Below are 72,089 nucleotides of genomic sequence, written 5' to 3'. Positions count from 1 at the left end.
GATGAAGTTAGAGACCGCCCTAGGAGTGGTCGACCTAGGGCCACCACCCCTGCAGAAGATAGGAGGATAAGGATAATTTTCTTTTGCTTATGCCAAGAGACTGAAATTTTACATTTTTTTCATCAACTAACTTTGACTTAAAATTCCAGTGGAACAGTGATGCATCCAAGGTGGATAACTTTCTCTTCACTTTTAGAGTGGTATTTGCCTTTAAGTTTGCTTTTATCGTTTAATGGATATTTATGCCACACAAACTTTCACAACTGAAAGAATGACTGATCGTTTTCTTGCAATTTTCTTTTACTGACATTGCTATTGTTTAAATTAAAGCATTTAACTACCCATGCATGACTGTTCGCATGAAAATGTCATGTCATACTGGAAGAGGAATATTATCTGGTCATGTTGACATACAATAATTTGCCTTTAATCAAATATCTATATGGAATATTTTAACTTTTATAAGTGTCCAAGAACTTTTTTTGCTGAGTGTAATAAAATACAAAAGAACAAGTGGGGATATGACATCATCAGCCCAACTAATGAATATTCATAAAGACATGCCTAGAACTGTTTCACCAGAATAATACAAATCTTTAAAATTCAATAACTTTGTTATTTCTTATCGGATTTTGATTAAATATCCAGCATTTTGCTTTGTGAATTTTACTCTATTTATTGAGATATAAATATTTTCAGCCTGGACCATCCCTTCAATGAGTTTCAGAATTTTTCAGATTTTTTTTGCGCATCTTCACAAAATCAATTTCCAATTTTGTTAAGAAATTGAACGACTACATACAACATTCTGCAGTCAGAGTCATGGAGACATCCTTGTAAATTCCGTCTATGATTCGACGACGCTATACAGAAAGGTTGTCCCCCGAGACGTTCCTTGTCAGAAACCTCACTAGAATTCTTAAGTGCTTTACTTATCACTATGGTGATAGATATAACCTGAAAGCGCCCCATCTATTCCAACTAAAGCCAGGGAGACCAATTTACATTTTACTTCACTTCCGCTCGCTCGCTCGCTCGAGAGATGATGACGAGATGCTAGCATCAATGAAGAGAGGTCTCGTTCAGAGATTCTCTGGATCTGATATGCTTTTCACACTGTACTTTTTTTCCTTAACCCCGGGAAATTTGTTAGCCCCACCAATTTCCCGGGGTTAAGCTTAGCCCACTTCGTTTTCACACTACGTTTTAGCAAAGTGGGCTAGCACGGTAAATAGTACGGTACTATCTGGCCCTGCAAAAAAGCAGGGTTAGCCGGCTTATTGTGGTGCTAGCACCACAATTGCATTGCTATTAAAGAGATGCAGTGTGAAACAAAACCGGGCTAAGGAAAAGTGGGGCTCAGCAATAGCCAATCACAGAAGTCGAAATTGCACGTTAATCACGCTCTGTATGGTAAAGTCATCAATATTCATGAGCTGTGAGATAGTTCGGGGTTAAGGCGTTAACCACGGCTAAGCAGATACCTGTAGTATGGGGTTAAGAAAGACAGTGTGAAACCAAAAAAAGATAGTAAGGGGTTTAGGATAGTCCGGTGTTAAGGATAGTATGGGGTTAAGGAAATGCAATGTGAAAAGCATAAAAGAGTACTGGCTGATGCATAGTGCACAGGTTATGATTTTATTACGATTTTAATTGATCAAAATTACTCTGAGCAAATCAGATGCAGGGATTTCAGTAACTTAAAAGGTAAAACAATTATTTCATGAGAAAGTCTTTAAAATCAAGGTTAATTGTCAAAATATCATCACATATCTGGATCTGGTACATTAAAGTAAACTTATCTTTGGGAAATCATAAAATCTTACTCTTAGCTCAAAACCGATAATTCTGATGATCACTATTGCTCAGAAATTTACCCGACATTTACATGTATTTTGCTGATTTCTCAGCAATTACACATTTACTTCCAGAGCCACTTGGCACATATTTCTTTAATATGCATACATACAAACACTTGGGTGTTAATTATATTGGATTCTGTTCGGACTCATTTTGAAATCGTTATCAGAACTGGTATTTATCTTTAAAACGGTTATCTGACGGTGTGTGTAAATCACTGGTTCTTACGGTTAATCTGAATACTAGCAATTATACATGGAATATAAAGAAAAAATACTAAAAAACTGATACCATTCAAATGCAGTATGGGGTGCCATGTCTGAATAAAAGCTGTTAAATTGAGCTAATCATTATCCACTCTAGGTTGGCAATGCGGTGAAATTACAAAATCACTGTTTTAAGAATTCATATCAGCAACATTTCAGAAAAAAAACTATTACTGGTATTACTTTTTCATTAATATTGACTCGGGTAATAACACTTTTTTAACAAAAAATGAAAAAGAATAGAAAATTAATGACTGATGCCAATTTGAGGATTAAAATAAGGTTAATTTTGACCAGTGTAGACTCATGGCATGCTGCTATCCCATACATTGAACTCTTTGGTAGTGCTAATGAAGCACCTCTTATAAAAATGGATTCATGGAAAGAGAGAACTTGCACTTTCACTTCCTACAACCAGACTAACCTTCAACCTAAATTCTACTGCTCTTGATATTTCTACATTAAGTCAAATAGGATCAAAGTATCTGTGTACAGGGCAAGACTGTATTGTATTCAGAATTATAATATTACAAGTAGTAAATTTAGTAGTATGTAAATAATTCTTTTGATTGATTTGATTTATTAAACATTCCAATAACAAAAGTATATACAAGTGTAATCATTTTTTCTCATAATGAATAAGTAAACATACATACATTCCAACAATCTACTCGAAATATATCTATACCAGATAAATTTCTTTTTTTTCTAAATTATTAAAACAAATAGCATAAAAAATATATACATATATCAACATAATACATTTTGGAATGTGGGAGACCTCCATCTTAAGCTTAGAATTGGAATTGATAAAGGTCTCGAAAGGAAATAATAATATAACATTCATGATATCTGGTTCTTATGAAGTGCTGGTACACATGACTGACCAGAGCAATAAATGCAACAATATTGGGGGGGAATAGTTTATATCAAATACTAATTGCCAGCTTTGCTTCATGTAGTAGGGCCTGCTAGAGCTAGTGAGCTGACCGGACTTGTCCCTTAAATTGTCGGTGAATGGAGCAGCAAGCAGGAGGAAACCAGGCCCCATCGGGAGATAGCTAGAAATTCCAAAGAGCGATGCAAAATGTATTCTACATGTACATGTAGGTAATGTGTGTACCACTTTTTTTTTTTTGCATTAAACTTAAGATTTATTTGTATTCTACTGGTCAGACCTATTAATGTCGGACCAGTAGATACCCAGTTTTTCAGTTTTTTACTGGTCCAAACCTTAAATTTACTGGTCCCCCAAAATAAGAAAAAAACATAAAAAATACTTGTTTTATTTTGCTGTCTTTAATTCCCCCCCCCCAAAAAAAAAAACGTTCTAACAAACAGTACACACATCCAGACACAGAACATAATTCATGAGAACCATTTCTCAAATTTGGAAAGCCATTTTTTAAGATGCCAAAGCTATGTTTATTATTCACTAAAGAGGAGAAAAAATATCATTTATATTAGTTTGATATACTTTTACTGGTCATGTCAGACCAGTAAATCTGGCTATTTCTGAAGAGTTACTGATCCGACAGCAATTTTTACTGGTCTGGGACCTTCGGACCAGTGGCAGTGTCACGCGTTGCTGTAGAATATGTTTATATGTGTATTTGTCATTTTCTGTATATTCTATTAAAAAGGCACTGTTGCTGGTCTAGCACCCTGAGTGTCTTCGGACAGTGTATGCGTTTCATAAAATAACGCCATTATTATCATCATACATGTAAGTGAGAGATACATGTATATACATGATAGCAAGTCAGAAATCAGTTTTATATCAAAAGTGTACTATCTTTCATAATGAACACACTACATTATGAAGACCATTACAAATTCAGCAATAAGTAATCTTTCTATTGTATACATGGACAGAAGTGTACTGTGGATACTGGATAAACTGAGGTGTTTTTTTTTATAAAGATCGGAAAAAAAGAGAAAAGTTGTTAATACTAATACAGGAAATCCAGAAAGAGAAACCTTCACCAACAATGGGAGAATGGCAGTTAAACAGGTTAGAGGAAACAATAAGCTTTGGACACACACAAAAAACTCACAAAAGCCATTGAAAAGCCTTTCCTTTAATACAGCTCCACTGTAGTGACAGATGACAATAACATCAGGGCTATCAATACTTCCTCCTACACTACAATGTTCCTACAGCTCCAGTGACCCAGGGTATCAATGTCAAAGTTATCATCACCATGTAATACAAGTGGAGGGGTTGCTTTGGCCCCATTTTCACAAAACAAAGCATCCCACGAGATGGAGGGTGCGTTCAATGTCGATTTTCAAATTTCATCAGCAACATAAATCATGATTGAAAATGCCATTACAAAACATCAAACAGTACATATGTGCACAATCAGTGGCAGGGTGCTACATACCGGTAAGCACTTGCCCGATTGCCCGGGGCAAGTAAAAGTTAGAGTCGGGCAAGTGTTTTTAAGTAAAGACCAAAACTACTCGCCCGAACTGGGCAAGCAAAATTCTCACAGTAGTATTACCAAAACTAGGATCGATATGATATGATATTGACCGTAATTTTGGTCATGGCAGGCAAGATAAAATCACTTTGGAAAAAGAAATGCAATAGCAAGGTAGATCAGTTCATGTCAAAAGAGAGAAAAGGTAAATGGTTTATAAAACCGCAAAACTTTCTTTTCAAGAGGTAAAACTTTTTTTCAAGGATTTTTTTTGGGCATGTGAAATAGATTATTGGGCAAGAATATTCCAACTATTTAAAAAAAATACTTGCCCGACTGGGCAAGTGCTTTTAAAAAGTTATGTAGCACCCTGAGTGGTGCACTGTTCAGTGTCAAAAATATAAAGCTGAAGTTACAAGCAGGCGCAGTTATGGTCTGATAAAAAAATACCCTGCGACCTTGAAAAAATCCCCGCGAAAGTTCTCGTAATTTCGACAAACACCTAGTACTATTTAACAGCGGGTAATTTCTTTTGAGGGTATTACATGCATTTTGCTTTCACACTGCCAAATTGACCTGGGTCCCGTTGCATAAAAGTTACCATTATGGTATCTTTGCCATGCAATGGTAACTTGCATGGAAACCTTGATTCTGATTGGCTGTTGATCATCGTTACCATGGTTGTTACCATTGGATTGCAAAGATACCATAATAGTATTCTTTTATGCAACGGGACCCTAGTATTTTCTGATCAGGGTAGATCAGGCCAAATTTCCAGATCAGAAATTACCTCTGACGGACTTTGATGCGGTCTGAAAACACCTACATGTACTATGTAATATAGGAGGTGGATGCTCCATGATTGGTATAGTGAGTGATTGTATTACCGACAGGCCTTGTATTAACGAACGCGCGCATCATACACGTCAGAAAATAATTTCATAGGCTCAAAACTTTGCAACATTCTTCCAAAGAGAAACTGAATAGAAAGATGATGAAAAATGGTCAAAAACACATTTTCAAAGTCTTAATATTCTTTAAAAAATAAGATATGGTAAAAAAACCTCATCGGTGATTTTGTTGTTTTCTCAATTTTTCCCATAGAAAACACACGTTCGGTAATACGATACCTTTTTCAAGTGACCAAAATATTTCACATGCGAAGAGGGGTTTGATTGGAAGCTAATATCGTAAAACAGAAAAAACGATTTTGGCAAAATTTTTACATATTTATATTTTGTAGGTAATTGTGTATTTATGGTGAAAGTTTGATGAATTTGATGAGAATAATGTGTTTGATATGATTGAATTCATGAAAAGTGTTCGGTAATACGATCCACTACCATACTCTTTTCTCGTCAGACATATTGCTAAAATTATGTTTCAAAAGCTGCAGCCTCCACCTAGTCTGCAGGCACAGACCCTGATTGAAACCTTGATCAACAAGTGTGTCTCCACGCAAAGACTAGCACATACAAAACTTGCTTTTTCAATTCCTGAGCGAGAGGGCCTTCAGTACACAAGGCATTTAGGCTGCAATTCAGACCCTTAACTCGAGTGAAGGGTTCGCCAAGCAGACTAGCCTCCACCTACACTGTACAGATTATACACAACTTAAAGATGAATACCAGTTGTGGTAACGATCTCAAAATGAATTCGAACAGAATCCAATGAAATTACCACCAAAGTGTTTGTATGTATCTGTAAAAAAAAATATGTGCCAAATAGCTCTGGAAGAAAATGCGTAATTGCTGAGAAATGCTGCATCAAATGTCAGGTATTTTTAAAAGTAATTAATACACTGTCCCACATATGCTCTTCTGTCTTAGTGATCATCAGAATTATCGAGTTTGAGCTAAGATTTCATGATTTTACAAAGATAAGTTGACATTAATGTAACAGATCTAGATGTATGATAATATTTTGACAATTAACCTTGATTTGAAAGACTTTCTCATGAAATAACTGTTTGCTGCAACTACTCTCTTTTCCCTTTAAGACTATAATGTACATGTATACGCCTGACAATAATCATTTCAAGCATAACACTAAGAAAGCAAAATCAATATTCAATTTCAAATGATTGCTTGATGTGAAAATGAAGTACTTCCATTGTCGAGCCAACAGCCTTTATTCCATAAAAAGCCCAACTGAAAGAAATTCTAGGTTGAATTGAAGCCTCCTGAATACTAATATTTGAAGTGAAAAGATGCCCCTTGCCATCAACGAAGGAAGGAAACGCGTACAGAATGTGATAAATGCACACATGAGACAATGTTACAGGTATACATGTAGCTAACAGAATTTTAATACCAAAATACAGGAAGAAAACAGTAAAACAGCCCCAAAATGAAAGTAAAAGCTGTAAAGAATAATAGATATTTAATCAAAATAAACATTGCCAGGTAGGCACACTCTAAATAGTCTGCAAGCACAGACTCTTTGATTTTTAAATTTGCATAATGCATAATGCAAAGTCTGAAGTAGTGAGACTAGATTGTAGAGTGGCTGGCTTGACACAGATAGAGATTTTGGCATCTAGTACTAGTCTTCACTCTAGACATGGAATACAGTAAATAGGTAAAGTATCAAATATGAGTCTGTGGTTGCAGACTACACCAGTTTTTAAAGGTCAAGTCCACCCCAGAAAAATGTTGATTTGGTTAAATAGAGAAAAATCAAAATAGCGTAATGCTGAAAATTTCATCAAAATCGGATGTAAAATGAGAAAGTTATGACATTTTAAAGTTTTGCTTAATTTCATAAAACAGTTATATGCACATCCTGATCGGTACGCAAATGAGGAGACTGATGACGTCATCCACTTTAATACTTATTTCTTTTATATTTTATGATATTATATTTTTCACAAAACAATGATATGCACAATTCAGTGACATGCAAATGAGACAGTCGATGTCTTTCACTATTTCTTTTGTTTTTTATTGTTTGAATTATACATAATTTCATTTTTTACAGATTTGAAATGAAGGACCAACTTGACTGAACCATATAGTATAAACAATACTAATTATGCATGTTCAGGGAGGAATTAATCGTTGTTTCACTTGTAAATGAGGAGAAAATTAGAATATTTCATATTTCAGATAATAAAATACAAAAGAAATAGTGAGTGGATGACATCATCAGTCTCCTCATTTGCATATCGATCGGATGTGCATATACATGTAGCTGTTTGTGAAATCAAGCAAAACTTTAAAATGTCATAACTTTCTTATTGTACAACCGATTTTGATGAAATTTTCAGTGTTATTCTTGTTGGATTTTTCTCCTTTTATTCACATCAACTTTTTGGTGGACTTGTCCTTTAATAATAATGTTTGTGTTCCATCAGTGGAAGAGCCATGGTGTAGTGGTTCTGACTCTCGCCTTGTAAACAGAGGGTCGGGTGTTTGAATCCCACCGCGGTCTAGCGTCCTTTGGCAAGGCATTAATCCACACTTTGCCACTCTCGACCCAGGTGCTAAATGGGTATCCGGTAGGATGCGAAAGTTATTGTATGTTTGAATTTGCCAGCGCGATTATGAGGCTGCGATGAATGCAAGGAATGCTCCCCAGGGAGTGGAAATCGTGCACTTTTCGTGCGGGATTGAAATGAATCCAATGACTGGGGTAATAATACAGTGTATGCTGTAAAGCGCTTTGAGCCGTCATGGGAAAAGCACTATTAAAAAACTAGCTATTATTATTATTACTATTTCAAGGATATTAATATCATCGACTGGTAAAAAAAGCACTTGCACACAACCTTGGTTTACCTCATTGAAAACCTCGTTTCGCAACCTCGGTCAACTCAAGTAGGCCTTATTGTTTATTTTCCTAATTACACTATTTCATCTAATCACTATTTAGTCTACAGTACAACAATTTCGTCTCATAAACAGTTGGTCTACTATCCATTTCATTTTTATTTATTTTGCACAATCTAACACTTAGTCCAATTAGACCAAATGGATGGACTATTAAAATGGCTATTGGATTGGACCAACTGGTTATTAGATGGAATGGCATTAGACTAAATGAAAGTAGACCATGTGGTGTGTGGACGAACTGATGGTAGACCATATGATAGTAGACGAGTTGGAAATTGGACGAATTGGAAATAAACTTTTAATATCACTATTGTAATATCAAATTAGATTTTAGAATCTCTTTGAAGCTGATAGAAATTGGATGTATGTGTACCAATTAGAACCTTGAGAATTGAAGTGAATAATTGGAATTGGCAGTTGGTTTTAAACAAAGGTCTTCTCACTGGAGATTTAGACGGTACTCTGGGCTGAAATAAAAGAGCATAAATGTATTAAACAATAAAAATTTTATCAAAATTTTCATTCAAAATAAAAGCCAGAAAGGATTTTTTTGTCACACTGAATAGAATGAATGCAAATATGTACATGTAGGACGATGCGCTTTTTGCCACCTAGGATACAGAGAGCAAAATTACCCCAACATTAACGCGAGCTAATACTTCATGCTATGAGTGAGCATTGAGCAATGATGTCATTTCCCTGCTTTTATTTTTAATATGAATTTATAATCTATATTCAAATGTCCTGCTTTGGGGATGTTAACAAAAATGGATCGACCAACGTTTTTATAATTCTTTACAATATCATAGCTGAACCTGAATTTCAACAAATAGCTTTACCACAGTACACCCTTGTAACTCCATTGACTAATGTATAATACTACTATGTACAGTACATGCATGTGAGCGAGCTACCATTGAGCTTGACCTAGTTTTGTTGCTAGGCAACAACATTACCCTGCACTTAATTGAGCAATACCAACAATATTGAAATAACACTGAATTTTTATGGCCCTTGCCCTTCTTTAGAGGTGAACTTGGGTATAGTTGGTGTTCGAAAAAATTGTTACTGTACTACATGTGTACAATGGCACTGTAAAATACTTGTAGTAATTTGGATACAGTACAGTGAGTACCTGTACACAATACAGCACATAAATATGGACTGTTTGAAATGGAACTTTTAATCTCAAGTTGCTTCCTTAAAAACTTGCATTAATATATACTATGTTAACATGCTTAAGATTACATAATCACAGGCATTATATGATGTCAAATTTGTTACATTGTTTTTATTAACTCTTGCTGCGCTGATGTTGCAACTTTGCACATTCATACATTTAAATTCAACAATCGTAATAATTATTTTTCTCCCTTACCTTAATACCGGGGAATATGATAAATAGCTTTAGTTCTCAGGCAGCATCCATTCAATAATTATCAATATCGATGGTGAAATTTTGAACTTTATATTCAAAGAAAATATCATCAGTGTAATTGTCATTATTATTCCCCAAAAATTAATTCAGCATCCAAAGAGTTAACAGTCATACACATGTCATGCCAGTTATTATTCTGAAATCTACAAATTTGTAAACTCTGTATAATAGAGACACCAGGGAATTATTTTGCTTTACAAATTTGAATAGCATTTTCGGTCATAAGAGAAAAGCTCTCAACTATTGTAATGTACAGTCCTATGTAAAGATATGCTACACAAAGGACTTTATGCATAGCAGTCTTTCAAAAATGTGGAGCAAATTGTGATGCGATACCAGGAAAATTATTCCCTGGACAATGTTGCTGACAGTGCACTGACGTAAATGAAAAGTGATGTACATGTCAGTAAAGTGTAAATGACCAAAGTGTTAAAGGTACATGTACAAGGTACATTCATTCACAATACTGTAACAAAAACTCTTTCACCTCCAAAGTTAAAGGGGAAGTTCACCCCTACAAAGTTTATTGTAAAAATAGCTGAAAAAATAATGAAAAAGTTTGGCGAAGGTATGAGGAAAATCCATCAAGGAATAAAAAATTTAGAATTTGAATTATTTCATTTGTGACGTCATGGTTATCATGGTATGAGAATCAATGAAAAGTCATTTTCTCAGAAAATTGAAGATCATTTTTATTGTACCTTCATATGATCAATACGCAAATCATTTCACACCCGCTCCCAAAAAGAAAATAAAAGTCATCACGAACCATTATAAAATGAAAGTTATGCATTTATGATATATTGGGTAGCTGCTCATTTACATTACAAATCAAAAACTTGACATTCTAATAACTCTCTTTAATAATCTTTAATGGATTTTCCTCAAACCTTCACCAATATCTTTTATTATTTTTTCTGCTATTTTTTACAACAGAGTTTTGATCAGGGTGAACCTCCCCTTTAAAGTGATTACACAGTATAATCATGTCTACAGTTTATCAGCCCCTTTAACCAATTGATTATCTACTTTCGCCCACGTGCATCATGAGCTCTGGTATTCAAGGTACCTAATTAGTTCTTACCATCCATCAACATTCGAGACTTTTAATACTGTAAGGGCATTATGCATGTATTTAGTGTGGCAATGGGCCCAGGCAATGTGTACTTTGAAAACCTGGCCAGGCCAGGATACACTGTATTATTCATCAAAATATATCAAACAAAGTCAACAAAACTCTTCTAAAAATTTCTTTAACCTGGCAGTTGTTCTTTTAATTATCATCTTTACATGCACGTGAGGTTTTGTTTCTCCCTATTTCACTCTACCGACCATTCTCTTCAGTGTAAGTATCAAGTCCAATATACCTTTAGGGCTTGAAAAATTGAACCTTTGGTCTACATGTAATTTCCATTTCTCTCTTCCCATGCTCTACAGTGGACAACCAGTTCATATACCCACCATTCGGTGTAAAACCATTTGAGCTACATGTACATGTAATTGTCCCATTCATCTTTTTGTTTTAACCCATTTCATCTAATCAACTCAGTCTAACTCGAAACAGGCCTACTGGTATTCTATATTGTACTGTACATATTAATTAATACAGACTACAGACGAAAAGAAATTATACAACTTGGGAATTGGATTAAATGAGATTCAGACAACAGTGTAAACCAAACAACAATTAGACCACATTGGTATACAAACACTGACCCATTAGACTAGATCTTTAATAAGAGTCAGACCAACTGCATGTATTTTTAGACCAAAATTATTAAAAACCTCATACCGGTAATTGGTTCCAACAGGTTATCTCTGCATCCATCTTTCTATCTTTTCGTCTCTTTCCCCAAATACATGTCCCAGGAGACTAGTAGTACAGACCTGCCAACCTCTGGGAATGAAAAACTGTATTCTGTGATTAAAAAAAATGTATTTTTCCCAAAAAAAGTGAATTTCATAATAAAATGCTTGGCGCACTCGCTCATCGCGGCGCTCAAGCTGCATGCAAGCTAAAATGCGCACTGCTCTTGCAGATGAAAAAAAAAACATTAAAACATGTGTATATCTTCACCCTGGTTTGAACAAAATGATTGAAAAAAACCAAGTTAACTGAAATTACATTGATCTAATAACCATATTTGTGCACGTTTTATGAAATAGAGACATATATAGAGATTATTTTTCTCAATAAATTACGATTTAGTTTAAAAAAAAACGTATTTTTCAAAGAAAAAACGTACTGCCATATTTTGGTTGCAAAAACGTACTAAATACGGCTAAAACGTACTGGTTGGCAGGTCTGGTAGTACAAACATCTATTAATAAAGAATTGTTCTCTAGCGACTTTCTCTCCCAAACTTCTATATCCGGCAAAGGTACATGTAAAACCACCACATGAACCATTATCATTTGACATTTAGTTTGCAGGTGCACCCTTCACTCAAAGAAAAGTGGTCTGAATATGAATCCTAAAGTCCAATGCATGTCCAAGGTCCCCCTCATATCAGGGACGCACCTCCCTGCTCATATAAAGTATACATGTATATGCTAGTCTTGTGCCAAGACCGACTTGTTGATCAAACACTACAACATTTCAATCAGAGTCTGTGCCTGAAGACTACTCGCCAGTATCCATTCCAGCAGAACACTAGTCTGCAGGCACAGACCCCGATTGTAACTTTGATCAACAAGTGTGCCTCCACGCAAAGACTAGCACATATAAAACTTGCTGTTCAGTACACAAGGCATGAGTAGGCTGCACATTCAGACCCTTAACTCGAGTGAAGGGTTTGCCCAGCAGACTAGCAGAACACTGATTGGCCAACGACACTCAAAAAGGGGCATTTCACTTCATGGGGATATCTCCAGAAATCCCATTTGGCATCCAGCAGCAGCAGATGGGGCGATATCTGTGACCGAAGAGGAACCGAATCGTGAGGATCTCTTTCACCAAAGGATGGGGTTACGTTGAGAGAGAATGAGGCACTTCCTCATCACTGCTTATGTTATCCTCAGATGTCTATTGCGCTCTTACTTTATAACCTCTTCATTTTCACTCGTTATTTTAATGTATTTAATAAAAATGCTGGAATATGTAGATTTCGACCCATTAATTCTATATTGCTGCACCTAGATTTTAAGACTCATTCACAATTTTTTTTCCCTTACGATTTTGTTTTTGCTTTTCCCCTCTTTGTTGGAAAATGATCTTTACTCTATTTCTTAATGACCAGAGTCTCTTCTATTAGATATTTCCAAGACACTTAATTTTTACAAAAAAAATTTAACATAAAAACTTCCACATTTGCTTCATGCACAATGGACATATAGGAGAATGTTATACACACAGCCAGGTTGGTACTGGAGTTACATTGTAAACTAGTTTATAATCCTGTTGGGATAATGCAACTAGCATAATACACAACTGTCATTCAAGTAGACACTTTGCATACATCACTCAAAATCCACTTAAGAAAATATTATTATGAACATACACTGAATTCAATATCAGTAATATGTGAATAAAATACTGCATGCATTAAAGGCTTGGTTTAATTGGTCCAATTTTTTGCTCCATTCAAACTGGCACTTGGTCTTATTGTCAGAAGGTATAATAGCCACTTGGGCAACCTTATACCTTTGTCAGTTTATTTCCGATCGGTCTTATGCCAATTCGTCCAATTTCCAACCCGTCTACTTTCATTTGGTCTACCATCAGTTTGTTCACTATCCACATGGTCTAATTGCCATTTTGTCCACTCACCATTTTGTATAATATCCAGTTGGTCCAATAGCCATTTAGTCCATTCATCATTTGGTCTAATTGGACTTATAGTGTTAATTGGCCAAAATGAATGAAAATAGAATCGTTATTAGACCAACTGGTTATAAGACGAAATGGTCATAGACGAACTGACAATTAGACAAAGTGATTACTGGACCAAATGGCTGTTAGACAAAATGTTAGATGATGGACAGAATGGCATTAAGACTAAATGATGGAAGACCATGTGATGAGTGGACGAGTTGGCAATAGACGAATCAACAATTTACCCCTTTGTCTATTACATGTACCATCACTCGCTAATATGAATTTCGACTATTAATTTGTGGTTAATATGTACATGTTGAATTCCTAGTTCCTTCAATTTATCTTCATGTCAGTGTGATTGTGTGTTTGGAATTTACCGGGCTCCGGTATTCCATTTTTTTTAACAATTGTAAATCTAAAAATTCTTCTTTGTAACTGTATTCAATTGATATTTGAATTATTGCAATACATTTAGTTTGTAAAATTCCATGCAATTAAGATACCATATATGGTTTTTTCAAGCAAAAATACCATACATGTATGTAGCCAAAGAGAAAGTAGAGTGTTTCTGAGAATAAGACCATCTTAACTTCCTTCCTCTTGGCTAATGACTACTCTTGAGTATATCAAATTCTCTGGATTGTGCAAAGTTGCCTGTTGAATCTGTCGTCCTCTCACATTGACTTTGTGAATGGCTTGATGTCTTCAGCCCTGGCTATCAAAATGTATCTGCAGGGAGTGCAGTTACACTGTTATCCTCATGTTTCAAATTGGCTACACACTTTTTGAGGCCACAGTTTCCAGAAACATGTATGTTATTAATTTCAAACACTGCTTGTCATATATACAGTTCAGGGGAAAAAAATTACACAGGGGTGCTCACGAGCGATTCACACCCGAAATGCTCAAAATAGCCCTGGAAATCACCTTTAACTACAATGTTAAAGCTTATCCAATGTTGGTCCCCGGGGGGGGGGGGGGCAGTCAAATATATTGCTGTACACACGCGTGACCAAAAAAACACGTTTAAAGGGGCGTTTTTCAGTTTTGGACACAGGCTGCACGTGCACTCGTGAAGGGTATCAAAAACACCGATTTTTAAAAATAAGGGTGGTATTGATAGAATGGTCAATGGTCAATCGCAGGGTCAAAGGTATTTAGGGTACATGTTTTTCCAAAGTTTTTTTTCTAAGACTAGCCAAACATGTTTAGGGTATGTTTTTTTCCCCAAGCTTTCCCCAGGGCTTTTTCCTCCTTGTTTTGAAAAGTGTTCAGGTTCTTCCTGATTGTGGTATTTTAACTCTAACTGCACAGGGGGTATGCAATACCCATGAATATAGTTTTGTCTTTGTTAGCAAGAAAACAAAAATTAACTTAGGGGTCATATTCTGGTGACAACTTGTTTAGGGGCCTAAATGCCACCCCCCCCCCCCCCCGAGGTTTGGCCAATCGCCAGCGAAACAATTGAAACCATGCAGTGTTTCGATTGTCCAACTAGGCGATCAGAATGTTGACATTGTGCAGACTTGCATTTCCTGGAAAAAACTTTTTTATCTAACATAATTTCACAAAAATTAATCAGATTTCAATGTGGAATGATTATATTTTTACAAGTTTAATTATACCATTTGCTGGTGGAAATAGTTTTCCAGACATTTTCTACATTATGTTGTCTATATGATGTGCAACAAATAATCGCCAGGTATATAGTTGGAGGGAATTGTTAGCGAATGATAACTGTCCAAACCAAACACCACTCCTGGACCCACTGCATGGCTAGATCGAGCAAGATCTGCGGGCAGGAGTAGACCGAAAATCAGTCTATTTATAAAAAGACTAAAATACTTCAAAGGATGTATTTTTTGCCCCAACACTGTGTTTAGGGTCCGATTTGAGCGAGGTATGTGGGTGGTACTAAACCCAGTGAAAGTAAAGGTAAAGCCGACGTCCGTGATCACGTCCGAGACATAACAATTAAGATATATCGTTGTACTTGTTTAGGGGGTCAATTCGGGGAATACTTGTCAAGGGTACCGTTTTGTTTCCAATACTTGTTAACTGTTAAGGGTAGGGTTTCACACAATACGGGGGTACATTTTCAGAACATGGAAAATACTTGTTTAGGGTGCTTTTGGAAACCCCATGGTCACATATGGTATCAACTCGTCAATAGAAGTGCCCCCCCCCCCTGGTATTTCAGTCAGGAAATGCTTCGCTAAGACTTGGTCTGGCTTCTTGGCATCTGTAGACCAATTTTTGTATGTTCCACCTGCAGCAGAAACATGACGACGAAGCGAACCCTGTCTGTTTAGAATAAAAATTTTGTCATTTTAAATCACATATTTTGAAAGACTGGCAAAAAAAAAAATTTCTTCAGATACTTTTCATTCATATACCTTGTTTTCCAAATCAAAAGTGGGATTTCAGCAGTAGATCTAATCAAAGTCAAAGAGGGCGAGGCGCCAGCCGGCATATCACCCTAGTACCCTTTTTCCAATAAGTTTATTAGACGCTGTAATTCAGCGTTATACGAATCAACAAATGTTACGAGTCCTATGGGAAACTTTCATCTGTGTAGAAGGCTGAAGAACTAAGTCTAGAAATGTCAGAAAATGTTTTTAAAAGAAAAACTCCAAGTCCAAAACAGCAAAGTTTAAAAAAAAAATATTCAAAAATATATTAACAAAAAATTAACAAAATCATATTCAGCTGGAGCTGAGCTCCCTTATTTTAGAAGTCCTCACTTCCTTATTCACACAAACTTTACAAAGTAAAAGAATGAATACATTTGAAACCTAAATTTTGTAAGCCTTGGCATGCTAGGCAAAAACTAGCACCAGCACCATTCTCCCACATTCTCAATGATCCTACACCATACACAACCCAATCATAACAATGCAGAACAAGCCAACATTAAACCGTCCCAACGCCATCGGACCACCGTGGCCGTGAGTGAACGCTTCGCTAGCAGTTTCTGTAATTTACCCGTGTACATGCCACTGAGCGACACGGGTCTGTGGCACACACGGGGAAGTGTTGGGCGAAGTTGCGGAGCAATTTACGCACACTATTCATTGTGATTCCCTTATTCACAAACTGACATGGCACTCATACCTGCGATATTATAAATCATTCTCAAAACGACAATTTCGCAAACTTACCAATATTGATCCTTAAACTTTCCAATACCCGAACCTCGGGGTCTGCCAACTCCTCAGCCATTATAACATTCCTCAAGAGCAACTTTCTCCAGAAATTCCAGTTCCAAATAGAGTCCAATACTGCAATGTTGCGCCAGCTATGGTATCCACGCACGGAATTAAGTTTGAAGGAAAAAAAAACCTCGAAGAAAAGTTTTATGCACGTGCGTCCATTAACTAGCTACGCACACTCGATCTGCGCCAGACACACGAACGTCCTCAAAAATTCCAAGTCAATTTTACAATTTTACTTCAAATGTCAAAAAAGATCTCATCCCCAAAAATTGAAACACATACACATTACTGTCCTCAAGTGTGTTTTGGGAAGATCATTACAAGAGACTCCCTTCATCACTTCCTGGACCATAAAATAAATTATATACAGAAATTGGAAATAGCAGTATATGAAACATATTGAAGAAATGTATATCACATGTAGATCTATAGGCCTTCTGATATTATTATCATTTAAGAAATTAAAGAGAGATTGATTATAAAAGAAACAAACAAATTTGCTGCATTTTTAGGGTGGATCCGGGTTTATCAGGGAGGTTTGATAGTTTCCTACTACAGCGTGTAGGGAACGTGCTATTCTCAACTCCCAGGGGCTAGATCAGTCTAGAGAACTATTGTTTCTTTATCTCTCTAACCTCTTTTCTCTATTTCCCCCGCTACTTGAGATATACCATACCCTATGAAGACTATGAACCCCTCATTACACCCTCTGTATACTAAGACCACCACCCCCCCCCCCCCCACGGCCCCCAAACCCAGGGGAATAGGACACAGACAAAATTGAATTTGGATAATTTCTCTTTTCTCGATTTCTTCTAATATATCTTTTCTATAAAATAGAAATATCATCTCTAAGTAGAAGTTAGAGTTAAATAAAAAATTGAGACAAAAATTGAGATAAATATTGGTGAAGGTTTGATGAAAATCCATTAAAGAATTAAAGTTATTTTTAAGTTTTGATTTCCTGACATAACAGACAATCAACTCCTCTATATGTAATGTGATTTTTTAAAATGCAATTTTCTAAAAAAATTGGAAGTGATTTTTTTTTGCAGGGGATAAATCATCAGAAACATTATTTTATACCTTGTTCTATTTTAAGAAAATATTTCATTTATCATGTTTCATTCAAAAATTTGAATTTATGGAATTTATATTATGACTCACGTATGATGGACAAATTAAAAACAGATATTAAAAAAATCATAACTCTCTTATTCTGAGATGGATTTTCATCAAACCTTCAATATTTTTTTATTAAATATCTATTTCTATCAAAACCAAATTATTGTCAGGATGAACTTCCCCTTTGATCAGGCAGACAGCAACATGCAAAGGTCAAGATCAGTCAAGGATTAAATGAATATATTGCTTCATTTATTGGTGTACATGTCAAAAATATTTTCATATTCCACAGAACAAATATTCAAGATGTCAGCAAGGATGCCTGTCAGATTTACTCAATGGTCCTGCAAAGAATCCAGGTGGGTGTTTCATAAAGCTGTTCGTAAGTTAAGAGCGACTTTAAGAACGACTGGTGATCCTTTCTTGTGGTAAATGGTATATTCATAGGCGATATTTTAGCGCGTAAGAAAGGATCACCAGTCATTCTTAAAGTCGCTCTTAACTTAAGAACAGCTTTATGAAATGGGTGGGTGTTTCATAAAGCTGTTCCTGAGTAACGAGTGACTTTACTTACGATTGGTGACCTTTTTCTTGTGGTAAATTATGTGCACCAAATTTTCATTGGCGATGATCAGAAGGGATCACCAGTCATTGGTAAAGTCTCTTGTAACTTATGAACAACACCCAACTGAACATATAGCCCTTGTACAATATGAGGCCCCCCCAAAAAGAGCATAAAATGAGAAGTTGTTTGGGCCTAAAATCAGGCAAAAGCCTACTAAAGACAGGCATCTCTGCCAGTTGTGGTAACGATTTCAAAATGAGTTCGTACAGAATCCAAAGAAATGACCACCAAAGTGTCTGTTTGTATAAATAAAAAATATGTGCCAAAGGATTCTGGAAGAAATTGTGTAATTGCTGAGAAATTAGCAAACAAGCACAATTCGGGTCAAGATTCGGACCAACATTCAAATCAATAATAATACACTGTCCCACGTGCGCTTATCTGTGTTGGTGATCTTCAGTGTGAACATTTTTAAGCGTAGATTTCAAGATTTCACAAAGTTCAGTTTCTGTAACTGTACCAGATCTAGATCCTCGATGATATAATGACAATTAAGCCTGGTTTTACCAAGGAGATATCACTCTCCTTGGTTTTACAGACTTTCTCGTGAAATCAGTGTTTACTGCAACTACTTTCATTCATCTTTAATCATTTATTAATAAACAGGAAGATGTTGTGTGTCAAACACAAGGTATGCTGTGATAATTAAATTTCTATATTCAGTAGGAAACCTACTGTATGGATAGGGTCCGTTACATAAAAGTTTATATTAATATATGGTAACCTAGGTTACCAGCATCATATCAGCATCATCAGCATCATCATCAGCAACGGCATCATCACCACCAACATCATCATCATTATCATCAACATCATCATTAGAAGTAACATCACCATCGCAGTCAATAGATACTGAGCATGTAACTTGAGACCCACTGTTCTGTATAAAATCAAGTTTGCAAACCTTACTTTGCAAAAATGATTTTTTTTAAGTGAAACAGATGAAATAGAACCATCAATTGGACTATGTAAAAAAAAAAATGTAAAAAACATTTGCAAAATATTCTGCATTGACCAAAACTCATACTATCCAACAGTAGGAAAACTCAAAACAAGGTCATCAGGACCATCAAATGATCAGTTGATGAGGTTACACTATTTTTGTTGTCAGTGTTGAAATATGCTGTAGCAGTCTGAATAGCAAACTAGATAATGTTGATTAAAAATCATTGCGTTTTGGGAGGGATTAAGTCAGAGGTTGGTCAATAATGTAAATTTATTACATCTGGGGCCCGTCTTACAAAGAGTTACAATTGATCGGATCAATCACAAGTTCACAACTCTGGAAAGCCAGCAACATCAACATCTAAAATACATGTTTGTTCAAAATATATTCTAGAAATGATGTATATTCATACATTCACTGTTTTCTTGAAAATTCAGTATGCTTCTCTTTGTTTTCAAAGGACATTGAACAAGTTTCCAAAAGAAAAATTATGACATTGATGGATTTCCATATACTTGAGATTGATCGGATCAATTGTAACTCTTTGTAAGACGGGGCCCAGACTAATTCAGGTTTATAAATACCAAACCCAGAGACACATAGACCATGTATTGTATACCCTTCCATACAGAGAGCAGGTACACATACTAGACTTTTTTCAGAGCCTAAGCGACAGGCAATTGAGAAGACATGGGGAAGCCGCCCTTAGCTTGGTACAAGCACAATCTATACCAAGTAACATTTAGTGTTTAATTTTTCATCACACTAGTCAAAAGGGCTTGTATGACGGGCAGAACATTATGTGTAAGTAAATAATGCATTGACAAAATCCACATGTTTCCTTTATGATGGTTAAAGTGAGAAGTATTGTCTGTGCCTACTGATTAATTTGCACTGTGAACTTTTTTAGAACAAAAAGGTAGGAAGTTTACCGGTAAGGTCAGAAATTAAAAAAAAATTGGCAATATAATAAAATCATCTAAAGCATACTTTCAGTTTGATTAATTTGCATTGTGAAATTTTTTAGAACAAAACGGAAGGAAGTTTAATGTCATAAATTTAAAAAATTGGCAATTTAGTAAAAGCTTCCAAAGCATAGTTTCAGTTTGATTAATTTGCACTTTGAACTTTTTTAGAACAAAAAGGTAGGAAGTTTACCGGTAATGTCAGAAATAAATAGAAATGGCAATTTAATAAAAGCTTCCAAAGCATAGTTTAAGTTTGATTAATTTGCACTGTGAACTTTTTTAGAACAAAACAGTAGGAAGTTTACCAGTAATGTCAGAAATATTACAAAAATTTGAAATTTAGTAAAAGCTTCCATAGCATAGTATCAGTTTGATTAATTTAAATGTAGAGAGAATAAGCAAGTTGGTAATATTAAACAGTTTAAAAGATTTCAAAATAAAAACTTTTAATACCACAAACTGGCATTTTCCTTTTGAAAAACCTTAAGATTCTAAATTTAAGGCATTCTGTAAATACAATGCGTATCACATACACACAAATATATAGGCCTACATGTACCTCTTCTTAACAAATAAATACTTTTGCCTTCTATTTGGTATAGCTCTGCAAAGCAGTTTTATATTGCAGCCAATGACCAGGCTGACCAAACAAGATTTTAATTATCCATTCGAAATTCTTTTATTGCAATCCATATATCACCGATAAGTCGATAAACCTCACCTCTCAAATTTTAGTGAAAATAGCTACCGTAGATAGTCTATGTGATTTCAGTTCAAGATCGTCAGTCTTTCCTTCAGAAAGGAAGCCATTACGTCACAATGCCAAAGGAAAGACTATCACTTTGGTAAGTTTGGATACAGAATTATTGTAGAAATATTTCTTCACTGTCTTGAGGCCGATCACAAAAAAAGTTGCATTGTAATTCAGCGATCATGTTGTATTTCTTCTTTTTTATTTGGAAAAGAAATTAACACAAATTCAAATTTGAAAATCCTGTTTTTTCTATTAATTGCGCACAATTGCAACGATGGGGATCAGAGCAAAACATTTTTTTGTGAAACAAAGTTTTGTCTCCCAAGAAGAAATAATGGTGTAGAAAGAGCCTTTGATCTATCCTGGCAGATTGTCTTAGGAGAAGGTCTTGCAGCAATGGCTTCATCATGATTTAGTCTCATCAATCAAGGCATCAACTAGTTCTTCAGATGAAAACCGTTTGCCTATCATATCTGAAAATAAAGAGAGATAAGAAAAACATAACAAAATAATAAAGCATTGATGAACCCGTAGCTTTAGAAAATGCTTAAATGCTATCAGAAATTTTTATTTGGCGGAATCAGGTGGAATCATTAAATTCAGTTTTATTTCACTTCGCAATGAATATACATAAGTATTGCTATAGCAAACTCAGATACTAAAAAAAAATGATCATATTACAACATAAAGAGCAATACAGAAGAGGATGACTTTGCAAAGCAAGTTGCAGCCAGGAACAAACTGCCCTTTTGATAGGTCCCCCAAAAAGTTTTATAAAATAGAATTCAAAGTGTTATAAAAAAAAAGAAAAGTAGTATAACATAAAATTATATTCCAATAACTTAATATGCTAGTAGCTACCTAACGTAACTAGTCAAGTTGACATTACTAATACCTTTTATTACACTGGACCAAGAGTTTTATTGCTACTTGGTCTAATATTTGTTGTCTAATTCCAAAACTGTCTCTAAATTATTTGGTTTATTAGCAATTTCACGTACGAAAATTTGGTCGAATCACCACTTGGTTCAACTCATTTAGGTAATTACCATACTTGAAAATTGATGAAAATAAATTAATGAAAATGAAAAAAATAACAACATGTGACTAGCCACCCAAACACCAACAATAAGTCGGCAGGGAATGTTCCATGGTAATAGTTAGAACAAAAATTTGGTCTTCAAAAAGTAAAAATTTGAAAATTAGTGTATCTGAAAGAGTCACTCTTCTTCTTCATTATGTCCAGACTGCTTGAACGTTTCTCAGTAAATGCTTGAGTGGACCCAAAAGTGTATTTTTTTTTAACTTTCACTGAATTTCTTCTACAGTCAATCAAGTACTTGTGTGGGTTATTGTTGATCAATTTCGAGAAGTTACGTATCTTTTTAAAGCTTAGGATGTGTTTTTTAAAGTTCAATGAAAATATCAAAGTTAAGTTTTGGTGACTTATTGTTGGCTTTAGGGTGGCAGGTCACACACAGACTGAACTGTGTTTTTGATCATGTGGGCATAAGAAAAAACTAATTAATGAAAATGGATAAAAACAAATCAAAGAAAATGGGATGAAATAAATGAAAATAAAATCAAAGAAATGGGAAAATCAATGAAAAAACGTCTATTAATTAATCAAAATGGAGGTAAAATTTGTATCCAAATCATGAGACAATATTGAATGATTTCCTAATCTAATGAACTTACTCTCAACCATGAGAGCTGGTTCTTTCCCTCCACCGTGAGACAGCATCTCTCTTCTGTATTTTTCCCCCGTCTCTCGGCTGAGAGGATCGGCAGCAAAGCATCTATGCCATACCTGGGATGCTACTGCCCTGGAATATAGGTAGGAGTAATACTTAGCACCATAGCCTACCAAGTGACCAAACCGAAGATGCCAAGCCTATTCACATCAAAAAAGAAGGGGAAAAAAAAAGAAAATTACCAATGTACTGAATCTGATGGCCAGGGTAATAATAAATCTGTAATTATTTAAATACACAGAATGTATGTCTTAAGCGCAGTATAAATTATAGGATCATGATTGCTGTGGGTTTTTTTCTTCATATTGTTGCCATTCTTGTTTGTAAGATACAAATGCTGGTGGCTAGGACGCCCTCTTATAAAGATTTTCATAAGTTCAAATGACTATACAAAATACTTTAAAGGGGAATGAAACCTTGGAAAAAGTGGGCTTGTGTGAAAAGAGAATAATCAAATAGGATCAAAGAAAGTTTGAGAAACATCGGACAAATAATGAGAAAGTTATGAGCATTTGAATATTGCGATCACTAATGCTATGGAGATCCTCCCATTGGCAATGCGACAAGATGTGTGATGTCACATATGAACAACTTTCCCTGTGATGGACTATAAAATACCCCTAAAATGTATTTTTTTGGCTCTTTTTCATGTCAATACAAACTCTTTATCTATAATGTATTCTTTAGAAATCTGTATTACATGCCCTCCTAAAGAAAGAATACATGATCTACTGTTAGATATGATAAAAGAGGCATTTTAAGTGTAATATATAGAAAGTAATGGGAAAGTTGTTCACATGTGACATCACACATCTTTGTCGCATTGCCAACTGGAGGATTTACATCATGATAATGATCTAAACTTCCAATGCTCATAACTTTCTTATTATTTAGTCAATTTTTCTCAAACTTTTCTTGATCTGTTTCTTTGATTTTTATGTTTTAACACAAGCTATCTTGTTTCAAAGGTTTCATTTTCCTTAAATGATTGGTGACCCTTTCTCATTGGTATTAATTTAGCTCCTAAGAAACGGTCATTAGCCATTCATAAAGTTGCTAATCACATTGCTCATAACTATTAACATCATTAATGAAACAGATGTCTGTTCTTGTAATGAGATACCATTAATATTTCCTGTTTCAACAAAGGAAAGAAATTCCTCCAACCATATTCAAATTTTCACAAAATAATGAACTTTGCATATAAGAATTCCAATCTCAAATGACCTCAAATTCCTGCAAAACCGAATCAAATTTTGACAAAATAATGAACTTTGCATATAAGAATTCCAATCTCAAATGACCTCGAATTCCTGCAAAACCGAATCAAATTTTGACAAAATAATGAACTTTGCATATAAGAATTCCAATCTCAAATTCCAGCAAAACCGAATCAAATTTTGACACAATAATGAACTTTGCATATAAGAATTCCAATATCAAATGACCTCAAATTCCTGCAACCCTGATCATATTTTGACAAAATGATTAAACTTTGCATATTTGAATTCCAATCTGAAAAGAGTGGATTTTTATTATTTGTTGATGGCGAGATGATAACAGTGTCATTCGGGTGGTTCCACTCAATGATGGTGGATGGGATAAGTTCCTGTATTTATCTTAATGTTATATGTAACTTATCTTGCTATATAAACACCCCCTCCTGACCCAAGGTTTAATCCATAATAATTTGTATAGAGTACCGAGGTGACGTCACAAAAAACCTCTTTCGTGTTTCAGCATTTTCGATACCATATTTTGGTAGAGCATGATGAAATACCACCACTACCAAAATTTGGTGCGAATCGGTCCATGGGGGCCTGAGATATGACCTCATGAATACATAATCAGCCCTATTGAAGTCAATGTATTATTCACCTGGTTCTAAAAGTTAAGTAGTGGAGGTATTTCATAATGCTCCACCAAAATATGGTATCAAAAATGCTGAAATACAAAATTGACGTCACACTTCGGTACTCTATATCCAATGACTTACAGTGCCGGGAACATAAGGAATGCTAGAGTGTTGTTTCTGGATCTCTTGTAAGATATCCACAGTAGGCTTGTCTAACGGGTGGTTCCCATGGTAGACCTGGTCCAAGATAGAGTAGAAGACCTGGGTCTGCATCTCATACGCAGATCCAAACTTCTTGGACTGACACAAGCGGTTGATCATCTCCTCCGGAAGGGTCTACGACAGAATAAAACAGGGCCCCGTCTTACAAAGAGTTACAATTGATCCAATCAATCGTAACTCTATGGAAATCCATCAGTGTCATAATTTTTTCTACAGGAAATTTGCACAATGTCCTTTGTAAACAAACAGAAGCACAGTGAATTTTCAAGAAAACAGTGAGTGTTTGAACATACATCATAGTTTAAAAATATTGTGAACAAACATGCATAATAGATGTTGATATTGCTGGCCGTCCATAGTTGTGATTGATCGGATCGATTGCAACTCTTTGTAAGATGGGGCCCAGGTTTTCAAAGCAGTGGCTAAGTTTCCTTCTTCTAGACATGTTTTTGTTCCAATTTCTCACTAGATTATATGAATGGGTAGCCCTAAACCAGATACTATTGCCCGTATTCTGAACCTGGGTTTAAATAATACCCCAGCTTAAAGTTGTGGTTTAGCGATGGAGAGTCAATTGGCACATAAATCTCTATTTACCACATGTTCAATTTATTAACTCTTATGATGCTCAAATCATTTATAACTGTTTCAGAATGATGACTGGAATATTTTCTTCATTATGAAAGCAAAGGGAAAACAAAATAGAAAATACAAGAAATATACAAAACAGGCAGAATTTTTGAGTGTTTGGCTTCCCATAATTTTAGCACAGAGCTAGGCCATGGTCTAAGTTAAACCTGACTTCAGAATATGGGCCTATGTGGAGGATATAAAACAGGAAAGCATTTTCTGGCATTAATTACCTGAAATGACATCGATAAAATATTGGCATACTTTTTTCTTTTTTTTAACTGCTACTAAGGTATGGACTGTGCTGAAAATTTCAGGAAATAATCTTTGCTTGTAGCTGTCAAACAATCACTAAATTTGTAAAGTACATGTAAATGCTCAAAATGCTATTTTCAAGCAAAAAAAAAACATTACCAACCACAGATGCTAGATATGAAAAAGTTAAACATTTGAATTTTAGCTGTTGACAAAAAGACTTAACAGCCACGACACTTTTGCAAAATAAGAATTTAAGATGACACTCTAGTCTAATTTACATTACTGAATTTTTGAACAAAGCAATATATTTTCTTTAAGACTGATCAGAGTTCTATTTATACAGTATCGAAGATACTAAATCGAATCATTCTTTACCAATCAAGCTAAACAAACATGCAATAAGAATACCTCATCTGTTCGATGGTGTCTGGCAAACTCTCGCAATACTCTGTAGTCATTTGCAAAGTACTCCATCAAGATGGAAGGGACCTCGGCAAAATCTGTGGAGCATCTTGTCCCCGTTACGTGTTGGTATCGTGTCCTTCCAAGCATGGCTGGAATGGAAGAATGAATTTGATTGCATCATTAGAATAATAATAGTGATGATGATGGTGATGATGGTGGTGGTGGTGGTGGTGATGATGATAATGATGATGATGATGATAATGATGATGATGGTAATGGTGATGATGATGGTAATGGTGATGATGATGATGATGGTGATAATGATGATGATGATGATGGTAATGGTGATGATGATGGTGATGATGATGGTGATGATGATGGTGATGATGATGATGATGATGATGATGATGACGATGATAATGATGATGATGGTAATGGTGATGATGATGGTGATGATTATGGTGATGATGATGATGATGATGATAATGATTGTGTGGTGCTGGGAGGGGGAGGATGGGAGGAGGAGGAAGGAGGAGGGGAGGAGGATAATGATGTGTATTCAAATAAGAACCTGTCTCCAAATACACTGAATAGATTGGCAATTGTAGATGCATGTCTTGCCGATGAACAACTGCATACTTGTACAAAGTTACCATTATAGTACCTTTGCCAACCAATGTTAACTACCATGGCAACAACGCTCAACAGCCAATCAAATTCAAGAATTCTATGGAAGATACTATTGGATTACAAAGTAAAATTTATGCAACGGGCCCCAGAACAAGTAGGAACTTTGCTTTTCGTAAACAGTTTCATTTAGGAAGTACATGAATATACAAATAAATGCTAAGATAAGGCCATAAAAGATTGATCGAGTTGAACATGATAATAAATCAATAACCATAAAATGATACTCACAGTGGATTGCATGACCAAATTCATGAAACAGATTTTCCATCATCTGTAGAAATGACAAACAGGAGGAAAAACAGAATGAATTACTTTTTAACAACATATACTACAATTTGTGTATTTCATAACACAATTTGGGTATTTCATGACACATCTTAAATACAAATATTAAGATGCAATTGTAACTGGTGAACAATAAAACATTTTAAAGTACATTTAAACAGCAGTATTGTGTGTAACTGTATAGTTAGTACTCACCCCATGTGTTAGCAATGGAAGGGTTCCTGGTCTTGACGATCTGTGAAGTATATGTGTTTCGAAGGAATCGGTGGTTTAAAAAAAAGAATGAACAATCAAAGTTTATGTGCATACCAGTACCTATAAATGTTTTTCACTCATGAATGGAACTACACAAAATCATCATCATCATCATACTCAAACTTTGTCATTACAGCTTTGCTTCATTTTATCCCAGGGGAAATTTGGTCTCGACCATAAAACTTGGAGAATAACCCCTCTCAGCAGCTTCAAACTCGGGTTTAAATTAAACCCTGGTTTAAAGTTTTGGTTTAAGTATGGAGAGCTAAATGGGGCACAAATCACTAACACTACACATCCAATTTATTAACTTATTGGACACTCAAATTGTTCACAATTGTCTGGGAATGATAACTGAAGTATTTTAAAGTGTTTTTCTTCATTATGAAAGCAAAAGAAATTTTGGCTCCCAGTAATTTTAGCACAGAGTTAGACCGTGGTCTAAGTTAAACCTGACTTCATAATACGGGCCTTTGTGTATCAGAGTGAGGTGCCACGGTGAAGTAATAAAAAATTCACTTACACAATGTAAAAGTGAGTGTGCACCGTTCAAGTAAAATATGTCTCTTCGCTTACAGCATAAGAGACCCAACAGGAGGCTGCATCGTGCGGATGAATGGCAGTGGGGCCTCTCTAAATACAGCTAGGTTTGTTTTTATTACAACAGATCCTGATATCAAATTGGTTCCAAATTTTAACAGTACATAAGAAGAAGGAAACTTTTAATGACTAAAAGGCACTTTTAAAAAGTCTGTTCATCATCAACATCTAAATCATCTAAATCATCATTATCATCTGAATCATCATTATCATCATCACCATCACCAATATCATCATCATCATCATCATCATCATCATCATCATCATCATATTCATATTCATATTCATCATCATCATCATCACCGTCATCATCATCATCATCACCATCAGCACCATCAACATTATCATCATCACCATCAATAGCATCACCCTCATCAATATCATCATCAACATCATTATTTATATCATTATCATCCTCATCATCATCATCATCATCATCACCATCATTCATCATCATCATCATCACCACCACCATCATCATCATCATCATCATCACCATCATCATCATCATCATCATCACCATCATCATCATCATCACCATCATCATCATATTCAAAACTTTCTTGCAGCTTATTCCAAGCACAGAGTTAGAAGATAAATACTTACGGTAGACTGCAAGCGAGTACGATCTTTGGCAATTGGTATGAGTTGTCATCAAGTAACCTTCCGCCACGTATCGTGAAGTGACAATCTTGGTGCGGCTTGCCGGGTCTTTGGAAGAAATCACAGTAGATGTATCCCAGCAACCCCTCCTTACGATGCTTTACCTCCTACAATACCATAAAAATAAAATAATAACGGTGGCTAGGGAGTTATATGGAATACTGATTGTTTACCCCCTCCTCTTCCTCCTCCCCTTCCTGCTTCTATTTCTGTTCTGACCTTCTCTCTATCATGTTGACATCTTGCTTGTACGACATGTCTTTTGATACTCTTTTGCAGTGTTCAATTGTGAAATAACAATACACCATTTTTAATAATCTAAATGTGCCTGTAAATATGGAATCTTGAATCTCAATGTTAAAGGAGGAGTGAACTGTGTGTGGTCTCTCATTGACTGTGTGTTATAAATTCATAGTCTTAAAATATACGTTTTCAGATATCTACTAATACTACAGAGAATAAATTGACCTATAATTGTATTTGTATAGAGAAACTAAAATGTTTTGAGAGGAAAACATCATTATTGCGGTATAAATGTATTGAGTACATGAAGGTTAATTAACATGTTTAAGTGATGTTATCATTCAAGTGGGTCTATAATACTAGACTACACTAGCATTATGGGCCAGGAAACTGGCCAGGTATGAGTAGTTCAGGACTCGAGATGGCGCTATTGGTTCGTATCTGCTTTGAAGAACATATCATTTGTTGGATCCCTCATCTCCATAAAACACATATCAATAAATGGTGGATGGACAATAAGTCAAAAGCTTTATACATTCACTTGGTCCACGGCCATTTGTCTAATCATTATAATGACTGATTCCAGAATAGCCGCCCTTTAGCCTGAATTCCTAACTAAAAATTTGAATTAAAGTCATTCAAAATTGTGGTTTAACTATGGATGGCCAATATGGATAATAGTCTCTAACAGTAAAGGTTATATTTCTCAGCACATCTGGAGCTCTATTCTTTCAAAACATGGGGGAAAAAAACATAGGAGACGCACAATGGATTTTTTTATACATTTTCAGCATCCCATAATTTTAGCTCCGAGTTAGAATTTAGCCCGAGGTAAACTGGACCTCGGAACATGGATTATTTGATTTCTTTGTAAGTAAACACTATGGCAGAGCTGCTGTGAACCCTTGAAAGAGCAAATTATTCTGTATCTCCAAAATTAGCCATGCAATGCTAATGAACAAATATTTTGAGCAATCTACAGGCCACAATGTAATCCCTGACAATACTATATTTCAAATTTAGATCAAGACAATTTCTTTTCTTGAATAGCTTGCATTGTTTACATATGTAGTCCTTACTATATGTAGCTCTTTTGCCCCTTCTATTTTTTTTTCTTTTTGCCCCGAATTAGTTATTTTTAATACCGTGTTGTTTTCCCGTCATATTGTTTTAACAAATAATAACTTGTCACATCAGGTAGCAGCTACGCCATGCAAAATATTTTGCATACGCATTGAACGCTGGAGCCCAGTGAATTAGTCACCGAACTTTGAAACGGAGGGACGTGGGTTCAAATCCCAGCCAAGGCGTAATTTCCTTCAGCAATAAATGGATGCACAATATGCTGCACTCAACCCAGGTGAGAGAAATGGCTACCTGGCAGGAATTTATTCCTTCAAACACAGAATGCACAACAGCTGCTCTGCTTAAGCCAGGGTTAGTATGCTGCATAACTGTAGAGCACTTACAGACTTCTGATAGAGTTAAGGAGAATGAAACCCTTGAAACCAGCTGAATCCATATCAAAGAGAAAAATCAAAGAAACATATTGTTGAAAGTTTGAGGAAGATTGAATGAATAATAAGAAAGTTATGAGCATTCGAATATTGAGATCACTAATGCCATGTAGATCCTCCAATTGGCAATGCGACCAAGATCTGTGATGTCACACACGTACAACTCCCTCATTACTTTAGTACTTATTTCACTTATATTCTCACTTTTATAGAGTCTATCACAAGGTGAGGTGTTCTCTTTATGAGAGGACAAGTACAGAGGTTTCACAACATTATATCATTGATGAATCCTTTGTCATACGATTAGAATGAGCAAAAAGAGATGTTTTGGGGTATATTTTCAGTGTCCAAAAGGGGAGAGTTGTTCATCTGTGACATCATAGATCTTGGTCGCATTGCCAATGGGAGGATCTCCATAGCATTAGTGATCTCGACATTCAAATGCTCATAACTCTTCTATTGCTAGTCCTATTTTACTCAAACTTTTGTTGATCTTATTCTTTGATTTTTCTGCTTTCACAAAAGCTAACTTGCTCCAAGAGTTTCATTCTCCTTTAAGTGTTCAGTGCTATATAAACAAGAAGAAATAAACTTATCAAAATCTCACCAGTTTCAGCACATCCTGATACCAGACCTCCCCATTGTCCGGTGGAACGTTCTCAAGTTCTATATTGTAGAGTTTATCCATTAGGACTTGGAGACCTTCCATGCATGCTCCGAGGGAGAAGTAGGGTGTGTAGTCGGAGGGACTGATTGCATATCTAAAAATAAAAACAGAATATTAAATTTGAAACTGGATTAAATTGAAATAATAAATACAATAGAGGTAATTTTTTAGCAAGGAATATGAATCAAAAGAGAAAACTCAAACAAGTATAGCACTGAGAATTTAATAAAAGTTGTATGTGGAATAAAGATATTGTCATATTTCAGATCTTCACTGATTTTCACAACATACATATAGTAATGGTTGCATACACATCATGATCAAAATGCAAATGAGGGAATTGAAGATCCCACAAACTTATCTTTTATTTGTTTTTAATCATGTAAAGAAAATAAAAATCATTTTTAATTTTGTAAATGACAAGAAATAATAGTAATATATGACAATAAAGTGGCAATTTACCCATCTCAATGTTTACTTACCTCTCACTTCTCGTCAACCCCATGTAAAATGGTGGATCCCAGGCAAATATGTCCTGCACATGATAAAAGGGATTGCAAGGATTATACCATTTGTCAAAATAGGGATGTCAAGATATTTCCCATGGGGAGGAAATAGCCAGTAAATAATAACCAGTCTAAATAATCAACTAAAAACTTAACAAACAACCTTATAAAACACCTTTCTGTTATCACATACGAACTACTGTACACATCATGCAGGAAAAACTAACAGTTCCTAACATCTATTAAGATCGCAGGTCACTATAACTGGACCTAAACTACTGAACAAACGTTCCTGATGATGAATGTCAAAACAGTGGTTCTTATGACACCGTATACACAACTTTGTATGAATGCATCATTGGATATAATTATGATAAAATAAAAGCAAGAAATCATGAACATTTATGAGGAGTTTTAAACAAAATATGAAATTCATAAATATTTAAAAAACAAGAAATAATGGAATTTATGTTAATGGATTATAGACAACAAATATTTACAAGGATAAAAAAAAAAGAAATCATGCAATTTAAAAAGATTCTAAAAACAAGAAAATAATCAATTTACAAGCCAAATTGGAAATAATTATTTTTAAAAAATCATGAAATTGACAAGGAATTAAAAACAAGAAATCAAGAAATTTCAGTTTCAATAATATAGTATTTTTTTTCTTTCTCTCTTTATTGGCACTCAGAAAACTTACTGCCGAAGAAAGATTGTTCTTGGCTTTAACTCTTCTCAATTCATCCAGCTCCTTTTCAACCCTGCAGTCATTTGGAAGAAATATAAATTGGTATAAATAGAGGAATATGAAGAAACTAGATGATTACTCATCTCCACAAATTCAAAATTTATGCCTAAGCCATTGGTAGGCTAAGAATATATATGATAAAACTTAACTTCTAAAGTACATTTATACAAATAATGATTTCTGTGACCTTTAAATATGATTGGCTCATTGTCACTCTCATTTGCATACATAATCAGAGTTTGAAGTTGGACCCCCAAACCATTCCAAAGTTATTGGGAGAAAATGACAAAAAAAATTTGGGGGGTATATAATGAACTCTGTGACCTTTGACCTCGAAGATGAGTTGGACTGGACAGACAACTAAAAAAAACATGCCTCCTGCAATTGCCAACTATTGTGGCATCATACATATAATATACAAATAGTGAATAGGCATGAGTGCGATGGTGCGAGATTTTGCATGAGGTGAAAGAACGATGCTCTATTCAACGAGGAGTCTCTTTCTTTCACCGAATGAATGATAAAATATGCTGTTATTAAATAATCATGCACTCCCAAGTGAACAAACCTGTCAAAAAGCTTCTCTGATGTTGAGGTAAGGAAAGACATGACATTCTCTGGACTACCCGCCATCGTACCCCTCAGGGCCCGATGAGCCCAGGTAGGGAATTCAACCAGGTTGGCAAGCTCGTGGCGTCCAGCTAATAGTCGATCTAGGATCTCAGACTGGTCTTTGTTTGGATGGAGGAAGATCTTATACGATGCTTCCCGGACCTGTGAATAAAATAATAACATTTAAGCTAAAGGAAAGTAATTGCAAAGGAACTGATTTAATGAGAAATTCTTTTAAAATCAAGGTTAATTGTTACCACATCATCATTAAATGGCATACGCCTGTAATCCAAGCTGCGTGGGGAAGTTACAACTTGATTCAGAGGTTCGAACCCTGGTCACGTCATTCGGATGGTGACGGTTAAGGTCAGTCTCAGACGTAGATAATCATGTTTGATTGATACACGTCTGTAAAAACTCAAATACACACACACACACATACACATCATAGATCTAGATTTGGTTTATTCACATAAGTAGGTGCGTCGTGTTCTAGTGGTTCTGAGTCTCGCCTTTCAAACAGAGGGTGGTGAGTTCGAATCCTAGCCATGGCGTGTTTTCCTTCAGCAAGAAATTTATTCACACTGTGCTGCACTTGACCCAGGTGAGGTGAATGGGTACCCGGTAGGATTATTGATTCCTTGAATGCTTTAGCGCCTGTAAGGCGGCTCAGCTACAGCCAGGGTAATAATATGATACCAAGTATCAAGCGCAGTAGAGTGTATGCAATTATAGTAGCTGTGCTATATAAATGGACCATATTGTTATAATTATTATTATTATATACCGGTATATAACAAACAATAACAGGGGACCTAATCATAATCATAAACATAATACAAATATGAATAAAAACATTACGACTCCTCTGACATTCTTGTTTGAAAAGTATTATAGATAGAGGATAACTCTGATTTTGATTAACTGCAAATAGCACTATGGGTGGGTGATGAATGAATGATGTTTCAAAATTTGAGACATTTTGGCGCGAATTCACAAAGGTGGTTTTTAAAACCATCGGTTGAACCCATGATTTATGCAGATTTCCTGTATAAATTACACTTATTTACCGCGTATATTAAAAAATGTCCAATGCCGATGAGCGCTTTCGTCACAGTGCGCCAAATCTACGCCTGTTGCCGTGGTTATCCACGCTATTTTATTCATGAGTCCACCGTTTTGAATAATGAGTCCACTCTTCAAACAGTGGATTCATGAATAAAATAGCGTATCTAACCGTGGTAACAGGCGTCAATTTGGCGCACTGTGACAAAAGCGCACATCAGCATTGGACATGTTTTATACACGCGCCCGATACGCGCTAAATTAAGCGTAATTTATACAGGAAATCTGCATAAGCCATGGATTCAACCGTGGGTTTTCAAAACCAACTTTGTGAATTCGGGCCTTAAAATGCAGAGAGAAAATAAAAAGGAAGACAGAGATATAATTTCAATAGAATAATAAAACTAAGAAAACAGCCAAGATTCTCACATCTGCTGAGAGTACAACGAGAGACATTGAGAAGAAAAGAAAGCAACTCACGAGATCATTAGGACTATCGCTGTACAGCGAGTTGATCGTTAAGTTGCTGCCGTCGACAGTAAAACAATGTTGCATGTGCGGAGGAATCATATCCTTAGACACGCTGTGACCTATCTGAGTGTTGTGAAGAAAGTGACTACCAAGCATTAGAAGCTCCTCGTTCAAACTCACAAACTTTCTCCTCTGAAAATAAAGAAAGAAATATAAAATTGCTAGTACTATAGACGACATTCCAATACAATCTTACAATTTGAACTAAAATATATTTGCTAATTGGGATATATATATATATATATATACCTGAAAATAGAATGTTTTTTTCTGTGACACACTGTACTGTACATAGTTGAAGCTGTGTAGATCCTACCATACATTAACCCTAAAAGGACGGGGGGAGGAGGGCGGCGGATTCCGCCAACCCCCTCTACATTTTTCCTGATAAATCCGCCGCGCAAAATTTTTCAATCACGCCGCTCGCTGACTTTTTACTTTTAAATCTCGCACAAATTTTGAGAACAAATTTGCGATGCCCAGGTACGCGGTTATGAAATTACGCAACATTATGTAAGTGCATGTCAGACCCCAAACTGCTCTAAAAACGTGAATTCATGTACAAATCCAATGCACAATGGGTACATGTATTTAACCAAAATTCATAAAAGTATCATTATTTCTACTTTTACCGATTAAACTTCATTCTGTCTTGTTAATGATCAGAATTAAGTCTGCAACAATTTCCATTGGAAAACAATTTTTTTAAAAAGTTAAAAAACAAAGAAACACACAAGAAATAAAAAAAAACAGTAAAATACATAAGAAACAATTGCGATACCAATTTTTTTTTAAGTACATTTGATCGGGATCCTACAAAGAGTCTGTGAATAAAAAAAATAGCAGTTTTGGGGCAGTATAATAATTGATTAGAGCAGGGACGTGAGAGGGTCACTGATTAGAGCAAATGTTTTATTTTATGCATAAATTAGCATAATTAATTCTTTAAATAAAAATCTAATTAGCTAAAAAAAATAACCATACAGCCTTGTAGATTTTGTTGCACACTACCACTGTGCAAATTTTCGCGGCGCTTGCGTAATCGAATGCCGAGATCTCTGAGGGGCAGAGTCCGCCACCCCCCCCCCCCCCAGCTGCGGGACGGTTCCAAATAACCCGGCTCTTTTAGGGTTAAACAATAATAATAATAATAATAGCCAATTTTTATAGAGCGCTTTTCCCAGAATGGCTCAAAGCGCGTTACAGCATATTATTACCCCGGTCATTGGATTCATTTCAATCCCGCACGAAAAGTGCACAATTTCCACTCCCTGGGGAGCATTCCTTGCATTCATCGCAGCCTCATTATGGCGCTGGCAAAATCAAACATACAATATCTTTCGCATCCTACCGGGTACCCATTTAGCACCTGGGTCGAGAGTGGCAAAGTGTGGATTAACGCCTTGCCAAAGGACGCTAGACCGCGGTGGGATTCGAACACACGACCCTCTGTTTACAAGGCGAGAGTCAGAACCACTACACCACGGCTCTTCCACTGACTGAAACAATCTGACTAGGAACAACTTTTGAACAAATAGCATTTGATTTAAATATAAAAGTTAAAAGATGTAAAACGATTTAATCAAATTTGGTAAAATGCTAGGAATATCAAAATCAGAATTCTGCCTTCACAGCTGATAATGTCATTACTATTTGAAATTGAATTTCTTATCATTTCTAAAACAAAGCTCAAAATTGACAGGAATTTTCATTTTAATATAAAAAAAAATTCGGACAACTTTTCGGATCTTTGATCCTTCAGGCTTTATTGGATGGAATGTTCATATCAAATGCTAATGAAATTTCTTTGAAAATTGGATAGTAGGCTTTCCTTTTCCAGTAATTAGAACTTAATCGTCCTTTTGTGTATTCATTTTGTTAACTATTTACCTTCTATGTATTGTAATGCGCAGTTGAGTATAGAAATTGCGCAATACAAATGTACAATTATTTTTATTATCACAAAGGCTATTACATTCCATAGGGTTAAACCCAACTTACAGTGCTTTCTTCAAGGTGTATTCCACTCTGCTCAAAGTCAAACATAAAGAGTTGAGCAACCCTCTGGGATTCTTCATCCATCGATGACATCACAGCCTGATCATCAAGAAGACGTCGTAATGATCGGTGCAGCTCCACGTTTGTGTTCAACCTAAAAAAAACAGGGCCCAAATTCACAACTGATTGATGTCATGCAGATGGCTCTTACCATTTAATCAGAGGGAATGGGTTCAATGACTAATTTAGGTGTTAATTTCTTTCAGCAAAAGAAATGTATCTTTCCCAGGCATGATATCCCCCTCTGAAAAATAGCCAAGGGTTGCTAAGTCACCGCCGAAGCCTGAGGCGCCCTAGTAAAGAAATCGAAAGTGATTTTCAAGGTGAGTCTGTATGATAGTTTTATCATTCGACTTAAAAAAGCAGTAAAAAACGGCATGAGAATGTTCTTTGGCAAAGGATTTCACGTAACAAAAAAACAAAAAAATTATCTGAAAAAAAAATTATTAAAAAAATCAGAATTCCGATTTTAGTAGGGAGAATGCCTGCTATCCTGACTGCACATGATCCAGGCGAGGTGAATGGATACCTGGTAGGATTATTCCTTGAATGCTTTAGTGCCTACATGGAGCTTAGCTACAACTGGAGTAAAAATATGATACTAGGTGGTTTCAAACCGCCTCGATCACAAGAATCCCCGTTAAATTACGAGAACTTTCTTAGGCTGAAAAATACCCATTAATTATTCCTGCATTCACACCGCCCTGAAACATACCCTTCGGGATAAGTTCCTGAAGTAGTTCCTGAAGTTACGAGCATGCGCAGTATGGTCTGATAAGCAAGTAAGGCGCGAGATTCAAAATCACTAGCCCAGCAGCCATCCACGGCGCCGCACCCAACGACACGCTGGGCTAAAAGTTCCCGTAATTTGCTTTCAGACCGCCAAAATACCCACGACCTTGGAAAAATCCCCGCGAAAGTTCTCGTAATTTCGCCAAGTACCTACTATTTATCGGGTATTTTCTTTCGGGGATATTACGCGTAGTTTGCTTTCACATCGCCAAAATACCTGGTATTTTCTGATCGGGGTAAATTTCCCGATCAGAGAATACCTGGAACTGGCGAACTTCGAGGCGGTCTGAAACCACCTATTGTTGCATAAAGGGTCGTCAAACAATGTCGCCTGGGCTTAACGATTAATAGCCCTGCACTCACCTCCGTGCATGAGTAAACATTACGCACGGCACGCCCGCAGTACCCCCAAATATATACCCCCGATGACCAAGAATCAGTGTCAAGGTCAGTTGAGATTTCTGTGTCCAGAGAGTCAAGTGCCCAAAAGTGGAGGTCAACGCATGCAGCAGCTAACAGGCAAGAAGCTACCATGGAGTTACTGTACAACAGGGCATCTCGGACAGACATCAATTCAGTAAGTGCCTCTCACTCTCAATTAATTATTCATTAATACCAAGTATGAAGCGCAAGAGAGAATATTCATGTAAACCGTGCTATATATATTATCATCACTATTTCAGCGTCTTCAATAATGATTTAATAACAGGAAAAGACTGGGTATAAGGGAATTCGGTTCTGCAGTCTGGGAGCCCAATTGGACGTTCATTCAACTTACACCTCTACTGTTGCACTGACGGCCATACACGCATTCTCAGCAGCTTTGCGGAACTTCTCATCTGGGTGGGCAATCCTAACAAAATCAGACTGAAAAGTGAAAGGAAAATAAATTGCTCCGTATCACTAGATGTGGTCTCATATTGGAATGGAAACTACTTAACTCTTTGCACACTGAATTAATTTTGGGGGAATAATAATGACAATTGTTTCAATTTTATTTTCTGTCTTGTTTCAATGTTATTTTCTGTCTTGTTTCAATGTTATTTTCTTTCTTGTTTCAATGTTATTTTCTTTAATTCAAGATTTCCATATTGCACCATGGACCCTTATTATCATCATATAAATGATATCCAAGAACTATTGCCTTTTATTAGCTTATCTATTTTGTAGGGGAGAAAACTAATTATTCAATTGTTGAATTCAATTGTACGAATGTGCAAGATTGCAACATCAGCGCAAAAAGGGTTAGATGCAACGGTCGATATTCCCTCCATATGTCACAAATAAATAACAATTCATTACGCACAATGAGAGGGGCCAATTTATAAAGAATTGCAATCAAATCAAATCATTCCTAACTATGAACAGCGAGAGACAACAACATTGTTCAACTAGGTTTCAAATACATAATGTTATGAAAACATTGATTTTTTTTTGTGTTGCAGAAACAATGACAGCAACTTCAATTTCCCCTCCCCCTGTAAATTAAGGATTAAAGCTCAAACAAAGTACTAACTACACTGTTCTCAAGCACTTTTAATATTTCCAAGAACCCAAATGATGATGAATTAAGCATCAACTGCTCAAAGAATTGAGCTACAGTTGGTATTTGTATGACAATATGTATCATTGACTCGGCAAAATACCAGGATTAGCACATCACATCGCATGGACTTGTAGTTGAAGAGCACACTCCGTGTGGAGTGGCTCAAAGTATTAATTGAAATGTAATTTGTTTTTGAAAGGGTCAAAGGATAATTAATTTAATTAATCCGCAGGGATTTTATTCCAGTTGAGTATGGCTGATACAAAGAAAGAATCCTGGAAGGCACTTGTTTATAACAGATCTGTTTGAATTTTGAGAGAGGGGGTTGTGTCTTGTAGATCTTTCATTCAGTTGGACATAGTCCTGAATAGGAATTGAGACTAGTCCATTCACCATCTTAAAAATCATGCAAAGCCTTCGTTTGGTTCTACTTTTACGTGTAGCCCAACCTAAATCCTACGGTGCCTGTCACAAAACCATCTTCTCTCGTACAGCTGTTGGTGCAGAATCTCGCTGCTTGACAAACAAAAACCAGGGGGGTGTTTCACAAAGATTTAAGTATGACTTAGAGTCGCACTTGAATACCGAGTTGCGTACGGTATGAAAGGCTTGACCGCAATGGTCAGATCGTGTCATGAGGACGCGCACTAATGCGTATCTATCAATAAGATCGCGAGTTGCATATCATGTACGCATCGGCATTTAAGTGCGACTTAAGTCATACTTAAATCTTTGTGAAACACCCCCCAGGTTTCAGTTTAGGACACTTTTATGAATGTGCTATTGCACTTACTAGATCAGCCACTCTACACAGTGCATCTGAGAGTTTATCAAAGAGTACAACGACCTCTGGGCAGGGTTGGGTGTGGATGACCTCATTTAAAAGGTCTTTGACTTCAGCCAAAGACTTCTCCTGTGCTTCTAGAAAACCCTCTGGTCTGGTTAGTTCAGGCATTCCAAAGAGTCCCTGCATAAAGGGAGATATAAAGTGCATTGGACTCGATAAAATAATAATTAATAGTTTTCAAAGTTGATAAAAAGCTTTCTAGTTATCTATACCAATCATCATGCTCATAGATTATTTATACTGAATTAGGTCCAATTGCAAATCTATCATCTTGTTTAGTCCATAACTTACAAATGAGCAAATGCACAAGCCGTGTCCTTTTCTTGTGCTCAGTGAATACCCAGAAATTTCACTGTCTCACTCTTTTCAGCCAATGGGAATTGGCTGGAAAAAATTACAAATTTTTGCAGTCAAATGCTTGTTAACAATGAGAATTTCAAAGGTAAAGGAGAGTAATTGCAGCAAACAATTATTTCATGACAAAGCTTTTTAAATCTAGTTAATTACCACCATATTATCATAGATCTAGATCTGGTACAATGAATTCATCTCATCTTTGTGAAATCACCAAATCTTAGCTGAAAACCGATAATTCTGACGATAACTAAGACAAAAAGGTATATGTGGGACAGTGTATTAATATTGCTTAGATATTATATTATTTCATGACAAAGCTTTTTAAATCTAGTTAATTACCACCATATTATCATAGATCTAGATCTGGTACATTGAATTCATCTCATCTTTGTGAAATCACCAAATCTTAGCTGAAAACCGATAATTCTGACAATAACTAAGACAAAAAGGTATATGTGGGACAGTGTATTAATATTGCTTGGATAAATACCCAACATCTTATGGAATCCCGTGCTTATTTTGCTAATTTCTCAGCAATTACACATTTTGTTGCCGAGCCGATTGGAACATATTTCTTATCTATACATACAAACACTTGGGTGGTCATTTTATTGGATTCTATTCAAGCTAATTTTGAGATCGTAACCACAACGGGTATTAATCTTTAATATAAGATTATGTTTAAACTTTGAAGGATAGGAATGAAAATAACTGATAGTCTGCCTTTAATAGCAAACAAGAAAGGGTCATTTTTAACTCACGATCAGCTTTATGAAACACCATCCTGGGGAATTAGCAGAAAGATTTGTAATTAAATGCAATCCTAAAATCAATTGCAAGTCCTATATATGTGCTTCTAAGTATAGGGAAATCAAATTGCATTTGATTTGAGGAGCAGCATGTACAGTATATTTGAATGTAACATTTTCTGCAATAGACACTTGGGTCACATTTCAAAAAGACTTGTTATAATAACAAATACACTACTAGTATTTCTATAACAAGTTTAAAGGAGAATGAAACCCTTGAAACCAGCTGAATCCATATCAAAGAGAAAAATCAAAGAAACATATTGTTGAAAGTTTGAGGAAGATTGAATGAATAATAAGAAAGTTATGAGCATTCGAATATTGAGATCGCTAGTGCCATGTAGATCCTCCCAACGGCAATGCGACCAAGATCTGTGATATCACACACGTACAACTCCCTCATTACTTTAGTACTTATTTCACTTATATTCTCACTTTTATAGAGTCTACCACAAGGTGAGGTGTTCTCTTTATGAGATGACAAGTACAGAGGTTTCACAACATTATATCATTGATGAATCGTTTGTCATATGATTAGAATGAGCAAAAAGAGATGTTTTGGGGTATATTTTCAGTGTCCAAATGGGAGAGTTGTACGTGTGTGACATCACAGATCTTGGTCACATTGCCAATGGGAGGATCTCCATAGCATTAGTGATCTCGACATTCAAATGCTCATAACTCTTTTATTGCTAGTCCTATTTTACTCAAAGTTTTGTTGATCTTATTCTTTGATTTTTCTGCTTTCACAAAAGCTAACTTGCTCCAAGAGTTTCATTCTCCTTTAATATCAGCCAATCAAATTGACAAATTTCAGTAGCTTTACACTGTTAATTACAAATTTGGTATTGTAATATGAAATGGACCCCAGATCAAGCTAATGTGGGCCTGGGGCCCGTTTCATAAAGGACTTGCAACTGTTGTAACTTTGCCATAATGGCAACTACCATGGTAACAGGGCTCAGCAGCCAATGAGAATCAAGGTTTCCATGGTAGTGGCCATAATCATGATAATGGCAAAGTTACATGTACAACAGTTGCAAGTCCTTTATGAAACGGGCCCCTGGTCCATTTAGTAATCTATACCTGATAATCAGAGTTGATCTACCTCCATCTGGGTGACCAATTAAAATCTAGCTTCCTACTTGAATATTAGATTTGTTTGAAAGTTTGTTTGTAACCAGAGCAATGTTAATCAAGGTAAAATGACACCAATAATAGTGGATTGACTATGATTTGTTTTTTGCTGATCTAGACTTAACAAGCCACAAACATAATGAAATGAAATGAAATGACACCGATAGTGGATTGACTATGATTTTTTTTTTGCTGATCTAGACTTAACAAGCCACAAACATAATGTTGTAAGAACTTTGTGCCTATTCCACTGAAGCTTGCTGAAATCATATTGCATAGGTAGTTTGTTTACAAATATAGGGAGAATACATTTCTTATAAAATGACACGAACTGAAGGAGTCTTTGACTGAGGTTACTTACAACATTCTTGCCGAACCTGGCAAATTTTCGATTGGTCTTGGCGTTGAAAGCGGCCCCCAGAGGAGACCAAGTAGTTACTTTCCTCATCTGGTTCCATCTTGAAGATAAGAGCCGTCTTTTCACGCAATCAACGACATTCCGTCGTAAAGATGCCATTCCCTCCTTCACTTTGGATTCACAAACATACTCTTCTGCAAAGAAAAACATTAATAATACTATGTGACTTAAGTGGATTGAAATTTCCGTCTAGTAGGTGAGCTTGGCAGTCAAGACACAATCAAAACAATGAAATACACGAGACTGACACGTGTCATCACTGAGTGATATCAGATTGGGTGATTGAGTTAAGCAGCAAGGCTTGCCATACTTGCCAACACTACAAATATACACCAGATGAAGAAGAAAGGGCCAAGTTCCCAAAAAGTACCCTGATCAAGAGAAACATATTAACAAAATGGAAAAAGTTGTGAAATACGCAAAAATACTTGATTAGGAAACACATGGCTTGCCATAAGTTAGAACCTTACGCATACACGTGTGGTCGTAAGTGCCTAAGACCACAGGGTATGGGTAGCTTGCACGCGCGCGTCCCAAAATGGGGAGATCGCGAACGGACGGCCGTACGTTCGCAAGGGGCCTTGCCTGCGTGGAAGCCATCTTCATCACTTGAGAGTCGACCGGTGCGAGACGAGGACGTCTGTGTTTACACAAATCTACCTTCTGCTTCGCCCGTTCGCCCTTCGGGTTTCATCTAGTTGCGGCAATAATACATCACATCGGCAATTCTACATCTACACCAAGAATACGTCACACCAGCAATATCCACAAGTTATTTAGGCCTGCTTTTTGGTTACCTTATCATTAATTTCCAACGTGCCTTGCACCAACTTCCTACTGGTGAGTATATCTGTGAACCTTCCTCCTGTTAACCTCACTTTCCACTCTTTCCCTCACAGGTGATATATATACTTATTACCCCATAAAAATTACTACAGTGGCGTTGCGGATCTTACTTTACGCGAATTGGCATCCCATTGGGCTTCAATTCATTTTCATTTTTCATTTTGAGTGTATTTCGGGAGTGTGTTTTGCTTCCTTCGTGAATTTTCGGAAGGGGGTAGGATCGCACGTGTGATTTTCCATTTGCTGTGTGTGGTGTGCATGTAGTGCCGTGTGCATGCGAGCGAGTGTCGTAATTCACTGCAAATCTTGGTCTGTGGATCTATCGTTGCAATTTGCAAGACAGGAAACTACGAAAGGTAGTTTATTTCGTATTTTTACATAAAAATTGGAGTGTTTGTCGTATATTTGTGATTTACGAACACGTGGTTCGAGATTGGAAAATTCCGTTCAGGGTTTCCCATAGTGCCTTTGCGCTATGCAAATTGCTATTGTTTCGAGTCATGTGCGAAACCTGCGCCGCCATTTTGCGTAGATTTTTTCCCATTGACTTTGTACGCGGTGTCTTGTGTGGTAAGGTGACTATCCTCGATACGTCCCGTAAACCCACACCTTGCACAACGCGTTCCAAGTTATCTTTTCTTTCGGATTAAGTCCTTCATTTCCAAATCTAAACAAATTTAATCACACCTTTGGGGTGATTGTTATATTAGATTTATTTCTGGAGAATTATTTTTGTCATATTTTCAAAATATTTATGCTGAATTGCGAGATTCTAAAATTGATTTTCCAGTCTTCCTCCCATGTTGAATGTTCTATTTTTGAATCTCTGTGACTGTGAGTGTGTACGCTTGCCGAGGGTGCATTGAAAGCATTCTGGTTGAGAAATTTACATTCTGGAATTTATTTTTCCATTGGAAGTTCAGGGCGATACTTCTAAAATATATCTATAAATATCAAAAACTATTATTAATGTTATAAGTTTTGACACAAATTTCTGACTAAAGTTTAAATTTGTCAAGATCGATTGGGAATATTTTTAGCCAAGTTTTTTTTATCTTTGAGATCAAATCAGAAGCAAGTTTTAAATTCACTTTTTGATACTTCAATTTTGGATTTGTTCAATCAATTTTCTTGAAGACAGCCAGTTGATGGCAGATATATATTATTATTATTTTTTTTTTTAATTCTTGGATTTAATCCATATAGGCTACCTTGAACTTTTCCCTTTTCAATATTTGGGAATAAGACTTAGTGACATATAGTGTTCTGTACTGTCTTTAATTATTTTCCTCACGATGGAGAGAATTAAAGTGAACATATGTACAGAGGAAGAGTTGCGAACTGTCCCTGGGGTGGGTGAGAGAACCGCGGCAGTTATCTTACGCCGTCGTGACGAATTTGGGGGGCATTTATCTGTAGGTCATCTTTTGGATATTCCCACACTAAAGAATCTAGACTTACATCAGATATTTGATTTTACGTCTGCGGAACGGTTGGCTAGGCTCCAAGTTCAGTCCCCTATTCCATTTGCCGCTGATTATTTTCCTCCTCCTGTTACCCGTTCGGTACCTGCGAGTATGAGTCCTGAAATTCCTTTGGATGGGGGGCTCTTAGATAGGCAATCTATGGCAAGCACTAGGCAGTATCCCGCATCCCAGATTCGAGATGATGCAACCCGATCTAGGGCGTATAGTGTAGGACCCAACGCTAGGAATACCCAGGCTGGGACTCAGGGAGGGACTGGTCGGATAGGGAATGTTGGTAGGGCAAGTGGGAGTAACTCTCACAGACCCAGTTATACCACACCCTGGAACACGGGGGGGAAGGCATCATCTTCAAATATCCCCAAGAGTATCAGCTATGATGGGAGGGGAAGTTGGATGGCATTTATTCAGAAATTTAACAAATTTGCGGATAATGCACAATGGACCACTGCGCAACGGCAAGATAACCTTTGTTGGTGTCTGCAAGGCCGTGCTAGTGAGGCTTTTGCCGCAGTAACGCAGCGCGATCCCGGGATAGATTATTTTGATCTCTTGGGGAAGTTAGATCGTAGGTTTGGTGCGCGGGAGCTCCCTGAAACATCGCAAATTGAATTTCAATATGCACAACAGAAATCAGATGAAGATACTGTTGAATGGGCAGACCGCGTATCCCATCTTGCTATGAGGGGTTTTCCGGAATTACCTGATAATTTTCTCGAGCAACAATGCATAATGCGTTTTTGTCAAGGGTGTAGGAATAAGGATGCGGGGCAGTGGGCGCTTAACATGAAGCCTAGTTCGCTAGAAGAGGCAGTGGGAATTGTTCAGTGGACTACCCATACATCTCGGTTAGTGCATGGGAAAACAAGTGAAAGGAAACCCGCCGTTAGGCAGACTTTCGGAGAAGAAGTTTGGGGGGAGGTGTCCATTTCGAAAGTGGGTAGGGAGGAGTCAAAACCCTATACTCCAACTCGTAAGTGGTCTTCACCCTCCGCGCAGGTGTCTCGAACACAATCAAGTCAAGTGTCGAGAACACAATCCACACCTAAGTATCAATCTCAGGGGGGCAGCGCCCAAAAAGAACTCCAGGACAACCGTCTGGGTTCACTGGAAAACAAAATAGATAGGATGGAGGGACACATATCAGAGATGCGGACATCAATTAACAGGCTGACCCAAGTCGTAAATGCCTTGTCCGCTCTCGTAGTAAAAGGGGCTGCGGAAACATCTGCTACTAAATCACCAGCCCGTACCCCCCTTAGGTCCGATAAATGTTTCAGGTGCAACCAAAGTGGGCACTTTCAATCGGAATGCCCATTAAAGTCTCCTAAAAGTGTATCCTTTGCGTCCTGTGACCCAAACTTAGAGGGGTTGGAAACTTTGGCCGCACTCCAGCCCAATCAGAGGGAGGCCGGGAGTCCACAGTAGATGCAAAATCAATCAATGTCAATGCTTTCGTAGGCACACAAAAGTTACCCCATGTACCAAATTCTCCCGAACTTGATTGTTCGTCACTTGGCATTAAGGGCGGAGATCCATCAAATGGAACCAAGGACTCCAGCCCAAATTCTGACCGAGGACTTGCCTCAACTTTAGGGGGTAATTTGGAATGCAAAGTAGAAGAATTGGAGTATGGAGGTGACAATCCAGAACCTATTAATAACACTATTAATGATTCTAATGACATTTTGGAACCTGATATTTCGGAACCTGAGCCCCTGACAAAAGATTTGGGCAAAGATGAAATAGTAATTTGTCAACTCAGTTCATCCTCCAGTTTTTCTATTCCCATTCAAGTCCATGGGAAGTCTATCTATGCCGTTGTTGACACTGCGGCAGAGGTTACTATTGTTTCGGATAGAGTAGTGGCAAAATTTCAAAATCCTCCGCCTGTTATCAAATCTATAACATTTAATACCGCGGCTAGGGACATGAAAATGGCCGGAAAGTTGGTAGGCCCAGTAGAAATCCATATAGGGCCTCACATTTACAATGATCTGATTTTTGTTGCCCCTATTGTTGATGATATGCTATTGGGTGTGGACCTAATGTGTAAGTATGGGTTTTTGATTGATATTCCTGCCGCAGAGTTAGTCATTAGGGGAGAACGGATCCCAATGACCTTTGGACGCGAGCGCGATCACAGGCGCTATCCTGTACGATTGTATGGGACCACTTTGGTGCCGCCGTGGTCTGCAGCTCGAGTCAAGTGTTCTTGGGATACCAAGTTTGAGGGTGCAGTTTTGTTTGAACCTGATTGTAGCTTGCCAATTTTATTTCCCCGTACTTTACATTCAGGGGATTCTGATTTCTTTATATATGCCGTCAACCCTACAGCAAAACCTGTTGAATTGTCAAAAAATAAGACTGTAGGAGAGGTATGTTTAATTTCAGAATTGGGAGAGCAAAAGAAAAGTTATGAAGAAACAGAAGAAGGACTTGTTATACCCCCCCATTTGGAAGCCCTATGGATAGATTCTGGGACCCATTTAGATAATCAACAAAAAGAGAAATTGTTGGGTTTATTGTGTAAATATAGTGATGTGTTCGCCCAACATGAATTTGATTTAGGTAGTTTTAATTTAATTGAACACCGTATAGATACAGGAAATTCTGTTCCAGTAAAACTCAAAATGAGACGTACTCCTATTAATTTTGTGGATGAGGAAAAGAATCATTTGCAAAAAATGATTGATGCTGGTGTTATAGAACCCTCTGTTTCAGAGTGGGCCGCACCACCCGTACTTGTTAGAAAACGAGACGGTGGGGTTAGATGGTGCATCGATTACAGGAAACTCAACGATGTCACTAAGAAGGATGTGTACCCTTTACCCAGTATAGAAGAGTGCATTGACACTCTGGGGGGGAATGAATGGTTCTCCAAGTTAGATGCTAATGCCGCATATTGGCAGGTGCACATAGACAAAAGGGATAGAGAAAAAACTGCTTTCATTACAAAATATGGTTTATTTCATTTTGTTAGAATGGGTTTTGGGTTATGTAATGCTCCCGCCACATTTTCTAGGGTTATGGATCTAATTTTGAGTGGTTTAAACTGGAATATCTCTTTAGCTTTCCTTGATGATGTTATTGTTTTAGGACGTTCTTTTGATCATCATTTGCAAAATCTTGAACTGGTTTTGGAACGTTTCCAGACATATGGTCTGAAGTTAAAGGCCAAGAAATGTAGTTTATTCCAACGTCGCGTTGAATTTTTAGGTCGCGAAGTTGATGCAGAAGGATTGCATTTGAGGTCGCAACACATTAATGCGGTTTTAGATTGGCCAACGCCAAAGAGTACCCAGGAGGTGCAACAATTTTTGGGTTTGGTGAATTATCACAGGCTTTTTCTTAAAAACTGCGCAGAAATTGCAGACCCTTTATACGCGCTAACAAGCAAGAAGCGTACTTTTATTTGGGAAGAGCAGCACCAAAGAGCGTTTGAGCAACTCAAAGAAGCATTGACTTCTGCTCCAGTTTTAGCGCTGCCAAATTGTCATGATTCTTTTATTTTAGATACCGATGCATCGCATTGTGCAATCGGAGCTGAATTATTACAAGTTCAAAATGGTGTCGAACGAGTAATTTCTTATGGTAGTTTAAGTTTGTCACCTGAACAGCGCAGGTATTGCGTAACACGCAAAGAGTTGTTAGCTGTAGTAAAATTCATACAGCAATACCGTCATTTTCTTTTGGGTAAGCGGTTTATTGTTAGGACAGACCACGATAGTTTGAGGTGGCTGTTAAACTTTCGCGAACCCCATGGCCAACTTGCGCGATGGTTAGAAGTTCTTAGTCAATATGATTTAGTCATTGAGCACAGACCCGGTAAGAGGCATGCCAATGCAGATGCGCTTTCGCGTAGGCCAGATCATTCGCAATCCGCTTGTGAGAATTATTCATTAGGTTTAATTCCAACAGATCTTCCCTGTGGGGGCTGTAATTACTGTGAACGGGCTCATAATAACTGGTCAGTTTTTGCTCGTTTAATTGATAATGTAGTTCCATTAAGCAGGCAAAAACCTGTGAATGATGATCATTCAGCGGACATGTGTGTATCTCATATGGACATTTTATTTAGGGAAAATGACCCAGAGATTATAGTCAACCTTGATAGTGGCTCATTTCAAGACAAGGGCAAATCACCCAAAAAAGAAAAAGAGGGAATGGAGAATTGTGAAATTCCTTTTGTTAGTAGCATTTCTTCTGATTCGGATTTTAAGTTTTTAGAGCATCAAGTTAAAGATCCTGTGTTATTTCATTTAATACAATGGTTAAAAGATGGGACTGAACCAGAAGAAGGTATTGTTATGTTATGGGGTGAGAGGCAGAAGGCCTTGTGGATTAACAGGGACAACTTTTATTTAAAAAATGGTGTTTTGTTCAAGAAAGGTGCCCCAAAAGATAGGATAGTAGTACCCCACAGTTTACAATCAGTCCTTTTAGGTCTAAACCATGATGTACCTCTAGCTGGGCATGCTGGAATAGACCGTACTACAGCTAAATTAAAGGAAAAATATTACTGGTATGGCATGACCGTGGACGTCAGGGACTTTATCGCTCAATGTGACATTTGTAATGTTAATAAGAAACCTGCACGGAAAGGGCGCCATGCTATGACTATTTTTCATGCCGGTGTACCGATGGAAAGGGTACATTTGGATTTTTTGGGACCACTCCCTAAGACAAAGCAAGGAAATGTCTATATTTTAGTTATAGTTGACCAATTCACAAAATGGGTCGAATGTATTCCCCTTCCCCTGCAAACGGCAGAAGTGACTGCCAGAGCAGCTGTTAATGAGTTTTTTACCCGTTTTGGTTGTCCTTTGCAAATATTCACCGACCAGGGTCGGAACTTTGAAAGTAACCTTTTCCGTTCCATGTGTAAACTTTTACACATTCACAAAACTAGGACCACTGCATACCGACCTTCGGCCAACGGGCAGGTAGAAAGGTTTAATAGGACATTAATGGATGCAATCCGATGTTTTATTAATTCAACACCAACTGAGTGGGATTTCTACCTCCCACAGCTAGCAGGGGCAATCAGGTCCACAGTAAACCGGAGTACAGGTTTTACTCCGAATATGTTAATGCTGGGAAGGGAAGTGATTCAGCCAGTGGATCTGATCTATCCTTTGCCTCAGACAGAGGAGCATATGCTTGTAGATGAGTACTGTTCTTCTTTGAGGGATTCGATTGGCAGGGCTCATGAGGCGGCGAGAGACAAGCTTCAGTCGGTTGTGAATACCAGGAAAAGAGACTACGACCTAAAGATAAGGCAAAATTCTTATGAAATTGGGGATAGGGTTTATTTCCTTAATTCAGGCGTAACATCTGGTAAGGGTAGAAAACTCAAGTCCCCCTGGAAGGGACCAGCCACTATCATCCATAAGTTCACACCTTATCTTTATCAAGTGGCTTATCGTCGAGCTACCTTCGTGGTAAATCACGACCGGCTGAAGATTTGCAAAGACAATAGTCCTGTTCCATCATTATCACTTCGGGGTAACAAGCATGAAAGATACTGTCTCTGTCGTCAGAAGGATGATGGTACTTTCATGATCCAATGTGACTATTGTTTTGACTGGTATCATGGGCACTGCATTCGTATATCCCAAGAGGAAGGGGAGGCTATGGATAAGTTTAGGTGCCCTGTCTGCAAATTGAGGCAAAGTTATGGATTAGATGGTTTTCATGTTTGCTTCGTTTCTTTCGACCCAGCAACCATGGGTGAAGATAATTTGAAATGCATTTTTTGTTAACCGTGATTTGTTTATTAATATCTGCCTGGTTAAAGGATGGCAGATAATCAAATTGTATTTTTTTTGGTTTTTCTTTCTCCCATTTGCTCAGGTATGGAGAACGTAGAGTCCATGGAAGTGGACGACGGCTTGAGCAAAGGCAAGGCCCCCGATGCTAACGACGTCGCGGGCGATTCCTTGGAGGCGCTTCCAAGTAAACCGGAAGTGTCTTCAGAGACAACCCTTGCAAAGGGTCCGGGTAACGCAATTCCCAAGGCGCCAATTGCTGGCACTCCCCTATCTCCTTCGAGGAAAGTGGGTAGAGTGAAGCGGGGAATTATGTGCCCCTTTAGGGGGTGTAAGGTTGTCCTCAGAAGGGACAAATTAGCTAACCACTCATTTAGGTTTCATTTACCCCTATGTTTTAAGATGGAATCCTCTGAGTCTTGGCAGAAGATGCGTGGCCTGCGCATCAATGCTCTGTTTACTCTTTCACAAGAGCTTGGAGTAAGAGGGCTAATAGGGTTGTTTGATTTCTTATTCAAAAGGTGGAATTGTTCGATTAAGACTCAATTTCAACTCGAGCTTGTCGATGACATGATACACCTTTCGAGAGAATATGGCTGGCATATACCTCCTCGGTTTAACTTGTCACCACCAAATTCACCGGCAATTCTCATTCATTGGCGTCCCTTGCTATTTTTGGTAGGCCAATTACCTCGCACCAGACAAATTTGGTTCAAGAACAGATTCTCAGTTCTCTCCGTTCCTTCTATAAAAAAGGAGCAGGTACCACCTCCCCAAGAATGTCAGCACAAACCAGCGACACAATCAGCGCCAATTGCTGCTCCACCAGTGGTGCGTACGTGCAGTTCTGAGATTCCAATTGCGCATTCACAATCTGCGCCAATTGCAATGACCATTCCTGCTAGTGCGGGCGTGGCAACCTCTACCTCGCCAGCAAGGCCTGCGCCAATTGCAATGACCATTCCTGCTAGCGCGGGCGTGGCAACCTCTACCTCGCTAGCAAGGCCTGCGCCAATTGCAATGACCATTCCTGTCAGTACGGGCGTGGCAACCTCTACCCTGCCAGTAATGCCGTCAAGGTCTGCGCCAATTGCAATGACCATTCCTGCGAGTGCGGGCGTGGCGACCTCTATATCAGCAGCGATGCCGTCAAGATCTGCGCCAATTGCAATGACCATTCCTGCAAGTGCGGGCGTGGCGACCTCTATCCCAGCAGCGATGCCGTCAAGATCTGCGCCAATTGCTATGTCTGGTCCTGATGAGTCAGGACCTGCTCTAACAGCTTTTGACGCACATTATCACCCTGACCGTTTGAGCGCACATCTCGGGCATGTTACGGAAGAACAGTTAGCACCGCCCCGTGTTCCGGTCAGAGTTATAGGAGGCGTTATGAATTTTTGTGACCCAGGGACGTACAGCCAAATGCCGCGTTTAGTTGGGCATCCTTGGCATCTTGCTATTGGAATTCACCCTTCGCGCGCAGGTACATACACTGCAGACGATTTCGCATACCTTGAGCAGACTTTGTCATCTCGTCGGGTCTCAGGTATTAGTGAAGTAGGGTTGGATTACAATCTTGATCCAAGCACATGGGATTCCCAGATGCGTCTTCTAAATCGCATTTTAGAACTGGGCACTTTAGGTTATGTCCTTATTATGCACATTCGGGGACCTAAGGGAAACCCGGACCTTACTCGTTTGGTATACCGCAAGGTATTCAAGCAGGTAAGGTTGTACTGTTCCGTTTATCAGCGGATCCACTTACATAGCTTTTCGGGCGATCTAGAGACTATGAACGAATGGGTATCTAATTTCCCAAAATGCTATGTAAGTTTCTCCGGATTGTTGCGTGTATTCACGTCGGATCAGCTTAGCGCACTGCGGCACTGCCCGTCAGAACGACTGCTGATCGAGACGGACTCACCATATTTGCCCCTCAGGACTAATGTGGGAGTGAATACACCCAACTATATTGGAGATATAGCGGCTGCAATTGCTGAAATAAGAAATGTTCCTCTCAAGGAAATTCTGCAGAGGACCAGCAGAAATTGTAGGCTCTTGTACCTAGGTGTACATGAAAGCAGCACCTAGATACAGGGAAGTAATTTTGTACATACCTTTTTTGTCTTTGGTTTGTTTTTCTTTTACAAGAAAGATCAGAGTTTGATCTAAATACCTGTAAAATTGCAATGAAAAGTGCAGAATATGACAGGTAAAATATTGCAACAAATACAGCAAAGACAAATTGTATCAACTAATTTTCTGTTAGTACTTGTGCTAAAACTACACATGAGTACAAAGGAAAGAATACCTTTAACCTTATTTTTTATTATTAATATGCAGGCAAATTGTTTTTTAAGGGATTCCCTGGTAGTCTCGGTATTGGTATCAAGTGAATCTTGTGATCGCAAGTTTGGGAATCAAAATATTTCAAAAGTCACATAGATACAAAACCCCTTGGACCTTTACTTGAGAGCTGGTTAGGTATTTAAGAAAAAAAAATATATATATATATATTAGACTAAAAGATACAGACTTGTGACGTGTTAATCTACTAGTCCGAACACTTATTGAGGGATTCTCTTTCCTGATATTTAATACTAATCCATGAGCGCGACAGTAGATTAATATATGCGTTCTTACCTTATTTGGAATCATTGCGACCCGTACAAGGGCCATGATCAAATTTTTGGATACTACCCGCTTGAGGGTTTATTTTTCTATCCTTAAATTAAAAGGCGACAACGCTGTCCTAAAGTCGGGGGGAGTGTGGTCGTAAGTGCCTAAGACCACAGGGTATGGGTAGCTTGCACGCGCGCGTCCCAAAATGGGGAGATCGCGAACGGACGGCCGTACGTTCGCAAGGGGCCTTGCCTGCGTGGAAGCCATCTTCATCACTTGAGAGTCGACCGGTGCGAGACGAGGACGTCTGTGTTTACACAAATCTACCTTCTGCTTCGCCCGTTCGCCCTTCGGGTTTCATCTAGTTGCGGCAATAATACATCACATCGGCAATTCTACATCTACACCAAGAATACGTCACACCAGCAATATCCACAAGTTATTTAGGCCTGCTTTTTGGTTACCTTATCATTAATTTCCAACGTGCCTTGCACCAACTTCCTACTGGTGAGTATATCTGTGAACCTTCCTCCTGTTAACCTCACTTTCCACTCTTTCCCTCACAGGTGATATATATACTTATTACCCCATAAAAATTACTACACACGTCTTTTGTGCGTTACTGTAAGCCAATAGCGACAGGTTCACACTATAATATGTTAAAGAAACTAACTACAAAGTACATGATGAATAGAATTTAACATTCTAATCAATCCTTGGTTCCCATTCTCCACTGCAGCTATACGAGTAATAAATACAATAAGGTCACTTAACTACTAGATCCCCTAAACAAGTAGAGTATTCATGAGTGGCGGCAGTGGCGTAACAGGCGGGAGGGGGGGGCAAGCTGCCCCCCTTGGCAGATTTCACCGGGAAAATTAAAAAAACAGGAAAAAGAGAAGAGATAGAAAGGGAAAGAAAGAAAGAAAGAAAGAAAGAAAGAAAGAAAGAAAAGGAGGAAAGGGGGAAAAAGAGAAAGGAAAAAATGAAAAGGGAAAGAAAAACATAGAGAAAATGGAAGGAAAGCGGGAAAAGGAAGGAAAGACGAGCATGTTAGGAAGTACAAAACATCCTGAAATACTACTACATTAGCATGATTGAGCATTTTAGAAATGCACGTCGACATAGACGACTGATACGAGATGACGTCATTTTTTGGCGTTCCATATATTACCATATAGGCCTATGCGACCAAAAGATTCGCCTGCAGCATGCTTGCAGTTTGTTTGCCACATGTTCGCATGATTTGGTTGCTAACTTCAGTCCATATCAACATTACGGCGCACGGCGAATCCAAGCGATCCGCGAAGTGATGTCTGAGGATTCGAAAGACATCGTTCGAGATCAAAGCTGAAGTGAAATAGGCCTACAGCCATTCCCGATCGCGATATTTGGAAAAGAGGTGGGTATATTGACCTCGAAATGTGACTGAGAGACTTGTCATGCTTGTCATGATATTTGGGAACAAGTATTGGTGATGAGGTATGCTGGTAACCGGCCGGTGCGAAACTGCATTAGCGCCCAACTTGAAATCATTCCTTTTTTTTAGTCCGAGTTAATTTTCAATCTCACACTCACTCACAGTCAGTGCTATCGCAGTCCCACCTGTACTAATTTCTGTCCCGCTTCAAAACCTGCGCCAACATTGATTAGCAAACGCCATTAAATTTGTCCTTTATTCATTATCTAAAACGTAAAAATTACTTCAGCACAATCACATAGATTGAATGCATTATCTGATTTCCTTAAATGATGAAATAAAATGCAACATCGGACAACAATACAAATATTTCAAAAGCATACCAGCTTCAGCTTCTTTGCCGGACTTTGGAAGTGATCACTCCTACAATGTAAAGCGTGCCATAGATAAATTACGTACGGAGTGCGCAATGATCTGTACACTATCACAAATATAATAATAATATTCAGATCCGCGGATGAGTATCATAAAGATATTTGACAATTAACTTAAATGATCAGTGGGAGAGCGATACATTTTTTTTCAGTCCATACAAACTTGAAATAATATCCTTTCAAGGATTTCTTTCCTCCCAATGTTCTTCAGCCGCGGATCCAAGATATTTGTAAAGAGGTGTTTTGTCCAAAAAAAAAATAAAAAAATAAAAATAAAAATTACTAGCCTTCCCCCCTCCCAGTGACAAAATTTGGGCCCGGATTTGGGCAGATGAAATACGGGGCAAAAATTTAGAATATAAACTCCCTGGCTGGGCTGCCCCTATTTTAGTGACACAAAAGATTAATGATTTAATTTGCCTGAATGAAATGTTCTGAACTTAGTTAAAACAGATGTGAACATTTATTTAATATACTACGTACAGTGACATTATATGAGCTAAAAATCTTGAATTTTTAGAGGGTCAAACACGGGCGGATGGGGCAAAAGTTCTAAACAGAGTCGAGCTAGCGAAAAGAGCAATCAAAATTTTTGACTCTTTAAATACAAAAAATAAATCGTTTTTTGATAGATCTTAACATAATATTCCGAAAAGTATGTCTTTACCTTTTCCCTTTCTCTTTTCCTTTTTTTCCTTGATCGTATAAGACTTACTGCGTATAAGCAGGTGCGGTTTTAAGGGGGAGCTTTGGAAAATGAAGTCCCCCCAAAAAAAAAATCACAAAGGAAAAAAACATAGATCATCTCAAATTTATCTACAGGGCAACGATCACATTAAAGGTCAAGTCCACCCCGGCGATTTGAATAAATAGAGAAAAATCAAACTAGCATAGTGCTGAAAATTTTATCAAAATCGGATGTAAAATAAGAAAGTTATGACATTTTAAATTTTCGCTTATTTTTCACAAAACAGTGATATGCACAACTAGGTGACTTAGTCGATGATGTCCATCACTCACTATTTCTTTTGTTTTTTAATGTTTGAATTATACAATATTTCATTTTTTATAGATTTGACAATAAGGACCAACATGACTGAACCATATAGTATTAAACAATGCTAACTCCACATGATCAGGGAGGAATTAATTGTTGAATCACTTGACAATGAGGAGAAAATTAGAATATTTCATATTTCATATAATAAAATACAAAAGAAATAGTGAGTGGATGACGTCATAGTCTCCTCATTTGCATACCAGCCAGGATGTGCAGATAACTGTTTTGTGAAATTAAGCGAAACTTTAAAATATCATAACTTTCTTATTTTACATCCGATTTTGATGATTTTCAGTGTTATGCTTGTTGGATTTGTCTTTTTTTATTCAAATCAAGTTTTTGTTGGGGTGGACTTGTCCTTTAAGGAATTTACAGACGCTGTAGATTTACTTTTATTTGGAAGTTCATACTTGCTAGGCTTCACTTCGAAAATGTCATCCCCTGTAACCGCTTTAAATTGGGTTCATAACGTGAAAATTCCCATTATCTATCATATTCTATTATACCTTATTATCACGTTCAAAGGTCTCTAATATCTGAAAAGATCGCTCTTAAAATGGAAATGTTTGGCTCGTTCATTTGGCTCACTCCCGTATAAATAGGGTTCCATGGCATTTGCTCCGCTGTGAATTCCACACACTAATATGGAATCGCCAACTTCAACCCTGAATAAAAGACTATACCCTATCCTAAACCTAACCCTAAACTGGATATAAAACCTAGCTATTGCAACCCTTTAACCATATCTTATCGAAATAAAGCACGGACTAATTGTCTCTGCATGGAGCAAACTTTGGTGTCACCGTATAAATAGATTAAACGCCTGGAAAGAGTAACAACGCAGCTCCCTTCTTAATTCTCGTCTCCCTCATCGTGAAGTGAAATCACATGCCGCCTTCATCTACACCTATCAGGGCCTGATGGGAGTTATACATGTAGATGAAAAACATTTTCAATCGTTTTAGAAATTTATACTTCACATACAAATTTGGTTGTTTGATTTTACAAAGAGAATGGAATAAAATCAACCCTGGTGCAGCTCGTTTCATTAAATCCACTCTAAGTGTATGGCAGTAAAGAATTTGGTGCTGATACATAGGAATAAATAAATGGTCAAATTGACTGAAATGAATTCCACGATTTGAAAAATACATTTTTTCTCATCTTTACGTTATTGCGGTTAAAATTGTGAAAGAGAAACAATGAAATCAAGAGAAATTGCTCGGTGTGAGAAGTGTTGAATGTTTTTATCAATATTGTCAGGAAATGAACTGAAGTTTAACACAAACAAGAGAGAAAATACAAGGAAATAGGAATGGGGACTTAATTCGGCAAAATAAAAAAATTGCACTTGGAATAAAAAAAAAGGAAAAGGATGATATGAATGGAGTAACATAAAAGTTGTGAAAAGTATATGGAATATGAATCTCACTAAAAAGAAAAAAACAGGGCCACTGCAATTATGGGAGTATAATTATTATAACTCTGCCCTTATGAAAAGGCAGAGTTAACATAAGAAGCATACAATATAAATATAATTCTGACATTTTTGGCTTCCCATATTCTTAAAACACCGTTAAAACATGGTCTAAGTTAAACCTTACTTAAGAATAAGGCCACAGGGTTGAACGGGCAATAACTTGAAGGTAGGATTTGAATAGGAAAAAGCGTGAAAATTGTGAAAAATAATGTGAATCTTACTTAACACATGAGGTGAGCACGATACGAGAGTTGAAATATTTCTTCTTTTTTTGTTCTTTTATGCGATTGGGACCTAAAATCGGGATATTATAGGCACTTTTTGTAATCATGAACAAGAAGTATGTCTAACTAAATTATGAGTCAAAAGCGCGAGCAGAAAATATTTGATACTCTGACATAAAAAGGGGACGTTTCAATTGCGGTTTATGGGAATTCATGAAGAGGAAATGTATTTTACTAGTCAAGTATGGCGAAAATCCGATTTCAAAAATATTTTGTCTGATCAACATTTTTGCGCTTTTACACTCTCAAAGCGGCGCCAGTCTATAACATAACGTAAGATCGTATGTCTGTGAACATTGTGAGGTCACAGAGACCTGCCAGTCATCCAATGACAAAACCTTTTGAAAACTTCTACGCGCACTGACTTACCTAACAATGCCCGTGCAGCAACACTGCGCAACAACATAAACTTTGGACCAATCAGGAGCGAGATACTAAAACCGCTTATTCAAAATCATACGTAACAAAGAAAGTTGCAAGTTTCCGATGACATTAGCAACGCAATTTAAACAATTCATTCTTTATGAATTCTCATTGCGATCAAGACGTTTGCTTTGCTCCTGTCTTTAGATCTCTCAAAGAGAATGGCTCGGCGATCTTCACGTGTGCGAAGATATTTCTCCCGACTTCGAAAGAGCATGGGAAAGAATTTGACAAAATTGTGCTGTTTCCTCCAAGGTATGGGCGATATTCTTCATCAGAATCCCACCTCACACACATGATATGAAAAAAAAATTACTGTCAACTCAATTTAAAGATAATTTCTAAACTGTTTGATTCAATTCATATTTAGTTAACGAAACGTGATTTTTTTGGTACTACTAATAAACTACTTTAATTTTAATATTTGCGCTATACAATGATTTTTAGTCAAGTTTGATAAATTATAATCTATCCTTGTTTACAGTTACCGAGGATGACAGCGATGGTTTTCGAAAAAATGCTTTAACAACAGAGGCCCTCAAAATGGTAAGCCATGCACTGCTGAAAAGAAAATTTATTGATTCTATTCTCTGTAATGCATGACAACCAGACTCTGAGAAAGTTTTAAAACTTCCTTTTGTTTATAGGTATGGCCTGTTCTGGCTCTGCAAATTTTCTCCTTTAAGATCTCTCTCCGAATTTTAAATTACTAAATGTACTTTGCAGGGCCGTTTCTGTTGATTTTAATATTAGATACATCTTATCTTATTTATTGAAACACAGTTCCACTCTACAAATATCAGTGATGCTTACAGCGACACAACATCCGAATGGAGTTTGGAAGACGGATTACAAAGTACCTTGTACTATCCGGTAAACACCTTAAAGCAAGTCGAAAGCGAAGACGACAACGTCGATGACTCTCATCAACCTGGTCAGAATGTATCGATTGAAGGTGATAGCGAATCGTTCCTATCAGATTCTACATCTAGTCTGCTAAGGTTTATGGATCAAATGGATAATGACAGCCTTACGGATGTGTCCAGCATCGCGAGCGATGATGAATACGATGTCGACACGTTCACAACTGTTAGTGATCTGACAGACTTTGATGATGAACTCTTCGATGACAACAACAGTGACGTCGTGCTTGAAATGTCTCTGCCAAAAGTCGAATATGGGCTGATAGACAATGCTTTATCCGTTGCAACTACCTTTCTCAATGAAATAATGGCTGAGGTCGCTTCTGAACTGAACTCGAAAAAGTGAACTTCCAAAATATTCAATCACTCTCTTGCAAATAAAACTATTTAGAAATTCTATACGTTTTCTTCTCTTATCTTGATGTTATTGCTGTTAAGAGGTATGGATGTTAGCAAGAGAAAGTGCTAGGCGTGAGAAGAGTTGAATGTTCTATCAATAATTCAAGGAAAATTATAGGTTGAAGTGTAAAAAAAAACTAAGAGAGACAAAGGAAATAACGGTGACTTAATTCGAAAAAATAAAGGCCCGTATTCTCAAGACATGTTTAATTTAAACTCCGGTTTAAAGTTGCGGTTTAACTATTGAAAGCCAATCGTGACATAAATCTTTAATAGTAGAGATACAATGAATCGTGTAGTTTAGTGTCTCTCAAATAATTCTTAACTATCTGGGAAGGATCAATAAGACAGTTGTCTTCACCATTAAAGAATAAGGAAGGGGAAGAATTTATACATGAGCATACAATATAAAAATAATTCTGACATATTTGGCTTCCCATAAATTTAGCACAGCATTAAAACGTGGTCTACGCTAAACCTATCTAAGAATAAGGCCATTGGGTTGAAGGGGGAATAACTAAAAAGGAGGACATGGAACGGGGAAATCGTAAAAATTTTGAAAAATAATATGGAATATGAATCTCATTTAACACATGAGGTGAGCACGATACGAGAGCTGAGATTTTTTTCTTCTTTTTTTGCGATTGGGACCTAAAATCGGGATATTATAGGCACTTTTTGTAATCATGAACAAGAAGTACATGTCTTACTAAATTATGAGTCAAAAGTGCAAGACGAAAATAAAGGATACTCTGACATAAAAGGGGGACGTTTCAATTGCGGTTTATGTGAATTCATGAAGAGGAAATGTATTTTACTAATCAAGTAATGCGATAATCTGATTTCAAAAATATTTTGTCTAATCAACATTTTTGCACTTTTATACTCTCAAAGCGGCGCCAGTCTATTCAGAATCCCCATGGAAGTAAAACATTGTGAGGTCACAGAGACCTGCCAGTCATCCAATGACAAAACCTTTTGAAAATTTCTACGCGCACTGACTTACCTAACAATACCCGTACAACAACACTGCGCAACAACATAAACTTTGGACCAATCAGGAGCGAGATACTATAACCGCTTATTCAAAATAATACGTAACAAAGAAAGTTGCAAGTTTCCGTTGACATTAGCAACGCAACTTAAACAATTCATTCTTTATGAATTCTCATTGCGATCAAGACGTTTGCTTTATTTGCTCCTGTCTTTAGATCTCTCAAAGAGAATGGCTCGGCGATCTTCACGTGTGCGAAGATATTTCTCCCGACTTCGAAAGAGCATGGGAAAGAATTTGACAAAATTGTGCTGTTTCCTCCAAGGTATGGGCGATATTCTTCATCAGAATCCCACCTCACACACATGACATGAAAAAAAATACTGTCAACTCAATTTAAAGATAATTTCTAAACTGTTTGATTTAATTCATATCTAGTAAACGAAACGTGATTGTTCTGGTACTACTAATAAACTACTTCAATTTTAATATTTGCGCTATAAAATAATTTTTATTCAAGTTTGGTCAATTATAATCTATCTTTGTTTACAGTTACCGAGGATGACAGCGATGGCTTTCGAAAGAATGTTTTAACAACAGAGGCCCTCAAAATGGTAAGCCATGAACTGCTAAAAAAACACATTTTGATTCTATTCTCTGTAATGCATGACTACCACACTCTGAGAAAGTTTTAAAAATGTCCTTTTCTGTAAAGGTATGGCCTGTTCTGGCTCGGCAAATTTTCTACTTTAAGATCTCTCGCCGAATTTTAAATTACTTAATGTACTTTGCAGGGCCGTTTCTGTTGAATTTAATATTAGATACATCTTATCTTATTTATTGAAACACAGTTCCACTCTACAAATATCAGTGATGCTTACAGCGACGCAACATCCGAATGGAGTTTGGAAGACGGCTTACAAAGTACCTTGTACTATCCGGTAAACACCTTAAAACAGGTCGAAATCGAAGACGACAACGTCGATGACTCTCATCAACCTGGTCATAATGTCTCGATTGAAGGTGATAGCGAATCGTTCCTATCAGATTCTACATCTAGTCTGCTAAGGTTTATGGATCAAATGGATAATGACAGCCTTACGGATGTGTCCAGCATCGCGAGCGATGATGAATACGATGTCGACGAGTTCACAACTGTTAGTGATCTGACAGACTTTGATGATGAACTCTTCGATGACGACAACAGTGACGTCGTGCTTGAAATGTCTCTGCCAAAAGTCGAATATGGGCTGATAGACAATGCTTTATCCGTTGCAACTACCTTTCTCAATGAAATAATGGCTGAGGTGGCTTCTAAACTGAACTCGAAAAAGTGAACTTCCAAAATATTCAATCACTGTCTTGCAAATAAAACTATTTAGAAATTCTATACGTTTTCTTCTCTTATCTTGATGTTATTGCTGTTAAGAGGTATGGATGTTAGCAAGAGAAAGTGCTAGGCGTGAGAAGAGTTGAATGTTCTATCAATAATTCAAGGAAAATTATAGGTTGAAGTGTAAAAAAAAACTAAGAGAGACAAAGGAAATAACGGTGACTTAATTCGAAAAAATAAAGGCCCGTATTCTCAAGACATGTTTAATTTAAACTCCGGTTTAAAGTTGCGGTTTAACTATTGAAAGCCAATCGTGACATAAATCTTTAATAGTAGAGATACAATGAATCGTGTAGTTTAGTGTCTCTCAAATAATTCTTAACTATCTGGGAAGGATAAATAAGACAGTTGTCTTCACCATTAAAGAATAAGGAAGGGGAAGAATTTATACATGAGCATACAATATAAAAATAATTCTGACATATTTGGCTTCCCATAAATTTAGCACAGCATTAAAACGTGGTCTACGCTAAACCTATCTAAGAATAAGGCCATTGGGTTGAAGGGGGAATAACTAAAAAGGAGGACATGGAACGGGGAAATCGTAAAAATTTTGAAAAATAATATGGAATATGAATCTCATTTAACACATGAGGTGAGCACGATACGAGAGCTGAGATTTTTTTCTTCTTTTTTTGCGATTGGGACCTAAAATCGGGATATTATAGGCACTTTTTGTAATCATGAACAAGAAGTACATGTCTTACTAAATTATGAGTCAAAAGTGCAAGACGAAAATAAAGGATACTCTGACATAAAAGGGGGACGTTTCAATTGCGGTTTATGTGAATTCATGAAGAGGAAATGTATTTTACTAATCAAGTAATGCGATAATCTGATTTCAAAAATATTTTGTCTAATCAACATTTTTGCACTTTTATACTCTCAAAGCGGCGCCAGTCTATTCAGAATCCCCATGGAAGTAAAACATTGTGAGGTCACAGAGACCTGCCAGTCATCCAATGACAAAACCTTTTGAAAATTTCTACGCGCACTGACTTACCTAACAATACCCGTACAACAACACTGCGCAACAACATAAACTTTGGACCAATCAGGAGCGAGATACTATAACCGCTTATTCAAAATAATACGTAACAAAGAAAGTTGCAAGTTTCCGTTGACATTAGCAACGCAACTTAAACAATTCATTCTTTATGAATTCTCATTGCGATCAAGACGTTTGCTTTATTTGCTCCTGTCTTTAGATCTCTCAAAGAGAATGGCTCGGCGATCTTCACGTGTGCGAAGATATTTCTCCCGACTTCGAAAGAGCATGGGAAAGAATTTGACAAAATTGTGCTGTTTCCTCCAAGGTATGGGCGATATTCTTCATCAGAATCCCACCTCACACACATGACATGAAAAAAAATACTGTCAACTCAATTTAAAGATAATTTCTAAACTGTTTGATTTAATTCATATCTAGTAAACGAAACGTGATTGTTCTGGTACTACTAATAAACTACTTCAATTTTAATATTTGCGCTATAAAATAATTTTTATTCAAGTTTGGTCAATTATAATCTATCTTTGTTTACAGTTACCGAGGATGACAGCGATGGCTTTCGAAAGAATGTTTTAACAACAGAGGCCCTCAAAATGGTAAGCCATGAACTGCTAAAAAAACACATTTTGATTCTATTCTCTGTAATGCATGACTACCACACTCTGAGAAAGTTTAAAAAATGTCCTTTTCTGTAAAGGTATGGCCTGTTCTGGCTCGGCAAATTTTCTACTTTAAGATCTCTCGCCGAATTTTAAATTACTTAATGTACTTTGCAGGGCCGTTTCTGTTGAATTTAATATTAGATACATCTTATCTTATTTATTGAAACACAGTTCCACTCTACAAATATCAGTGATGCTTACAGCGACGCAACATCCGAATGGAGTTTGGAAGACGGCTTACAAAGTACCTTGTACTATCCGGTAAACACCTTAAAACAGGTCGAAATCGAAGACGACAACGTCGATGACTCTCATCAACCTGGTCATAATGTCTCGATTGAAGGTGATAGCGAATCGTTCCTATCAGATTCTACATCTAGTCTGCTAAGGTTTATGGATCAAATGGATAATGACAGCCTTACGGATGTGTCCACCATCGCGAGCGATGATGAATACGATGTCGACGAGTTCACAACTGTTAGTGATCTGACAGACTTTGATGATGAACTCTTCGATGACGACAACAGTGACGTCGTGCTTGAAATGTCTCTGCCAAAAGTCGAATATGGGCTGATAGACAATGCTTTATCCGTTGCAACTACCTTTCTCAATGAAATAATGGCTGAGGTGGCTTCTGAACTGAACTCGAAAAAGTGAACTTCCAAAATATTCAATCACTGTCTTGCAAATAAAACTATTTAGAAATTCTATACGTTTTCTTCTCTTATCTTGATGCTATTGCTTTTAAGAGGTATGGATGTTAGCAAGAGAAAGTGCTAGGCGTGAGAAGAGTTGAATGTTCTATCAATAATTCAAGGAAAATTATAGGTTGAAGTGTAAAAAAAACTAAGAGAGACAAAGGAAATAATGGTGACTTAATTCGAAAAAATAAAGGCCCGTATTCTCAAGACATGTTTAATTTAAAGTCCGGTTTAAAGTTGCGGTTTAACTATTGAAAGCCAATCGTGACATAAATCTTTAATAGTAGAGATACAATGAATCGTGTAGCTTAATGTCTCTCAAATAATTCTTAACTATCTGGGAAGGATAAATGAGACAGTTGTCTTCACCATTAAAGAATAAGGAAGGGGAAGAATTTATACATGAGCATACAATATAAAAATAATTCTGACATATTTGGCTTCCCATAAATTTAGCACAGCATTAAAACGTGGTCTACGCTAAACCTGTCTTAAGAATAAGGCCATAGGGTTGAAGGGGGAATAACTAAAAAGGAGGACATGGAACGGGAAAATCGTAAAAATTTTGAAAAATAATATGGTATATGAATCTCATTTAACACATGAGGTGAGCACGATACGAGAGCTGAGATTTTTTTCTTCTTTTTTTGCGATTGGGACCTAAAATCGGGATATTATAGGCACTTTTTGTAATCATGAACAAGAAGTATATGTCTTACTAAATTATGAGTCAAAAGTGCAAGACGAAAATAAAGGATACTCTGACATAAAAGGGGGACGTTTCAATTGCGGTTTATGTGAATTCATGAAGAGGAAATGTATTTTACTAATCAAGTAATGCGATAATCTGATTTCAAAAATATTTTGTCTAATCAACATTTTTGCACTTTTATACTCTCAAAGCGGCGCAAGTCTATTCAGAATCCCCATGGAAGTAAAACATTGTGAGGTCACAGAGACCTGCCAGTCATCCAATGACAAAACCTTTTGAAAATTTCTACGTGCACTGACTTACCTAACAATACCCGTACAACAACACTGCGCAACAACATAAACTTTGGACCAATCAGGAGCGAGATACTATAACCGCTTATTCAAAATAATACGTAACAAAGAAAGTTGCAAGTTTCCGTTGACATTAGCAACGCAACTTAAACAATTCATTCTTTATGAATTCTCATTGCGATCAAGACGTTTGCTTTATTTGCTCCTGTCTTTAGATCTCTCAAAGAGAATGGCTCGGCGATCTTCACGTGTGCGAAGATATTTCTCCCGACTTCGAAAGAGCATGGGAAAGAATTTGACAAAATTGTGCTGTTTCCTCCAAGGTATGGGCGATATTCTTCATCAGAATCCCACCTCACACACATGACATGAAAAAAAATACTGTCAACTCAATTTAAAGATAATTTCTAAACTGTTTGATTTAATTCATATCTAGTAAACGAAACGTGATTGTTCTGGTACTACTAATAAACTACTTCAATTTTAATATTTGCGCTATACAATAATTTTTATTCAAGTTTGGTCAATTATAATCTATCTTTGTTTACAGTTACCGAGGATGACAGCGATGGCTTTCGAAAGAATGTTTTAACAACAGAGGCCCTCAAAATGGTAAGCCATGAACTGCTAAAAAAACACATTTTGATTCTATTCTCTGTAATGCATGACTACCACACTCTGAGAAAGTTTTAAAAATGTCCTTTTCTGTAAAGGTATGGCCTGTTCTGGCTCGGCAAATTTTCTACTTTAAGATCTCTCGCCGAATTTTAAATTACTTAATGTACTTTGCAGGGCCGTTTCTGTTGAATTTAATATTAGATACATCTTATCTTATTTATTGAAACACAGTTCCACTCTACAAATATCAGTGATGCTTACAGCGACACAACATCCGAATGGAGTTTGGAAGACGGCTTACAAAGTACCTTGTACTATCCGGTAAACACCTTAAAACAGGTCGAAATCGAAGACGACAACGTCGATGACTCTTATCAACCTGGTCATAATGTCTCGATTGAAGGTGATAGCGAATCGTTCCTATCAGATTCTACATCTAGTCTGCTAAGGTTTATGGATCAAATGGATAATGACAGCCTTACGGATGTGTCCAGCATCGCGAGCGATGATGAATACGATGTCGACGAGTTCACAACTGTTAGTGATCTGACAGACTTTGATGATGAACTCTTCGATGACGACAACAGTGACGTCGTGCTTGAAATGTCTCTGCCAAAAGTCGAATATGGGCTGATAGACAATGCTTTATCCGTTGCAACTACCTTTCTCAATGAAATAATGGCTGAGGTGGCTTCTGAACTGAACTCGAAAAAGTGAACTTCCAAAATATTCAATCACTGTCTTGCAAATAAAACTATTTAGAAATTCTATACGTTTTCTTCTCTTATCTTGATGTTATTGCTGTTAAGAGGTATGGATGTTAGCAAGAGAAAGTGCTAGGCGTGAGAAGAGTTGAATGTTCTATCAATAATTCAAGGAAAATTATAGGTTGAAGTGTAAAAAAAAACTAAGAGAGACAAAGGAAATAACGGTGACTTAATTCGAAAAAATAAAGGCCCGTATTCTCAAGACATGTTTAATTTAAACTCCGGTTTAAAGTTGCGGTTTAACTATTGAAAGCCAATCGTGACATAAATCTTTAATAGTAGAGATACAATGAATCGTGTAGTTTAGTGTCTCTCAAATAATTCTTAACTATCTGGGAAGGATAAATAAGACAGTTGTCTTCACCATTAAAGAATAAGGAAGGGGAAGAATTTATACATGAGCATACAATATAAAAATAATTCTGACATATTTGGCTTCCCATAAATTTAGCACAGCATTAAAACGTGGTCTACGCTAAACCTATCTAAGAATAAGGCCATTGGGTTGAAGGGGGAATAACTAAAAAGGAGGACATGGAACGGGGAAATCGTAAAAATTTTGAAAAATAATATGGAATATCAATCTCATTTAACACATGAGGTGAGCACGATACGAGAGCTGAGATTTTTTTCTTCTTTTTTTGCGATTGGGACCTAAAATCGGGATATTATAGGCACTTTTTGTAATCATGAACAAGAAGTACATGTCTTACTAAATTATGAGTCAAAAGTGCAAGACGAAAATAAAGGATACTCTGACATAAAAGGGGGACGTTTCAATTGCGGTTTATGTGAATTCATGAAGAGGAAATGTATTTTACTAATCAAGTAATGCGATAATCTGATTTCAAAAATATTTTGTCTAATCAACATTTTTGCACTTTCATACTCTCAAAGCGGCGCCAGTCTATTCAGAATCCCCATGGAAGTAAAACATTGTGAGGTCACAGAGACCTGCCAGTCATCCAATGACAAAACCTTTTGAAAATTTCTACGCGCACTGACTTACCTAACAATACCCGTACAACAACACTGCGCAACAACATAAACTTTGGACCAATCAGGAGCGAGATACTATAACCGCTTATTCAAAATAATACGTAACAAAGAAAGTTGCAAGTTTCCGTTGACATTAGCAACGCAACTTAAACAATTCATTCTTTATGAATTCTCATTGCGATCAAGACGTTTGCTTTATTCGCTCCTGTCTTTAGATCTCTCAAAGAGAATGGCTCGGCGATCTTCACGTGTGCGAAGATATTTCTCCCGACTTCGAAAGAGCATGGGAAAGAATTTGACAAAATTGTGCTGTTTCCTCCAAGGTATGGGCGATATTCTTCATCAGAATCCCACCTCACACACATGACATGAAAAAAAATACTGTCAACTCAATTTAAAGATAATTTCTAAACTGTTTGATTTAATTCATATCTAGTAAACGAAACGTGATTGTTCTGGTACTACTAATAAACTACTTCAATTTTAATATTTGCGCTATAAAATAATTTTTATTCAAGTTTGGTCAATTATAATCTATCTTTGTTTACAGTTACCGAGGATGACAGCGATGGCTTTCGAAAGAATGTTTTAACAACAGAGGCCCTCAAAATGGTAAGCCATGAACTGCTAAAAAAACACATTTTGATTCTATTCTCTGTAATGCATGACTACCACACTCTGAGAAAGTTTTAAAAATGTCCTTTTCTGTAAAGGTATGGCCTGTTCTGGCTCGGCAAATTTTCTACTTTAAGATCTCTCGCCGAATTTTAAATTACTTAATGTACTTTGCAGGGCTGTTTCTGTTGAATTTAATATTAGATACATCTTATCTTATTTATTGAAACACAGTTCCACTCTACAAATATCAGTGATGCTTACAGCGACGCAACATCCGAATGGAGTTTGGAAGACGGCTTACAAAGTACCTTGTACTATCCGGTAAACACCTTAAAACAGGTCGAAATCGAAGACGACAACGTCGATGACTCTCATCAACCTGGTCATAATGTCTCGATTGAAGGTGATAGCGAATCGTTCCTATCAGATTCTACATCTAGTCTGCTAAGGTTTATGGATCAAATGGATAATGACAGCCTTACGGATGTGTCCAGCATCGCGAGCGATGATGAATACGATGTCGACGAGTTCACAACTGTTAGTGATCTGACAGACTTTGATGATGAACTCTTCGATGACGACAACAGTGACGTCGTGCTTGAAATGTCTCTGCCAAAAGTCGAATATGGGCTGATAGACAATGCTTTATCCGTTGCAACTACCTTTCTCAATGAAATAATGGCTGAGGTGGCTTCTGAACTGAACTCGAAAAAGTGAACTTCCAAAATATTCAATCACTGTCTTGCAAATAAAACTATTTAGAAATTCTATACGTTTTCTTCTCTTATCTTGATGTTATTGCTGTTAAGAGGTATGGATGTTAGCAAGAGAAAGTGCTAGGCGTGAGAAGAGTTGAATGTTCTATCAATAATTCAAGGAAAATTATAGGTTGAAGTGTAAAAAAAAACTAAGAGAGACAAAGGAAATAACGGTGACTTAATTCGAAAAAATAAAGGCCCGTATTCTCAAGACATGTTTAATTTAAAGTCCGGTTTAAAGTTGCGGTTTAACTATTGAAAGCCAATCGTGACATAAATCTTTAATAGTAGAGATACAATGAATCGTGTAGCTTAATGTCTCTCAAATAATTCTTAACTATCTGGGAAGGATAAATGAGACAGTTGTCTTCACCATTAAAGAATAAGGAAGGGGAAGAATTTATACATGAGCATACAATATAAAAATAATTCTGACATATTTGGCTTCCCATAAATTTAGCACAGCATTAAAACGTGGTCTACGCTAAACCTGTCTTAAGGATAAGGCCATAGGGTTGAAGGGGGAATAACTAAAAAGGAGGACATGGAACGGGAAAATCGTAAAAATTTTGAAAAATAATATGGTATATGAATCTCATTTAACACATGAGGTGAGCACGATACGAGAGCTGAGATTTTTTTCTTCTTTTTTTTGCGATTGGGACCTAAAATCGGGATATTATAGGCACTTTTTGTAATCATGAACAAGAAGTATATGTCTTACTAAATTATGAGTCAAAAGTGCAAGACGAAAATAAAGGATACTCTGACATAAAAGGGGGACGTTTCAATTGCGGTTTATGTGAATTCATGAAGAGGAAATGTATTTTACTAATCAAGTAATGCGATAATCTGATTTCAAAAATATTTTGTCTAATCAACATTTTTGCACTTTTATACTCTCAAAGCGGCGCAAGTCTATTCAGAATCCCCATGGAAGTAAAACATTGTGAGGTCACAGAGACCTGCCAGTCATCCAATGACAAAACCTTTTGAAAATTTCTACGTGCACTGACTTACCTAACAATACCCGTACAACAACACTGCGCAACAACATAAACTTTGGACCAATCAGGAGCGAGATACTATAACCGCTTATTCAAAATAATACGTAACAAAGAAAGTTGCAAGTTTCCGTTGACATTAGCAACGCAACTTAAACAATTCATTCTTTATGAATTCTCATTGCGATCAAGACGTTTGCTTTATTTGCTCCTGTCTTTAGATCTCTCAAAGAGAATGGCTCGGCGATCTTCACGTGTGCGAAGATATTTCTCCCGACTTCGAAAGAGCATGGGAAAGAATTTGACAAAATTGTGCTGTTTCCTCCAAGGTATGGGCGATATTCTTCATCAGAATCCCACCTCACACACATGACATGAAAAAAAATACTGTCAACTCAATTTAAAGATAATTTCTAAACTGTTTGATTTAATTCATATCTAGTAAACGAAACGTGATTGTTCTGGTACTACTAATAAACTACTTCAATTTTAATATTTGCGCTATACAATAATTTTTATTCAAGTTTGGTCAATTATAATCTATCTTTGTTTACAGTTACCGAGGATGACAGCGATGGCTTTCGAAAGAATGTTTTAACAACAGAGGCCCTCAAAATGGTAAGCCATGAACTGCTAAAAAAACACATTTTGATTCTATTCTCTGTAATGCATGACTACCACACTCTGAGAAAGTTTAAAAAATGTCCTTTTCTGTAAAGGTATGGCCTGTTCTGGCTCGGCAAATTTTCTACTTTAAGATCTCTCGCCGAATTTTAAATTACTTAATGTACTTTGCAGGGCCGTTTCTGTTGAATTTAATATTAGATACATCTTATCTTATTTATTGAAACACAGTTCCACTCTACAAATATCAGTGATGCTTACAGCGACACAACATCCGAATGGAGTTTGGAAGACGGCTTACAAAGTACCTTGTACTATCCGGTAAACACCTTAAAACAGGTCGAAATCGAAGACGACAACGTCGATGACTCTTATCAACCTGGTCATAATGTCTCGATTGAAGGTGATAGCGAATCGTTCCTATCAGATTCTACATCTAGTCTGCTAAGGTTTATGGATCAAATGGATAATGACAGCCTTACGGATGTGTCCAGCATCGCGAGCGATGATGAATACGATGTCGACGAGTTCACAACTGTTAGTGATCTGACAGACTTTGATGATTAACTCTTCGATGACGACAACAGTGACGTCGTGCTTGAAATGTCTCTGCCAAAAGTCGAATATGGGCTGATAGACAATGCTTTATCCGTTGCAACTACCTTTCTCAATGAAATAATGGCTGAGGTGGCTTCTGAACTGAACTCGAAAAAGTGAACTTCCAAAATATTCAATCACTGTCTTGCAAATAAAACTATTTAGAAATTCTATACGTTTTGTTCTCTTATCTTGATGCTATTGCTTTTAAGAGGTATGGATGTTAGCAAGAGAAAGTGCTAGGCGTGAGAAGAGTTGAATGTTCTATCAATAATTCAAGGAAAATTATAGGTTGAAGTGTAAAAAAAACTAAGAGAGACAAAGGAAATAATGGTGACTTAATTCGAAAAAATAAAGGCCCGTATTCTCAAGACATGTTTAATTTAAAGTCCGGTTTAAAGTTGCGGTTTAACTATTGAAAGCCAATCGTGACATAAATCTTTAATAG

General features: G+C 37.0%; 2 protein-coding genes across 3 annotated transcripts; one reads left to right on the top strand and one right to left on the bottom strand.

Annotated features, from left to right (window-relative positions):
• Positions 1-18,210: 18,210 nt before the first annotated feature.
• LOC129279255 (mitochondrial intermediate peptidase-like) lies at positions 18,211-42,878 on the bottom strand. Of its 2 annotated transcripts, XR_010296022.1 has the most exons (17): positions 42,690-42,878; positions 39,972-40,145; positions 38,411-38,499; positions 36,784-36,934; positions 34,732-34,914; positions 33,143-33,348; positions 32,527-32,587; positions 31,800-31,852; positions 31,258-31,411; positions 28,834-28,997; positions 27,568-27,607; positions 27,316-27,358; positions 26,401-26,546; positions 25,024-25,218; positions 22,972-23,167; positions 18,555-21,746; positions 18,211-18,389 (listed from the first exon to the last, which is right to left on the bottom strand). XR_010296022.1 is itself a non-coding variant. In XM_064111096.1 (16 exons), the coding sequence occupies exons 1-16, from the start codon at positions 42,843-42,845 to the stop codon at positions 21,679-21,681; spliced, it is 2,079 nt and encodes a 692-aa protein (XP_063967166.1). In that variant the 5' UTR covers positions 42,846-42,878; the 3' UTR covers positions 18,211-21,678. The 2 variants fall into 2 exon arrangements, 1 of the variants encoding a protein (XP_063967166.1); XM_064111096.1 differs by having other exon boundaries at positions 18,211-21,746.
• Positions 42,879-43,567: 689 nt separating this feature from the next.
• LOC135157089 (uncharacterized) lies at positions 43,568-59,839 on the top strand. Its single transcript, XM_064111589.1, has 3 exons — positions 43,568-43,586; positions 50,933-52,572; positions 59,354-59,839. The coding sequence occupies exons 2-3, from the start codon at positions 50,935-50,937 to the stop codon at positions 59,837-59,839; spliced, it is 2,124 nt and encodes a 707-aa protein (XP_063967659.1). The 5' UTR covers positions 43,568-43,586; positions 50,933-50,934.
• Positions 59,840-72,089: the final 12,250 nt, after the last annotated feature.

Source organism: Lytechinus pictus, chromosome 16 (genome assembly GCF_037042905.1).
Source record: "Lytechinus pictus isolate F3 Inbred chromosome 16, Lp3.0, whole genome shotgun sequence".
Taxonomy (NCBI): Eukaryota; Metazoa; Echinodermata; class Echinoidea; order Temnopleuroida; family Toxopneustidae; genus Lytechinus; species Lytechinus pictus.
The sequence above is the reverse complement of the archived record's forward strand: the minus strand, read 5'-3'. Positions and strand labels throughout refer to the sequence as shown.

What these genes read in the sequence shown, in the direction of transcription:
- LOC129279255 (XM_064111096.1), bottom strand. Translation starts at nt 42,845, where the DNA reads ATGGCATCTTTACGACGGAATGTCGTTGATTGCGTGAAAAGACGGCTC. An exon ending in CCAGGTTCGGCAAGAATGTT is followed by an intron (nt 40,146 to 42,689) that starts GTAAGTAACCTC and finishes CCCTTTATGCAG; the next exon opens with GGACTCTTTGGAATGCCTGA. An exon ending in ATTTGGTCATGCAATCCACT is followed by an intron (nt 26,547 to 27,315) that starts GTGAGTATCATT and finishes CTTCCATTCCAG; the next exon opens with CCATGCTTGGAAGGACACGA.
- LOC135157089 (XM_064111589.1), top strand. Translation starts at nt 50,935, where the DNA reads ATGGAGAACGTAGAGTCCATGGAAGTGGACGACGGCTTGAGCAAAGGC. An exon ending in ACCGCAAGGTATTCAAGCAG is followed by an intron (nt 52,573 to 59,353) that starts GTAAGGTTGTAC and finishes ATTGAAACACAG; the next exon opens with TTCCACTCTACAAATATCAG.